Source organism: Diplotaxodon limnothrissa, linkage group LG10, assembly GCF_057381915.1.
Source record: "Diplotaxodon limnothrissa isolate DT_005_m linkage group LG10, D_limnothrissa_male_GT1.1, whole genome shotgun sequence".
NCBI classification, from domain to species: domain Eukaryota; kingdom Metazoa; phylum Chordata; class Actinopteri; order Cichliformes; family Cichlidae; genus Diplotaxodon; species Diplotaxodon limnothrissa.
Genome location: NC_140605.1, coordinates 29845911 through 29917999, shown reverse-complemented (window position 1 = coordinate 29917999; position 72089 = coordinate 29845911). Strand labels below are relative to the sequence as shown.

The window sequence follows — 72089 nt, the reverse complement described above, 5'->3', positions numbered from 1 at the left end:
GTTTCCCATGGAATATTTGAAGGTGGGAATTTTTTTAAAATATTTAAATACTCACATTAGCGGCACGGCGGAGCAGCCGATAGCATTTATCTGGCTGTGAGTGAAAATTCCCAAAGAGGTAATTGCTGTTTAGTGCGCAAAACCTGATCCATAATGAAGGTAATACCCAGTGCTGTCTGTAAAACTCTTTAGAGCGTTAATACTCAAAATACATAAATTTTTATAAAGCTGTCATGAACTGGAGACAACGAGCTTTTTGTATGTTTTTAAAATGAGATCACATTAACGAAATGAGGTCCAAATTATCGGCAAAGAAGTAACCTTAATCTAACCTAACCCTGTGTTTGGATGATGTCTTGTTTTTTTTTTTTTGGGGGGGGGGGTGTTTTTTTTTAGACCTCGGAGGGTTAAAGGCATCTGTTTTAGGTCATAGTATCATATTTGAGTTTATAGAGTATATTTCTGCAGCATAGCGGTCCAAAAACTGCCGTACTCGTCGCTCTGGTGCTCAATTTATCGTTAATATTGGTCTCACATATTCATTTATCCCAATTCTGGTTTTACTTTGCAGTTTGTTTGGATTTTTTTTTTAAGAGGAGACAGTGTAACTCAACACTTCCTGCACATATGTTTCAAATTAAAAGCCCAGCAGCTCAGGGGTATAATCCCCCAATTTGCTTTTTTTTTTTTTTTTCGTCTGTATGCACATTAAAAGTGCTTTATGGAGTTTTAATTGTATATATCTCTGAGATCTAATATAACTTCCCTGTTACGAAAAAAAACCTGAGATGTGATTCACAGAAAAAACACAGATATTTATCGTAATTATTTTGTTGTTGTTTCCCCCCGATTCTGCCAGGAAAGCAGATCTTCCTTATTATAAGAAACGGTTTTAATTTGTTCCAGCTGTTCCAAAACCGATGTGGCAGTCAACCTTTACTTACTTTTGAAACGCTTAAGTGAAATGCACGTTCATGGAGCCTCCACGGTTTTTAGCTAGTCAGCAAAAAGAGTTGCACACCACCGAGTAAAGAAACTATTGTGCTTTGATTACGTTTCTATAAAAAGGGTTTCCACACAGTCAACTTAACCTGTTTTACAAGATGCCTGTTTGCGGTTCAGCGACTTTCTGTAGTTTCCTGTCCACGCCTCCGTGTTAGCTTGGATTCAACAATCAAAACACAAATTATATCTGTGATAACAAAGAGCTTCTCGTGGCAAATGGTACACCAGACCTCAAAGGTGTACCGTATCATGAACATGCTATTTACAATGTTATCATTGGGTTTTTTAGGGGTTTTTCTTTTGTTTTTTTGCATTTCTACGGAAACAAGACTGCCTCCCAGCTTTATTAGCAGTTATAAGTTTCTCCACCTGTGACTTTGCAAACAGGTAACCAGTGCGCTGGAACTTTCGCCCACTCGCTGCTCACTTCTTCCAGGTTAAGAGTGAAGGGGAGAATCACTACATGCCGCAGACACAGATGTTAAACACACTGCTGTTATGAAGTTATGCGTCAAAATGTGTTTTAGCCAATTTAAAAGTGTCAGTTTGAGTGTAGGCTGTATTTTGTGGTGCTTAGCAGCTCTCTCAGCAAGTCTAAATATAGCCTACAGTTAGTCAAGCTAACACTTGCTTTATCTGCTTTAGTGTTACTAAACTATGCTATTTACTGAGACGCTCGAGCCAAATAAGTCAAGCAGCTGGTCTGCACCACTGAAATCTGGATTATGCAGGCAAACAGAACTTTCCGTTCAAGTGTCAAAAACAAAAATCAGCTGGATTTAAAACTAAGGTGATTGCTCAGAGAGAAAGTTGGCGCTCTAACCCCGGCGTATACAGGCATGGTGCCAAAAAACCCTGAAACTTTAAATGCACATTTATAGGAACAGTTTCTGTCTGCTAGCCCTCGCTCGGGCCTAACGTCGAGCACAAGTTGGAAATAATCAGATGAAGTTAACAGTGAATATGAGCTGTAAACATGACTGAATTGGTAAATGATGCTGAATTTCACTGTTGTTCGTCTTGACAGTGAAGGAAAAGGGAGAATCCAAACCCAGGCAGCACACCATCGACCTTAGCCAGATGGCTGTGCCCATCCAGTTGGCCCAGGAGAAGAAGCCCAGCCCTGAATCCCCCAAACCCTCTACCTCAGAGGCTGAACCCACCGCTGAATACGTCGCAGGAGGTAGTCCTCTCCATCATGCTTCATATTCAGCACTTTGCAGTTCCTGTTTTTGGTGCCAGTCATGATTTCAGTGGAATGAAATACAGTTCAAACTAAAACCTCGCAGTGGGCAGCTTGTGAAACATGGTTCTCCTTTTTAGGTCATTTAGTGACGGAAGCTGAAGTGTGTGTGTGAAACCCACTACTACTTTTAATACCTCATCATCTGACAGAATGACTAATTTCACTGCAGGAAAAGCCACCAGAGTGGGAGTGCCCTCGCAGGATGAAGAGGTGGTTATGTCCTCCAGTCAGCAGCTGGGGAAGCCATATAAAACAAGCACAGTTGCTGTGGTAACCAAACCTGCTGCTGTCTCCTCTGCGGCTCCAGCGTCACACGTGGTGAGGGTTGGACTTTGGTCTTAAGGGTACAAAATAAATATCAATGTATAAATGTGTTGCAGAGAAACGGGTCAAACCTTGTGTCATTTGTTCTACAAATATATCTGAGCTCCTCTCCGATCCACAGAAAACTGGTGTAAACTGCTTTCACGGGAACGGTTTCTCTGCGTGAAAGTAGTAGTTTCAATGCAAACCTTTCATCTGGTTTGGTGGATTACCACCGGAGACAAAATGCTTCCTGGGAATTTTTCTCTTGTTCTTTGTGAAAGCATGGCAGTGCAGTTTTTTTTCTTATTTATATTGCAGTTATTGTCTTGGTTTCCATGTTTGTTTGTTTTTTTTAAACAATTGTTTGGTGTCAGAGGACAGAAACCGAGAGCAAGTTGCCACAAAGTGCAGCGTCTTCAGCTTTTGAAAAAGTATAAAAACAAACAGTTGAGTTTGATGGGTTTTTTAATGTTGCACAGAGAACCTTTTAAATTAAATAAACATCCCCTTTATGGACTTCCTGTGAAAATCTAATTAATCCACGTGATTCAGTAGCTTGTAGGTCCACCTTTAGCAGCAATAACATGAGTTGCTGTTTTCTGTATGACTTCTATCAGTGCGTTACTTTGTCTCACATCATTGTGGAGAAATTTGGCCCACTCTTCTTTACAAAGTTGCTTCAGTTCACTGATCATTCAGTTGTGCACAGCTCTCTTAAGGTTCTGCCACAGCTTTACCATCAGATTGAGGTCTGGACTTTGTCTTGTAGATTTCCTGCTGTGCTTGGAATCACGGTCCTGTTACATGATCCAAGCTTGAAGTGTCAAACAGATGGCTTCATGCATACCTTACTCAGTGGCTGCAAGGTGCCCAGGTCCTGTGGCTGTGAAACAAACCCAAATCAATAAGCCATCCTCTGCCGTGCTGACAGTTGGTATGCAGTGTTTGTGCTGATGTGCAGCGTCTGTTTTTCCGCAAACACGGTGCTATGGATTATGGCCAAACATCTCCACATCAGTCTTGTCTCTCCACAGGACATTGGCCCATCTATGCATAATGTGTATGAACATTCCACGCACAAATTAATAGGGGTGGGGGAAAAAATCGATACTGTGTAGTATTGTGATATTTTGTTTGCTAATAATGTATCGATACAGGGACAGCAGAAATCAGAATTCAGAGCATTTGGATCAGCTCTTTTTTCTGAGCAAGAATCCTGACATTCCTTCACTGTCCAAATGTGTTTAACTTTTTTTTTGGCAGCAATAAACATGACCGTTTACTTATTTTAATTTAAGACATGTTTTATTTAAATTAAGTTTAAAACTTTTTTATTTAATGTAAAATTATATTTTGTTTTAATTTACTGTCAAATTCTTCAGTTGCTGAATGGGCTGCATAGTTATCATAAATTGCATAGTTCAGAATAGCTATAATTGTACCAGATGGATGCATTCAGTTAAGTTGGACTAGACTGTAATACAAACCGTTCAGTTTGTCAACAATAAAACTGACTGAAATGAGAGAAAGACTGAGTGTGAGACTTTGATATTAGATAAAATGAATATTGATAAAGTTTACCTTTATGTACAGAATCTGAATATCGCAAAATATTTTTAAAAATTGCAATAATATCGTATCGTGCGTTAAGTATCGTGATAATATCGCATCGTGGGATATATGGTGATTCCCACCTCTACAAATTAATGATTTATCAATATTCTTGTGCCTAATCTTTAAAATCAACTTAAAAACACTCATTAATATTAGTATCGTCTTTTGGTCACTACTTACGGTTTTCAGAAAACACTGTAAGCCATAAAATGCTCAGTTAGTTAATTGACATATTCCAATATTGCTCTTATCTTAAAAAAAAATCGTATCTGTCCTCCTGTGCATGGAAAATAACAGCCCTACTTCATCCAAGACCTCGGAAAACATTTTCCGGATTAGTTTATGGGCTCAGTTGCTACTTTCAAGCCTTTTTGAATGCAACATGAATGAATTTAGTAAATGGGTTAGGTTCTCGTTAGCCTCCAGAGGAATGATACAGCAGGGAACGCTTTAGGGCAGGTCTACCTTTTGATTGTCAGGTCACTATGTATCAGTGCACAGTGCTCCTCGTTTCTCAGTCAGAGCCACACTTCAATGGTGCATCTTGTTTCAAAAAGTCAAGATGGAAAAAACAATACAGCGCAAATCAATTGGATGAGCAATGGCTACGTCCATCTTTCTGTACAGTCTTTTCTCCATAAAATTCTCCTGTGTCGTATTTTTGTCCTGCTGACCGTTAACAGCGTCATGTATGTGTCTTTTTTCCAGCACTCTGACAGTCATGGTAAACCTGAGGCTGTATTAGAGGCGGGAGAGTTGGAAGGAGACACTTTGGACCCCCAGACAGGCTTGTTCTACCGCTCCACCCAACCAGCTTCAGAACCCACCAAGCAACCCGCCCACTCTGCAAGCGCTCAGCCGCCGCCTTTGAGCCAGGCTGAGGCCGAGCAGAGCCGGCACCCTTCCACCTCCACGTCCACCCAGCAGACGCCACCGCAGCTGCAGAGCAAACCTCAGATCAGCCAGCCTTCCTCTTCCTCCACCACCTTCCCTTCTACTCCTCTTCTGACTAAGAAAATCCCCAAGCTACGAGAGCAGAGTCAGCCCAAACCCCAAACATTAACCCAGAGCCCTAAAGACAGACCTGTGAGCGCACCGACCCCAGCCGGGGCCAGGGCCGCCACTCCGAGCACGCCAACCAAGCCCATGTTGACGCCACAGCTCCCGAAGCTCCAGCAGGCCCCCACATCCCACCACCGGCCCCTGCACACCTCAATGTCCCACCCTCCTCCGCTGCAGGCACACCACCCCGTCAGCACCGACAAAACCGCCTCCAGCCAGGTGAGTGGATTTTACACCTGCTCACCAGGAGTAAATTTCCAGAGGCAGCTGATGCCCACAGCTTCTCTCTTTTATTTTGTCATGATGATTTCCTGTTAAGTCACCTGATAAAACCTGTCGAGGGTGACACGTGAGTGGATTTTCACTTCTGTCCCGATCCACGACCACAAACACATACATCCAGTCCCATGACTAGGAGATAAAAGGGAGAGGCCTACACCCAGCCTCCCCTTTTTATCTCCCACTCTCCCAGGGGGCGATATCAATTTGAGTGACACCTTATGTTTATCAAAAGAGATCAGCTGCATTTTGCTGCTCAGTGCATTAAATAACTGCTGTACATCTATTAAAAACGGTGAGCAGTATTTCAATAACATCACTGTAGAGCACCGATGGCAAATGTGGGTCAGGGCCCAGAATGAAGCCTTCAAAGCCCGCTTTCTCTATTTTAATTGCATGGTGTCGTTGTAATCCAATACAAGAATAGAAGTGAATTCAAAGTTCAAACTGAGGTAATTTAAATGCTGAACATCACTAAACAATGTGACATACTTTCATTATTAATGAAAACCCAACGTGTGGTTTTGTAGATGTTAATGTGGAGGTGTGAATCTAGTAAAGAAAGGGAATGTGCTTTTTATATCATGTGTAAACTTCCTGTTCATTTCTAAGTAGTTATAAAAATGACACATTATGAAGTTAAATGTGGCAAAGGGTGTATTTAACTTTTGGCTCATGGTTTTGGCCCGTGAATTAAAACGAGTTTGACACCGTTCCTCTAGACATGTTCAAAATTCCAACTTGGATTATTGTTCTTAAAAGCTTCCCTGAGTCTACAAAAGGGAATCCACAGCATTCCCAAGTAATTCTCAGCATCTAATAATAAGCAGTGCATGTTTCGGTGCTGGGATTTCCCTACGTTTGAGCCAAATGGAATGAACCTCTTGTTTTTTTTGTTTTTTTCCCCTCATGTGACACACTGATAAACAAGGGGAAATTAATTTATGGCTGTGCTAATGCTGGCTGCAGCTGCTGCTTCTCTCTGTTATCTGTCACGGCAACCAAAGGCCGATTGGTGGCCAGAACAAATAACAAATCAGCTCATTTGTCACAGTTGGACTGAAGCAAGAGCTCGGTGTCTGTATATTTGGAGCTTGTGAGCCATACAGCAAGCTTTCCTACTATCTGACTTTTAAATACACTTATCTTGTCTTTGGCTGAGCTGTAGCACGTACAGAGCCTGCATACGTGCCTTTGATTATCATTTCAGTTCATTATGATCTTCTTATCAGGACCTGCTTTAGTTACTGTCTCTCCTCCTGCCAGAGGTCAGCTGTAGTAATTCAGTAATAACAAGTACTTCTTCTAATTTGTCACTGCAGCAGCCAATCATCACGCAGAGTGCCACCGTCACCAAGATTACCTTTGGCAGTTCCCACCACTCGTCGCCCGTCTTCAGCAGCGGGGAGGCTTCTGCCAAACTGATCCCAGAGTCCAGCTCCGGGCCTTCTGGAGACAAGCCCTCAGTGTCGGACATCCTAAAGATCTCCATGATGGAGGCGGAGATCGATCCAAGCACGGAGCCCATGGTGGTGGATTCCTCCAGCGATTGCGGCCCTCTGGGGAAAGCTTTGGAGGTCCAGGCCGTGTCCGGCACGCTGGACTCGGGCCAGTTCATCAGCAGCTCCGGGGCCACCATGCATCACTCCCACTCGAAGCCGCAGCAGTTCAGCTGCCTGCAGGGCCTCACGGCGCAGAGGAGCAAGGAAGACCTGGAAGTCATCGAGGTACGTTTTGTACTGTACGTTACTGAGAAGATAAATCAGACAGCAGATAAACGTTTTTGCACAAAGAGCACATGATATGGCCACGTTATCAAAGTGAAAGCACACAAGTGTTTTTTTTAATGGACGGTGGATAATGATAATCAGATACTTATAAACTTTAAAAAGTCCTTGGTTAACTAAGCAGCTGATTTTCAGCCAAAACTGAAACATTTTTCACCACAACCATAAACGCCGTCCTCTGATCCTTCATTAGGCAGCATGTGCAACTATTAAAGAGAGTCAACAAAGACAGGGCTTTATTTATTATTTGTTTAAATGAACTCAGCACAGTCACAAGCAAACACACCCATGCCAAACGCCTTTTTTAAATCAGGTTTTCATGCCAACAGATTTTATTTGCAAATGCTCGTCTAATGGAGCAGCTGGTCCTGTGTTTTTATCTCACGCTAAGCAAACATTTTTCTTAACACTTTCCCCCACAAGGGCAACATTTGACGACCTCTCCGTACCCTCAAAGACGGGTTTTGACACCTCAGTATACGTCGGTGAAGACGTGGAACACCCTCACTAACCTCTCATGCTCAGTCGGTCAATTTGTTCTAAAAGCAGGGCTGAAACGAGGGTTTCCGAGACGTCCAAGGGGGAAAGAGTGAAGAAGTTAGGTCCATAAGTATTTGGACTGACAGTTTTGTGCTTTTGCCTGTAATTTTAAAATCAACTGAGTTGTGTGCAAATAAACCAATATGCAGCGGAAGTGCAGACTTTCAGCTTTAATTTAAAAGATTTTGCGTTAACTGCAATTTTAAGACACAGTCCCTGATTTTCAGAGGCTCAAAAAATGGAAAAACTTCCAAGGATTGTTTTTTATATCTTGAAATGCTCTGCCAGGTGTTTACTGCAGCTGTCTTCAGCTCTGTTAGGCTCCGATCAGGTAACTGACCTGGCCACTGAAGAATATGTAATTTACTGTTCCCCAGCTTTACTATTACTATGTTAAGTATCCTTTGTATGAAACTGTAAAACAGAAAAGGTTTTCGTCTTTGAAGCCTAAACAGTTTCTCTGACTTGTATCGATCTTCTCGTCTAATTCTCAGAAACAAAGGTGAACAGGTGGATTTCCCTGAAAGTCCTGTTTTGTTTCCTTAAGTCAAAGCTGAAAAAAAAATGTCAACAAGGATGGAAAATACCATCTTAAAGCATCACTACCTGATGATAAAGCCCAGAAGAAGGCACTCACAGTCTCAAATGTCGGAAAATGGAGTGATTCCCCCAGAACAGGAAAAGGGAAAACGAACACTGTATATGCAAACCTATATGCTCAGTATTGACATAACTTACATTTGGTTACTTATTTCTAGTTCTATTGTTTATTCTGTGACTCATTTATCGTATACTCCACTGCAGACTGAGAGGACCATATTAGGGATATCCCCTCTCTGTGATGTCACACAGAGTCTAGAGTGGAAAAAAAAAAGTCTGAGAGGGACTATTTTCACTTACTCTGAGCCCGATCTTTCTCATACATGCAGGTGATTCCTCAGTATTCCATCCTGCCAGACTCCAGCCAGTCTAACGTGGTAGTGGAGCCCAGCGGCTTCCTGGAAATCACCAACTACACCAGCCAGCAGCTGGAGGAGGACAGCCCCATGGAGCAGGAGGTGGACAGCAGCAACGACGAGGCCGCCGCCGCAAGCCCCCCCGACCAGCCGTAGTCACTCCATGCTAAGAGACCCTGACGGGTGCAGCGCACATTTTCACTTTGGGAAAAGCAGACTGGCGATTTGTTCGAGGCCTCGGACACAGTGGACTTTAGTTAGTGTTTCATTTTGTGTAAAGTATTAGTTTGTTAGGCTCTTTTCGTCCCCGCAGCTAACGGCACATGTGGTTTTTATCACCAGATGTGGGAGCGAGGTGAAAGGATTAGTTCTAGTCCGGCTTCAGAGAGCTGGAAAGCAGTTTCTCCCAGCATACGATGTTACAGTATGGTGGACTTTCTACTTTCTAAGACATTTAAATATCATTTCATAAACATACAGCTGAGCAAGTACACTGCATTTAAAGTCAACCCAAAGGACCTGCAACTTCTGAGGGGGTCATAGAGATGAGTAGCAGCAGAAAAGATATTGAAAATGCCTTAAACACCAGACTTAAAAGCCCTTTTTAGACATTATGCATGACATCACTGCCTCCAGCCATCTTTTTAAATGAAACCTTTATTGTTATGTTCCTCACGGCCTCTTTTGCACCTATTACAACTTTACCACTAGTTTGATATCTCATCAAGAACCGGTTTGACGTGTTTTCACCCCCAAGAAATTCTATCAAAGGTGATTTTCCTTCTGCAGAAATTCCCAAAAGCTTTGCTCATAATGTTGCAGACTCAATGAACCTGTGCCCATTCTCCAAAGACCGAGTGTCACACACAGGCTCAGAGGACGGAGCCTCCCATGAAAACAAATCACAACATCTTTGTTTTATTTAAAGTTAGGAGCATAGTTGGCGATATAAAATCTAAAAATCTGTCATACCACTAACAACATGCAGTCATAATCTCACGTGGTGTTTTATAGAAAAGTGCCCCGGGTGCTTTTTTTTGTTTTGGATATGAAATCGGATGATTGGAAAGGATGTCTGAAAGGGGCTTTGATAATTCACACAAAAGAGGGAACTCGATCAGGTCTGCAGACCCAAACAACCCCAGAAGTTTGGAAGCTTTCAGAAATAATTCTCGGAACTTAATTTAGACCGGGGCTTCTCCGAGGGACGTCGTCCTGGAAAAATCAGCTCACGCCGTTCCTGAGCGGCGACTCGTAAATGGACAGCTTTTGGCGTCAGACGGATTGTATTTTTTCTCGACTCATTTTGTAACTCTCCAACACTTTACAGGGTTTTCAGAGGAGGGAACAGAGCTGGAGCAGATTGATATATATATATATTATTTTTTTCTTCTGTGAGGAACATGACGCAGAACCACAAAAAGAGTCCTGGAGGACCAATAACGTCCAACGTAAGAGTTGCTGCTCAGTGTAATTTTGGAGTGCTTAAAAAAAAAAAAAAAAGGAAAAGAAGCAAATTGAGCAATGTACTTTTTTTTGTAAGATGTATTCCAGAGTCCAAAAAGTTGCAGTGAGAATTTCAATAAGTACGCATTTCTTTTCTACCTTTTCAAACTGTCTGACTAGATGAAAAAAAATTTAATCTGCACAATAAATCAGCTGAGTACAGCCGGTTGTGTTTGTCTCGGTCCAATTGTTTGAAAACAAAGAGTTTCAAACAAAAAAACCCCGTCCATCCTTGACAGGGAGAAATTCCTCTGCTTTGAATAATGTTTGTCTGATGAGGTTTGTCCATTTTCATTTTCCCTTCAGGCTTTTGGAAAAACATGATGATGAACTTGACCTCACGCCACAAAAACACCAGCACATCGGCACCGTGCACATTCAGGTTTCTTTTCTTACTACACTGGAATATGTGAAGCTTTGAGAGAAAAGCTGCCCCGTTTCTTGTAAAATTCCTGTTCAGAGGGAGCTTTTGCTGCTTTTTTTTTTGTTTGTTTGTTTGTCTTTCTTTCGTTTTACATTAAACGCCTATAATCTTCACGTCGCTGCTTGTGAGGCATAGATAGGTGATTGACAGCAAAACAGAAGACGACCCAAAGCGATCAGGATGCGATTAGGCTGCAAACGCACGTCTGTGTCTGGCTGGAGGCCTCCGTGTGTTTTAGAAAAGCCTGTTTTTACTGGTATTTAATGAAGACAATTTCCCAAACTTGCAAGGATGGGGTGAACAGATCTGTTCTGTTATTTCACACATTTAAGAGCAATAAAGTTAATCTTTAGAGAGCTGAGCAGGTAAAAAGGTGAAAAAGAACTTAAAAAGGGAGCTTTTTACATACCTACTCAGACACTGTTAATTTTTTTTACCATACAGTACTGTGCAAAAGTCTTCACAGACCTTATTTCTTTAGATTTTGGGTCCAAGCCAAACTTCCTGAATGTTTTTGTTTTTTTTGTTTTTTGGACACTGGCTGCTTTTCACTCATTTGTAGTCCAGGCCTTGTTCATGACCTTTTTCAGAGGAAGGTTTTTTGTTTGTTACGCCACTAATCACTGATCTATGAGTCATTTAAGCACATGAGGGCACACAAGGAACTAAAAAAAACACAATTTCCCATTTTTATTTTTTTTCAGACAGGGTTTTACATTTTTAAAGTATTTTTGTAACAACAAGGTGATTCCCAAAGGGCAAAAAGCATGATGTGCAGCGTGTCCTTAAAAAGCCATTCTTAAAGAAGGGAAATGGGGAGAAAAGGTTGAGGTATGTCAAATTATATTAATTTGCCAAGAACTGGACTAAAAATCAGTGCAAACAGGTCTTGTGGAGCGATGAATCCAAATTTGAAATTGTCAGTATGTACAGAGGAGAGTCAGAGGAGAGGTACCTGCACCCCTATTACAACAATACCTGTCTGTGAGACACAGTGGAGCCTCTGTCATGGTTTGGGGCTGCTGAAAATTACCATAAGATTTTGATTTTCCCTGCAAATCTATGTGAAAAGTATCTGATTGGCAACAGCTCCATTTTCAGCCTGACAATGATCCCAAACGCACTACTGCAGCAGTAAAACCAAACCTGGATAGAAAAAACGCACCGCTCAGTCTAATGCTCTAACACAGGTGTGTCGAACTCCAGGCCTCGAGGGCCGGTTTCCTGCAGGTTTTAGGTCTCACCCTGGGTCAACACACCTGAATCACATGATTAGATCATTACCAGGCCTCTGGAGAACATCAAGACATGTCGAGGAGGTAATCTAGCCATTTAAATCAGCTGTGTTGGATCAAGGACATCTAAAACCTGCAGGACACCGGCCCTCGAGGCCTGGAGTTGGACACCCCTGCTCTAACAGATCAGGATTTCTACTGCTTTTTATTCACAATTTCAAAGCACGTGCCTTCATATGCAGTTTTCTGTCTAAATATTCTACTTTGTAATAGACTTCTTCAGTTAAAGCTGGAGGAGTCTAATACGCCCACCCCTCCACCTCCACCCGATCTCTTTTGAGGGAAGTATAATGAAGGTTATCAGGACAGCTTGATGACCTCCACATGCAATGACTAAGAATTGGTGGGCAATAAAAACACATTAGTTCACCACTTCTTCAGAACCAGACGGCTTTTGTGACAAGGCTTTATTGAAACGGTAATTTGGGGATTTCCCCGCCTGGCAAAACAAAACGAAAGAATTACACATGCACTTTCTGTCATGTTGAACTGCTTTGCTTGGAAAAGCAAAGAGAAATATCCTCCACATACTTTTCTTTCTCACCTTTGACCTGTAACCTGAATGTGCTGAGCGACTGCTGCAGACTGTTGCTTAGCGAAAACCAGTTTTTCCTCTACAGGTGCTTCAGGAAACTGAGCAGTACACATTTTATACCGGGCAGCTGTGTCATTCCCAGTGTGAATGCCAGACTTTAAAATTGGGAACATTCGCATCTTATTTCTTGCACACAGTGACAGTTTGACAAGAGCCCTTTTTTTCATTTACACATTCTCCACCTCTTGAACTGCAACACATTTGCAAACCGTTTTTTTATAGAGTGACACGAGACCTGTTTGGCTGTATGTAACCATCATGCATCCTCTCACTTTTGGCCTGTAAACAGCTACGGCAGCCTCCAAAATGTTTCCAGGATTTATAGTTGCTCCTGCAGGCAAGTATAAAAACCTATTTACTGCATCGTGATGTCCATGTGAGCCAGGTTTCCTGTTTATTTAGGTTTGTCGCTTGTAAAAGCCTAACCGCACACTCCCTTGTAGAGCCCAGCCATGCACTGGTGCTTTCTCCCTCCTCATGCTGTAAATGATCCAGTGGGTTCTCAAGGGCTCAGGTCCACCCAGCAGAGTCTGATTGGCTGGCCTCAACCTGCAGACATGTGGCTCTGTTTAGGAGCGTGCTGACTTAGCGTCCCTCCATCCTGACCCCCTGCTGGGCGAGCGGTGCCAGAGTCCCACAGGAAAACACGGTTTACGCTGCTCTGCTTTCTCACCTGACTGAGAAACCGCTTCAGGGAACAGCCTCTGTGTTTAGGAAGCATGAGCATAAAGTTGTTTTAAGCTTCTTGGTTTTTAGAGCATTGTTTCATAAATAAGACTTGAAATGCTGAAATACTGGGAAGTGTTAACTTAATGTCAGCAACACGTTTTTTTTAAGTTGCTACATTGGCTACACTCATCACAGGATCTCCCATCAGATTGGGTTAACTGGCATCAGACCAGTAGCATGAGTGGGAGAGAGGACTAGTCTTTCCGAAGATTAGAGACGTGAGAGGTTCATCATACTGTGAAAGCCTGAGTGGGAAGGTAGTTTAACAAATTATGAACAATGTTATTTTTTAGAAAAATTAGAAAGGATTCGGGGATTTCACAGATAACAGAACATAATATTATTAAAAGATTTGGGGAAGTCTCTGTGCACAAGGAAAAAGTTCAGAAAAACATTATGAAAAGGTTGTGATCTTCAGGCCCTGAGGCAACATTACACTGAAAACAGACATGGCTTTGTAGTGGAAATCACAGCGTGGACTGTCTGTGTGCCCCAGAACCCAAAAACAGACCGTCCTGTGAGGTCCTCGCCTTCTTTGGGTGTGAGTTTGTTTAAGATGAACTGATGATAACAGAGGCAAAGTGCATCTATTTCAGAGATGGGATAACACAGTCAGTCTATTTATCATGTCATCATCAGTTCACCTGAGGCCTTTGGACCTTCGAGGAAGCTGGAATACCCAGAGGGAAATGCCTCATTTCATTCATGTACTGTGAGGCGAAAGTGCTGATCACTGTGCTGCCTCAAAATAATAATAAATAAATATAAATATTATACATGCAGCTCATCCAGCTTGATATGAGTGCACAGCTCAAAAGCCATCATCTCTACCATACGTTGGAGGATTAGTGCACGTGGCCAAGTACGGATATCTGTGAAGGTGAATCATGGAAGGTCTTTTTATTTCAGAAAGACAGCACTGAGCCACTTCTTCTTTAAGTTTGAAGCTTTTCTTTCCAAGCTCCTTAGACTAAAGGTTTGATAGGTAAACTAGTTATCCTAATTTATTTATTTGTATCTTATTATTTATGACAGCAGCCCTTTTTTTCATAAACTATCCCTCAATACATCCATTTTTATTCATCTTTTTTGAACTTGGATGTCCATATCCTCCATATGTCCCTCGAGCTGATTACCTGGAAGATCTCAAAGTTTTCCTAGATGATATTTATGAAGTTTGTCATCTAGATATTAGTTATTTCAAGCAGCAGATCTGTGAGCCTGATTGCTCAGATAGCCTGCAGTGCAGACTTGTCTGCCACTTAAAAAAAAAATAAAAATCCTGCATTATGAAATGAGAACAACAACAATCGAGGCCTACATAAACCGTTATCCTCGACATGAAATTCAAAATGAGAATTTTTGAAAAATATTCTTACAAAATTGAGTAATTACAGTTTATTGATGTGAACGTGACATCTTAACGTGGTGTTCAAACAACCATTTTTTATGTGTAATGTTTTTGCTGTCTAATTCTAACCACAAATGGGACTCGGAACCAAGAGTCAGTCAAACTTTGTACACCCACCATCCACCCCAGCATCCTCCTCCAGAGTCTTTCTTCCTTCTTCTTCTTTCAGTTGCTCTTTCAGCCACAGTAGATCATCTGCCTCCATCGCACTCCGTCCCTAGCATCCTCCTCTGCCACAACCACCCTCTGCATGTCCCCCTTTACTACATCCATGAACCTCCTTTAGTGATCTTCCTCTTTTCCTCCTGCCTGCCATTCTTTGCTCATTGTCCAGCATATCCTCTCTTCCTCTTCTACATATGTCCAAACCATCTCGGTCTTGCATCTCTAACCTTTTCTCCAAACTGCTCAGCCTGAGCTGTCCCCCTGTTGTACTCATTTTTAATCTTCTCCATCCTGCTCATCCCCAAGGTATTAAGAGCATCTTCAGCTCTGCCACCTCCAGATGCTTTTTTTCCAGCACCACAGTCTACAAACCATAACTCATAACAGGTCTCACCACCAACTTTTAAACATTCCTTTTCACTTTTACTGCTATCTTTCTGTCACAAATCATCCCAGATGCCCTGATACACCCTGCACTCTCTCACCATAGATCCCAGCGTCATCTGTAAACATCACAGTCCTTGGAGACTACTGCCTGACCTTATCTGGCAGCCTGTCCATCGCCTCTGTAGTGTCCAACAAATGTCATGTGCACAGTATTTTCACCACGCATACATACATTTTAGGAGACAGAAGTGAGCTGTCACAAAGCCATCAGTAATGTTGAAACCTGCAGTTCCTCCATTTGTATACTTGTCTTGATTATATCATGAAAGGCCCGGATATTGTTCCACATAATGAGCAAATTGTTACAAACACATTTTTCCTATTAATCCCATTAATCTTAAAGTGCTGATGAAACCTGAAGTATGTCTGATGAAACATCTGCGAAACTAAACAATCCCTACGGCTGACCTTATTACAAGCACTGACCCAGAGCAAATGACTAAGACCACAAAAGGCAGCAGTGTGCTTGGTGGTCTGATTGCATTGTTCTCAACAATAGTTGTTGTTCTCATTGTTGGAGACCTCAGTAGGAAAGATTATGGGCGTAAAGGGTTGGGTAGGAGTTTCCTTGAAAATGCCTGTGATTTATCACTGGGGCCCAAGCAGCATTCCTCAGGCTTGAGTTTATTTGACTGCACTTCTTGCCATTTATTCACCATGGCTGCAGACTATGTTCCTCGGGGCCGACATAGAAAGGTTTTACACAGTTATTTACACCTCATATTAGAAAATCATATTTAATGTTGCCACTCGTGAATTAATGATGTTTCCCTGTTTTTTGCCTCTGCTTTTGGTGCTATAACTCAGCTTTTTTTGGCAACTTTGGATGCAGCTGTTTTTGGGCAAACACCACACTCATAATGACCATTAGTAACAGATCCAGGTTATGTTCTAAGGGAAAAAAAACAATCCTATTGTAGTGCCAGCCAGCTTTAGGCCAGCATGTGGACAATAAATGTGAAATCTGGCCCGACTCCCTGTTTCTCTCACAGCCTAAAGCCCAACATTTTGTCCTGCTTGTAAAACAAACAGCCAAACCCCAAACTGAGTCCACCTGAACTCTCAAAAACAATCTTCTTGGAGGAACCTCAAAGTAAGTTAATGTGCTCAAACAGCAGATGCAGGATGCATGATACCATTGTCCTGGGGTGTGCTTCCTGCTCCCATTTTGTCTCCTGCCCTTCTCAACGTTACAACACCACAGCACAAGTAATGTAGGACATATTTAAGCATCTCATCAATTCATGTAGCTACAGGACGTAGACAGTCAACTTTGACCTTTCCCATGGCTGGGGATGATAAATCAGGACAGTGAGCAGTGCGAGGGAGCAAGGGGTGCGATTACTGTGGATGAATAATAGGTTGCTATCTTCTTTCAGTTTACCAGTCGATGAGGCTCGACCTTATGGAGCAAGGCACAGCTAATCTCTGCAAAGGGGCAACATAGGCATTCACCTTTAAAAAAAAGATACTCCCAGGGATGTTTTTATGATGTGAAACAGATGGAAATGGCAGTGAATCATCATTACTGGCAGACACTTCAGATTGAAACAGTATTTCCTGAGTTAGTCTCTTGAGGATGAACCAATAAGAAAGAAAAATAGGAACACAGCCACCTCAGTGCTAGTTTGGACCAGTCATGGTGCGATGTAAGCATATTTTAATAAGATAGAGAGCTAACCCAGCAAAAAGTTGAGAATCTACCCTGATTTCTGAGTTGAAAACTGGTGGTACGACTACAAAATCCGAGCCACAGGCAGATGAATGCTGAGGATGTTTCCACATAGAATAGATGCTTAAGTCGGCCTTTGCTGGAAAGTCATCCGCTAACACTAGCAAGTTTGGGTTGCAAGCTGCAGGCCACACATCTGCTAACCGGTGCTGAGTAACAGAATACTATAATAAAACGCCAACTTTAAACCTTATCTATGTCCAAACAGATGAATTATCTTTTAAAATCACCCATCTTTTAAAATCACCCATTGTACAGTTTTTATAATGGAAAAACTACCCAAAGCCTTTTTTATTGTACTATTCTTAGTTAGCGTATTGTCTGTCTTGTCTTAATGTTGGTTTATAATGGAGCACTGTAACAAAAAATAATTTCCCCCAGGGATCAATAAAGTATTCTGATTCTGATTCTGATTTTGTACCTGGCTGTGAACATTTTTAGGAACTAAATAAACTGCTGTTTTTTTTGTTTTTTGGGGTTTTTTTGTTTTTTTTTTCCCGCCTGTCCCATTTGGTTCTTTAGCCATCAGAATTGTTGTCTGAAGACCAACAAGGATACCCAATGGATTTACTTTGCCAAATGGATCATCGTGGCATTGCCGTATTGGTCCATTTGGTCGATCTTTGTTTTTATTATTTATTATATTTTATTTTCAGATGTTACAGACGGGACAGACATGAGTGAGAGATAGGAAAGGGAGAAAGAAAGAGGAAGGAAAGGAAAAACAGAAGGGGAGAGGGACAGTGAGAAAGGGGGGGAGAAAAAAAAATCTCCTGGATCACCTGTTGAGAGAAGAATAGAAAACAAGCAAAAAAAGACAAAAAAAAAGAAACAAAGCAACATACTAAACACAACACCATCGCATTAATCTAGCTAAGTGTAAACAGCAGTAAATACTAAATATTCAATGTTGTTGTGCAGCACGCAGGACAGATGTGCTTCGAAGTAGCAGCCAAGAAAGGTGTAATTTGGGTCTACGAGCAGTGAACACCCGTGTGCATACCTGTGTGGATCAGCGCGCTTGTATTCCAAAGGTTTCTCCATGTAACGATCTGCTAGGGAGTGTGGGGGGGCCACAGCCCCGTCCTCCAGGGTGTGAGGCAGGTATGGAGGAGATCAAAACTCCAGACATCCAGAGGCCCCCAGAACACAAGAAACCATGGAAGACCAACAGAGGGACAGCCGCGCCACTGTTCCAGTAAGAGCTGAGGAGAGTCCCAGATGAGGGTTCACTCAGCAGCCGCGGAGCAGAAGCCAGGGGGAGTTGCAGTGACGCGCCCGACCACCCCGACTCCGTAGCAGCAGGGAGGCCCCACACTCCAGACCGCAGTCGGACGGCCAACTCCACCTAGCCCTCCCGCTCCAGCAGGCCGCAGAAACTGCTGTTTTTAACACTTCCATGTGTTAAAAATGAATGTTAGCATGACGAATGTAACGCCTCCGGTCGCTGGGAAAAAATATGTATGGTTCCTGAAAGTCAGAAAGAGGGTGCTGCAACAGAAATTGTGGTTATGATTGCTTTGGTCGCAGCTAGATTGCCGCAGTCATCTGGAGTTCGCATGAAAGATTATGACGATTTTGCAAACGCTTGCTAACTAACCCCTAAGCAGCAGTGAAACTTGAAAAAGTGTGACACTAACTGGAAACAGAGAACAGAAGTTGTGCCTTACCACAGAAACCAACATGTTTTGAAAAGGTGAAACTTTTGGCTTTGTAAGCAAACGGTCTCCATTCCCAGTTCGCAGCACAATCTTCACATTTTCACAACTGTTCAGGAAGTAGTTGCCAAGTGTTTGCAGACAAGTTGGTATCTTCCACAGAAATCTGCCAGCAACCAAAGCGACCACAAGGAGTTTTTTTGGGGCAGCACCTCCTAGCAACCAATTTCATCTGGCAATAGCAAGCAACCACTCACTAACCAATCAGGGAGTAGACATTTTTCTCTAATAACTAATGATTACCTGGAGTCACTGACCGGGTTTTAGGCCTGCTAGGCTGTCTTCACAATGACTATCAGCAATCTCCTATGACCAATCAGGGGATACCGAAACAACAAGTAGTTGTCAGGTCGTTGCGACTGTGTTACTGAGACATAAAATTTCTAATGCATTTGAGAGCTGGGACAACCTGACATCTGAACCCTCCCTTGGAAAGTTGGGGTAAATTTAACCACGTCTTGTAGAGCGGTTGATGGGAAATGTGCAAAATGTTCAAGAAAGCTTGATAAATGATATGAAACTTTCAATTAATGCTGTAAATTCATGTATTTCCTATGACATTTTTATGTCTAAGCCAACAGAGAATTCAGGTCATTTCACAGAGTTTATCAAACTACGCAAAGTTGGAAACTGTGATCTCACAGTAATGTGTAGATTATTTACAGGCCAACCTCCATATTTCCTTTGAAGGAAACACAAAGATCTTTTTTGTTTATCTGTAGCAGATGGTCAGACAAGTCTTGTTTTCTCTTTCCACTTTCTTTGCGATTGTTCATCAGTGACTAAGCGAGCTGCCCTTGCTTTGATGAAGCCGCCCCCTTGCAACAGAGTTGTTCTGATCTCAGCGTGATACGCTATGATAAACACAGGGTCAATTATGACTCAATGCCCGGTCACAGAGGAGAGGAAAAGTGACTGAGGTCTGCTTCCAATTTAGGAACCAAAAATATTTTAAAAAATAATAGAAAACAACATGGTGGAATTCCACAAAACAGGAAGAGGAAAGGCCTTTGGAAGGAAATTATGCCTTTTGGGAGGATGGTACAGCTGCAAGAGTTGGCAGGAGCCCACCAGCGCGTTGTTTTGTCTTTCCGTTGTGAAGGGGCAAAGCTGGGAGGAAAACAGTTTCCCTCCGGTGGGTGTATGAGCTCCCCGAGGAAGAGAAGCTCCCAGTGTTGTCTATTTTTTTTTTTTTTTTTTTACTTTGCCCAGGAGAGGCAATACGGTGCTGGAAAAATAAACAGAGCTGCAGTGTGGTAGTCTCATTTGATTTCCCAGTGGCTCACTTATGTGGAGCCCTGCAAGTCGTTCTAAGCCATTACTTCAACTTTGACTTCATTCTTAGCCTCTTCAGTAGTCTTGCTATTGCTCACTGATTACAAATAAACTGTGAGACAAAGTCTTTCTGTAATCGGGTCTCGTTTCTGGAGCTGGAAAGTGTGTTTCTTTTGACCTGTTTCCAAGGCCTTTTACATACAGTTGGTAGAGTTGGAGTTTGATATCCGAAGCCCCAGAAGTGGTTTTATGATTTACCCACGGTTCTTAAACTTGCACAAATGCAGGACTATGCAGAGGCGAAAAGGCTGAGGGTAAAAAAAAAAGAGATATCAATGGAAAAAAAAGTAAAAAAGTGCTGCAGGTAGGATATTATCACTAGAGCTAACTGAGGGAAAAACCAAAGGAACAGAGGACAAAAGAAAAGAAAAGAGTACAGCAACACAGGGACACAGGCAATGATTGGGAAACAAAACCCAGGTTGAATAGGGAAGAAAAAACAAAGCCAGGATGTAAAAAATACAAAGAGCCACATAAAAAACTATCCTTCAAAGTAGCAGCTTAAACTGGCAAACATAAGGACAGAGAAAGGAGAACTGAAAACACAAGAGTACAAAACCAATAAATATAACAAGAACTGTGACATATAGTTTGTTTAGGTACTCGCGTTAACCCTTTCCACCATAATCTTGCTCCAAAAAGACCAGGCTGGTTTCGTTTTAAATAGAAAGTTTTTCCCCTGTGGCATATTCAGAGATTATTGAGATAACTGTACTTGATGAACTTTATCCACTCATTTCACTCGCATCAGATTTGGCAGAGCTGCGGTTGGTTGAATAATATCACTTTTTACCAGCTCATTTTCTTTATGACTTTGTCGTCTACTCTCTGGGCTGCAATTTTTTTAAAAGGCTTAGAAGAAACGTCTCTGACAGATGATGTGGTATGATTTGGACTCCTTCTACATATTTACTCTCAGCCAACTTCATCTTGGTTTCCTATGTCCAAAGAATATTTTTTGTGTAACTGTGCAGGCTCCTTTAGATGTTTTCTGGTGAAATCTAATCTGCCTGTAACCAGTGGTTTGCACCTTGCTCTAAACCATCTTTGTTTCCATTCATAAAGGTGTCTCTTGATTGTAGACCCTGATAATTACACACTTATCTCCTCAAGATTTTCTTGAAAAGTGTTTTTCTTAACCATTTTTTGACCGTAGAAATAATTCTATATTCCCTTTTATTAGTTGTCTTCTGTAATCCTTTGGTCACTTGATTTGAGCCTGTGAAAATGGGGCTCTGTCTATAAAAATGGGGGTAATTCTTAAACAGTTGATGCAAAAAGTTTGTTAAACCCCTCTAATTAAAGCTTAATATCTGCACTTCAATTGCTTCTTGATTGAAGTGTTTTCTGATGTCAAAAAGGGCACAATAATTTGTCCTGGTGTGATTTGACTTATAAACCATTTAAAAGTTCTTCGCTTTTAACAAGAACAATCATCAACCTATCCATATGTTGCTACTGACACGAATCATGGTCTCCTTTTTCTTGGGAACACGTCAAATGCATGGAAAATGCTGTTTTAACCTTTTGAACATGGATATTTACAACCATTGAGACGCAATTTCTACGTAAAACATACAAAAATATTAAAATCTACAGGGAATAGTGTCATGATCTTTCAAATCCCTCGAGGATGTTAACTTTCCATTTTGGATCCTCTTTCAGTTTTCGGGCCAAAATCACAACTTTTCTCACAAAACATCTTGTAATGTAAAAGGCAGATCACCATCGAATTTGCTGTTTGCATTGGCTGAGTGTTGATGGGGTTCCCCTGATCATGAAGTGCCAGAAATGTAAAAAAGTGCCTGTTTCTTGGAATCAGTAGGAAAAAGGACTGCCTCAGATTGTGGAGCCATTCAGTTCAAGTATTCAGGTACACAACAGAAGGGCTGCACTTGTTTATTAAGTCAATGAGCAGATGTAATTTTCCCCACATAAGCACAGTCTACAGTTCCAGATTCCAGATAAAACAGATGTAGATTACAGTTGGAGTTTCCTGTAAATCCAAACTCCTCACAGCAAATAAGCAACCTCTTACTCACAAATACAACAAAGAGGGCCACAGTGGATTTATTCACAAAACTGGATCTTTAATATATATTTTCTGCTTAAATAACCTTTATGTTTCAAATTATTATTTGGATATAAATATTTATGTCTTCGTCCTTTTGCATCTCCCAGCCTTCCCCAACCTCCTAATGAAAGTATAAAAACAACGGCTTAGCACGAGACACTCAACTTAGACTGGATATTCTACTTTAGCACTTGAAAGACTTTAAATAGCTTCACGGTGTAAATCAGGACAGTGTTTAAGTCAAACACAAACACCAGAAGGCTTGTTGACAGACTAAATAGAAGGATAACCAAAGCCTGTGCCAACACGATGCCTCATTATTAACACAAAAGCCAACGTCTAGCTGTGATTTCTGCGTTGACAGAGATAAAGAGGCTTTTTCCCCTTTGATATAAAACAAGATGGCCCTGTTGACAACTTCCTGTACCACCCTGGACAGTAAATTAGGTTGAGTAACTGCGTTTCTCTCTCCTGGTGGGAATAAGGGGTGGAGGGTCTGAGTCACTGAGGGTAAAAGCTTTCTTTGGACAGTTAAGATAAAGCTGCTCGTGCTGAACAGCCTTTTCGCAGTTCCAGAGACTTAATCCCAAAAGTAAACTGAAGAAGAAAGCTGAGGTAGTGAGGCTGGGAAAAGAGCAGCACTATCGAGTTAAAGGCCTTGGCTCTGTAAATTTAACTGGAAACTAAAGGCAAAATAATAAAGTTAGGTTTAGCCCTCGGGTTTCTGGTTTAACTCCAGCTGAAAGGATGTGTTTTGGGGGAATATTTTTCTGTTTGGAACAATATAAAGGCAGAGAGGATAACTTTAAGTCTGAAATGACAGTTATCTTTGGGACTCTGGAGAGTTTTCCTGTAGTTAGCCTTTTAGGATGCAGGGATTAGCACAGATTCAGTATAAAGAATAGAAAAGTCCAGTTTCTGAAATGTTGAGCTGAGTGCCAGCTTTGTGAAATCAGATGTGAGTGAATCTAACTGTGTATGTGCAGTGTATGTTATCTTCAGTAGTTTACTGGCTAGCATGGAGGACCTCAGGTCAAAGGGCTCCATAGGCATCGGCGTAACTTTGTGTTGAACATTGGGGGGGTCAAGATCTCTGTCTAAATAAAAAAATAAATCTGGGTAAATTCCCAGATGATTAAACATGCAACTATTTTGTTGGTAATAACTGAAATGAGTAAAGAAAATCAACAGCCTATTTATGCAAGATAATTCATAATTTTACTGGGGGGGTTATATTGGTTGGGTCTGATTATTGGGGGCGTCATAACACCCCTGACCCCCCTGGAAATTACGCCCCTGTACATAGGTTGCTGGAGCCATTTGAAGGTTGGTAGCTTTTGTAGGTGTCTATGATTTTTAGAGATGTGAAAGCAGAGGAAGTGACTTTATTTCTTTGAGTTTAGCTGCAGATATTCTTTTCAGACCAGAAGTCCATAATCATCAAGCATTAATGCACTAGGCTATTATATAGCAGACAGATTTCTTTTCATTTGGATTTCATATTTGGTGCTGTCCTGCAAAATGTTTTGTGGACAACCATTTGTTTTTAAGTTGAACAATTTCACCACTCACGAGCCCTTTGAAAGTGGATCTGGTAGAGTGTACGACTGTGGGTGGCTAACACAGGAATCTTTAGATTGCTGTTGAAAGAAGAGGCTTTTTGTGTGCACATAAGAAGTTATAGAACGACAATATCTTGATCAGATTTTCAAGAACAACGACGATCTGCAGATCTGTACTAACTAGAACGATGAAGCTGCCTTATCATAAAGATGATATGATGTATAGAGATGTGAAAGAACAACTGTAACTCCACAATGACAGTTACCTTTGAGACACAGATTTTAAAAAAAAAACCTTCAGATACACTAATATACGATATAGCACAATGGCTGCACATATACATATATTATTTAATAGTTTGATTAATATTTGAAGGCGGTTGATCAGTCCAACAAAGCAAATTGTGGCATCAGTTTCTGCAACCTTAAGTTGAACAATTCAGTTAATTTCTGTCGGGATTCTTGGCAGAGCAGATAAACTGACTTGTAGTAAAAATACAGATAACTGCAATCCTCTAGCCACAGTACAGCAGTCCACTGGCAGCACACATTGTTTTATTTTGATTAACATTAAGAGGTAATTATTGAGTCCTGTAAATCTTTGGTTCAACAAATCAAATCTTTGGTAAAGTTCCTGCATCTGAAACTTGAACAGCTGAGGCATGTGTGTCCTTTGATAGCTCAGTTGGTAGAGTGGAGGACTGTAATAGGCATCCTTAGGTTGCTGGTTCAACTCTGGCTCGAAGGACAAATGTGCTTGTACAAAGAGAGATGACGTTACAGGAGGGCGATGCCTCTGACTGACTGGAATGATTAATGGCTAGAAAAACCATGAGGAATTGTCATCACTATGACAGAAAGTTTGTGGTTTTTCTCTATTTAATATTCAGAGCCAGATGTTCAGTCTTACATACTTGTGGTTAAGAATGAGTTTCTGCATCCAAATCTTGAGTAATTCTACACCTTATGCACCCTTCAGAGGACTAGGTGAGAGAAACAAGTATCCTTAGGTCATTGGGTCGATACTGGCTTGAAGGGGTGCCTTTTGTGTGTAACTGTATGACATGATGGTTAATGAGGGCGATGTCTCAATCTGACTGGAACGAACAGAAAATCTAGAGGTGAACTGTCATCAGTATTTACTTTGACTGAAGGTTTGAGGCTGGCTTTGCAGTCTTGCAAAATAAATTTATGCATCCAAGGAGTGAACAGTCCAACTCCACACACACCCTTTAGTGGGAGGACTGCAGGTGGGAGAAACTGGTATTTTTAGGTTAAAATCTTGTGTGTCTGCACAACATGAAAAAATGCAGAGACTCTTTGGAGTTTTCTGTAGGACAAAAATCTATCAGAATACTAGAAAGATTGTTATTACTGAGCTGCTGTAGGTGATAAAGTGGAACACTGTAGGTAGAAACAACAGTCTGTGTTCACGTTTTGCACTGTTGCAGTCAGTAAGCTTTCAGATAGACAGGATACATAAAGAAAGGAGGTGGCCTTGGAATGATATCACGACTGTATTACAGAGTGGAGCACTTTAGATAGAACTAAATGAGTAACAAAGATGGCTAACAGGAGGATGACGGTTGTCCTGCAAATTCAACTAAATCGTCATGAAAATAACATGTGCAGCCAGTGCGACACACACCTTTCTATAATCACCAAGCAGTGGTAGAGTGATATAACCTTTGTATACAAACTCATTTTGATTTAATATTTGGAGCCAGCATTCCTACAAAACAAGCATCAGGATGGTAAAGCATCATGCTCAACATTCAAAAGCTGAACAACTAAGGTGAAATTAGGTCTATATCTCCATCACAAGGAAATGAGTGACTGCATCCAAGACTCAACCAATTTAGCATTTCATATAGTCTTCAACACTTCTGCTCGACTGGGTGGAGGACTCGTGTTAAAGAAGGGTGATGTCGCTGTCTGACTGGAATGATTGATGTGTAGAAAAATGATTAATTTTTACTGTCATCATTCACTCAGACAGAAAGTTTGTGGTTTGCCTTTCAGGCTTGCAAAACAAACTTCCGCATTCAAGAGGTGAACAATTCAACACCACATGAACTCTTTGACAGTTCAGTTGGTAGAATGGAGGCCTGTAGTCGAGCTCCACGGGTATCCTTAGGTTGCAGGTTCAACTTTGGCTCACAGGGAGTGGCAGGAACCTAGCATTATATTTTTTTAAGTTTTGATTTAATATTCAGATTATTTTCATTGCAGACTTGCTGTTAAACATCAGTTTCTGCATCCAAAATAGTTAAGTATTTCATTTTGTTTTCAACACATAAGCATGGTCGGGTGGGGGGACTGTAGGTGGGTGCTTACTTGATGAACCCTGGCTATTTGAAACCTGTCACAGTGGAAAAGCTGTAAGACTTCCATTCTTTTCATTTTTAAGTCCTGGAGATAGAAACTTAGTCTTGCTCTTTGATGGTGTGGAGGACTTTAGGTGTAGGATCTATGGTTCAAAGGAGGGTCTTTGTAGGAGTAAAAATCACGTTGAAGTACTTTATGAACATTTTTGGTTGGCTTTTCAGTATTGCAAAACAAATTTGCACATCCAAGAACTGAACAATAGCTCAGTTGGTAGCATGGAGGACTGTAGATTGATAGAAAGATGATATCCTTAGGTCACTGACTCAACTAAAATTGAAGTGCTTTTCCATATTATCGTATTTTTGATATAGAAGCATGGTATTAAATAGACTTTATAGGTATTGGAATATATTAAACTGCACAAGGTAGCTAATAAAGTGTTCTGAGAGAAGCATTAACAAGCATTCAAGTTCCTATTTTTGTTACCAGAGACAAGCTGCTTCCAGTCGTTGTGCTAAACTAAGCTAACAAACTATCTACATTCTCCACAGGCAAAATCGATTATCTCATCTAACATTTAGAGACAAATCAAAAACATTTTAACCAGGTCATAAAAATCCCAAGACTCTTTCACCAGATGTATTTAAGGTCAACAGTCTCTGGTAAAAAACCATATTACAATGCTTCAACATGAAGGACAGATTTATTTATACACATGGTGACAGCAAAGAGGAAGATTTAATGATCTAATCATTAATAATCGTGTTCCTTTTATGCTACAGAGAAATATCACTGCTAATTACAACACATACTGGAATTCACCCCTTTGCTTTGATAAGGTTAGAAATTTCCCACTCCACATAAGCTACCCGAATGCACCACTCCAAATTGAAACCAAAATACATGCAGCAACATCTGTCATGTTATCGACAACAATTCACACTTATTTAACCAATGTATCAAATATAAAACCTGATAAGTTGTTCGTTTCATGTTCTGGCTCAAGGTAGCTGCCTTTGGGAACATTAACATTAAACATTAATTCATCATATATAGAGAGCAGTATATACTACTTAGTCTCTGTGGTGGGTAATCATCCTGTTTCATATCCACAAAGTCAGAATTAGCTCGCTAAGCTCATGGTTTCTGCTAATCAGAGCTCTTTTAGCTCATGTCACAAGTTTACATGGTGTCAACACAGACAGTATAAAAGATTGATGGAGCCTCTGGAAAGTGCCTTAAAGCTAGATATATATATGTATTTTTTAACGGCTGCCAGAGGGGGACTTCTGATCTCCAAGAGCCTTACGAAGGTTTTGCAGAAACATGACCACTAACCACGTGACTGCTACCCATGTGAAGTTAACTTGTCTGCTGTTTTGGACGTGTGACAATCATGGCGAAACTGTAGGATCAAGAGAACAAAACAAACCACAAAGGCCCAAAGACTCCCCGAAGCAGTGGGCAGCCACCTGTCTTGAGGGAAAAATGAGTATTCCCCAGCAGGTTGAAACCTTCAGGAACCACTGCTAACCAGCTGGGGAATACACATTTTTCCATAGGAACCAGTGGTTGTATCACATCCAGTATGGCGGAGTTGATTAACTCAATCACTCATGAAATAGGAACTTTGTTTTGGTCATTTTAATGGTCACAAGGGAGGTTTATCTTGAGTGTGCCTACTGGCGAACGACTTGTGACATCACATTGTTAGCAGTGAGCGTGCGGTTTCATAGTAAGGTCCTCCCCTCACCCACAACATCAGGTTTTAAAGCAGTAAAATGGTGAAGACAAATATGTTGAGCTTTTACCCCACTCATAAAGTAAAACCGCGCAAGGAAAGACATTTTTTAACTGTCAAGTATTAACTCTGCAAACAAGTGTGAGTCCTGTCTCTAGAATTACTGTCATTTTAAAATACAGCGTTTTTAAAAATCCTAAATTAAAGAAATAACAAAGGCCAAGGTGCAATTCCAGTGAAGCACTGTTTGCTACAGAGAAACGGATTGCCAGCTTTGCACATATGTCTCAAACTCATTGTCTTTGATAGCCACGCTCCTCAGGGACAACTAGTCGATACTTACGGGCCCCTTGCTTATTCCCTCTCTGATACAGTAAGCAACTGAGGTGTTTTTCTGGATAGTTCTTTTAAACTTGATAAACAAGTGTCCTCCGTAGTACAATCTAGCTTTTATCTACTACGTCAAATTTCTAAGGCTAAGCCTTACATATCATGTAAGGATATCCATGCCTTTGTTAATTTTAGATTAGATTACTGCAACTCCCTTAACCTGGGCCTCCAATCTGCCCTTCTTCATAGATTGCAACTTGTTCAAAATGCTGCGACACACCTCTTAACTGGAACTAAAGGGTATCGATCACTCCGGCTCTTGCTGACCTACATTGGCTCCCCATTCAATATCGTATTGATTTTAAAATGTTATTGCTTACTTTTTAAATCGTAAACAATATTGCACCTAGCTACTTAACTGAACTCCACAGCCTGTATACCCCTAGGAGAGCCCTAAGATCATCGGGCCAACTGCTCTTGGTGCAACCTAGGGTCTAGGGACCAGAGGTGACCGTGCCTTTGCTAGTGCTGCAGTCAACCTCTGGAAAAATCTTCCAACTGACAGTCACGCATCTGAATCTATTCAATCTTTTAAACTGCGATTGAAAACTAAATTATTTAATCTAGCATTCCCGGCTAGTTCGTGTTTTTATCAGGTAGTCTTCTTTGTACTTTGTAATCGCACCCATATGTAACTTATATTGTTGTATTACCGGAATAATCTTCCACCTGATATTCCAGCGTCTGAATTTATTCAATCCTTTAAATTACGATTAATAACTTACTTAACTTAGCATTGCCGATTAATTAGTGCTCTGTTTCATCTGGCAGTGTACTTTGCACTTTGCTATCACATCCTTATGTAATTTTAATTTAATTTCATACTATTGTATTATTGAGAAGCACTTTGGTGTATCTATGGTCTTTAAATGTGCCATATAAATAAAGTTGTATTGTATTGTATAACTCAAACGACCCAAATGTCAGTTTCAGGTCTTCACAAATTTGAATCCAGCACCAGCACACATGTAAGTTTGGACTGTTAATAAAAAAATGGCACAGTTGCAGCTGTAGAGCAACATGTACCCAAAAAATACACCAAAAAGAAAGCTAACAATCCACTTAAGGGGCAGACTTTAAGTAGAGGTCTGTGTATCCAAAATACTTGTTCAACCTCTATTTAAAAAGCCCTGGAAACACTCTTGGCTATATTTGTAGGATCTTTAGGATACATTTCTGAGAGTGTTATACGTTACAATATAAAGCGCCTTGAGGTGATTGTTGTTGTCATTTGGTGCTGTATATTAAAAAAACAAATCATAACTACACAGAGAGTGTAATCTTTAATAACAATATTTGAGTTGATGTTAAAATAACAAATAACACACACACATTAAGAAATTGTCCTTCATTTACTAAAAAAAATAAAAACTTACACTTCACAAAAATACATGGCATGATAAGAAAAAATATTTAACTTTGGTTTTTGCTAATAACATCAATAATAATTTGCTTTTTAGGATTAAACACAGTAAAAATCACATGAAACTGTGAATCCCAGTGTAGCCAACAACAGCACAGCGCTAGATTTACCATTTTATATAATATTAATGTGGTAAAAACAACACAAACACTCATGTTATGCCAACACATTATTCATATCAGTCAAATTAACAGGTGGAGCACCATGGGCCTGGTATCAGTATGGAAAACATACTATGGAATATTTCCAGCTTTGTTTTTATAGTTTTTTTTAATATATATATAAAAACAAACAGAAGAAAAATAACTTATGTCATCATATGTTCTGCTCTATGTAGCATTATTAAGGTCTTATAGTGTTATAAAATCAGATACAGTCACACATACAAGAGGAAGTTTAAAGTGCAAACTATAAATAAAGGTTAAAGTGACGGCTTGGATTTCTTAAAAAACACAACAACAAAAAAACAACCTTCATCTAATCCTACTTCACGAATAAAGAGCCTCTTGTTTCATGACCTTTAGTAGTGTTCTCGTCTTTATTTTTAGCTTAAAGGAAAATTCCAACATGTCTGAGTGAAGACATCTGTCTGAGATTCGATGCTCCCTCGCCCCGTTTCATCTTTCACCGTCTCAGTCACTGATCCATCTGCAACAAACCTTCATTCTACCCTTAAATGAGTGTGAGTGACGCTTTGGGAAAATACACAACTTTGCTTTCTTGTTGTGATTTAAATGAGAAGGTCAACTTCAGTATGAAGTTAAGGCGTGGAATGAGCCGGAAACAAGCCAGCGTACGTACAAAAAAATGAGATTAAAAAAATATGTAAGGTGTTTATTTTATTCCTCTGGGATAATCCATCCATAGGGATGATGCTTTTTTTGTAGCATTGCCTTGGTTCGCTACACTAAAACCCAGTGGACTTCTCTTCAGGCAAAAATTATAACAGAAATTAGCTCTGGTCATCGGAAGTACGTTTTGTTAGTGAAGGTGAGTGCCACATTTTAATTTTAATTTTTAAGAGCAAACGTAGTCTCCAAAAGTAAAAGGTTAACATTAATTCATGAACAAACTTAAGTTTCGCTACACTGAGCTGCCGTGTTCGGTGGGATAATGAGTAATTTCGCCGACAGCTTGCTAGCAACACTTAGAAGTTGCTAGCAAGTGGGGATATTTGCTTAGATTAGAATGGCTAAATCTTTTCTTTAAGTTCCCTTTTTAGAAATCTAACCTTAAAAAAAAAAAACATTACAAAAAAATGCTGGAAGCGCAAAAATGCAGCCCCATTTCTGTGTTTTATTCATTTCTTTGGCACTCTTTGGCTTGATTTCCCCAACATGGATCATTTTTTACATTTTGATATGAATGAAGATGTTTTTCCAAAAATAAAAATCCCAGTTTTAAAAAGCACAGGTTTAAAAGTGTGGGTGTAGCCTGTGTTTATTTGTACTGAAGCACATTTCCTTTGGCAAGCTTGTTTTTTGATAGCCAAATTTAGGTTTCCTGTTTGTCAGAGCTAACATCCACAAGGCAAATGCCACAAACCAATGAGTGACTAAAAAAAAGGCAAAGTTTCACACTGAAATCAAAGTGTATTTTCCAAAAGGCCAAACACTTATAATAACTTTTATTGCTGCATTTCAGGCACGCTTGTTGATGCCACGCTTTTGTGGAAGTGTTTTTAGTGTTAATTCTTCATTTTACATTCAGTAAGATAATGTGCGGTCATGGCTCTACAACTGGGTTAGCCATAAAGTTGTGTTTAGACAGAAAGCAAATCAAGTTTCCACTGTGTGTCCTGCAAGCACACACAGCTGCTTAACGTCCAATGCACCAAGTGTATCTGCTCTGTGCAGTCTTTACTTGTTATCAAGTCACTGAAAAGGCTTTTTTATGAGTTGCCATCACTCTTGAAATGCTCAGTTTTGTAGTTTTCATTTGACTTTGCATTGTCACACTGCCTTGTTTGGTGTCTCAGCACACCATAAGGTCCTTAAAATCTCTTTTTTTCTTCAATTGGGAAGATACTGAGGAATGCTTGCTTGTTGATAGATGTCTCAGTGATCAATGGTAGCTTTTCGTAGTGGTACAAACAACTCAAAGCCTCACATTGTTCCTTCAGGAGACTTTGGTTTGCCCCACAGAAGTTACATTCACATTTTCAGCTGTGTCTGACTGAAACCTTCAGCTGTTTCTTAAATTCCTTCATGGCTTTCTGTGGCCAACCTTCATTCATTATGCCCTAAAACCTCTGTTATGTTTCCGCCTCCTTGAGTGGCAACATTTAACCAAGAGCACGAACACGATCATCACAAGTAACAATATCACTATAACTGTAATAACATAGTTCTGGACGGGTGGTCCATGGCACATTGTCTGGGTCACCTTCTTGATGCTGACCGGCTCAGAGTAGTCCTCGTGAACGCAGGTCACCGTTTCAATGTCAGGAATGACCACGGCGGACTGCTGCACCATGATGATGAATCTGAGGTTGCTGCAGCAGCTCAGAGGATTGGAGCCCATGTAAAGAGTCTTTAGAGAGTGCTTCAAAGCAAGGATGGTGCTGTACTCCAGTGTCACCAGGTGGTTGTTCTGCAAATTTAGGGACTCAATGGAGGACTCTTTGCTCCACGTCGGTAGAGTGGTCAACTGGTTGGTGGACAGATCGACGTATTTGAGGCTCCTCAGTAAGGACAAGTCTGCTTTTAGAATGGAAATGTTGTTTTTCCTCATGGAAAGGTGAACCAGGGAGTGCTCTAGACCAGAAAGAGAGTCTTTGTGCATGTCCAAGCCTGGATTCAGGGACAAATCTAAGACCTTCAATGGGGTGTTGGCAAACATGTTCGCGGGCAGACTCCTCAGGTTGTTTTCAGAGAGGTACAAAGCCTCCAATTTTGGAACAGATAAAAAGGACACACAACTTTGAGGATCCTTGTGGTTTTGGTCTGTTGGCTCAGAGTCACAGACTTGCAGGTTGTTCTGCTGGAGATGCAGGTATTTGATGTTGGCGAGTCTCTGAAATATTTGATAGTCCAGGGTTGTGAGGTCGTTTCCTTGTAAGAAGAGTTCTTCCAGCGACTGCACAGTGTTTTCTCCAAATGTCAGACTCTGCAGTGGATTATAGCTCAGATTGATGACCTTAACTCTCTGTAGAAGGCCTACATCAGTAATAGAAAATGAGGTAATGCAGTTATTACTCACATTTAGGACCTCCAGTGATCCCATCATGGAAAAATACTCTTCAGGCATTTTTTTGAGTTGATTGTAACTCATGTCCAGGTATCTGAGGCAATTAAACGTTATGTTTCCCATGAATTTAATGTTTTGGATTTGATTTTTCGAAAGGTCCAGATATTTAAGGCAGTTGTTTTTCGGGAGACGGGGAAAGAAGAGCATTTTGTTTTGACTCAGGTCAAAAGTGACAAGTTCATATGGAGTGTCTGATTGCGCGCTTTGGAATGACTCCAGGCTGTTTTGGCTGAGATTAAACACTTTTAATTTGTCGAGATTGAAGTCGTCGATGCACCTTATTGAATTCTTGGACAAATCAAGTTCGGTCAAATGAGATAAAATGTCAAAAGCTCCATCTTCAATTTTTAAGATGATATTATTGTGGAGGCTGATTTTCCTCAAGGACAAGGATCCACTGAAGGTATCTTTTGCTACTTCAGTGATGCTATTGCTGTTCAGAGAAAGGTTCACCAGCCTGGGAGAGTCAGCCAAGAAATAGTCTGACATCCCCGTGTACAGGCCGTTGTTTGACAGATCCAGTGACTCCACAGCTTTAAGAGGTCCGATGTTTGTTTTGGAGTGGGCAAAAACATTCAAATGATTCTTGGACAGATCCAGGATTTTCAGATCATTCATGTCTTCGAAGAGCCTGGGCTGGATGAAGTGGATCTTATTGGAGTGGAGATTCAGATGCCGGAGGTTGGTGTGGTATGCTAAAGTTTCCTGGGTGAGATTCTGCACCTGGTTTCGTGAAAGGTCCAGCATTTGGACGACATCGGGAAGGTTGAGTGGCGCACTTCTAAGGCTCAGATCGCTGCAAAACACATCCATCTGGACCTACGAACAAAGACAAACACACGAGTCTGATTATCTCGGCATACAGCCAGGTTGACTGATCATGACACAACACAGACCACATGTGGATGTGGAGGGTCGATTTATGAGTCGGTGTATCAAGGCCCAAGGCATGTTCTTGGCAGCAAGACAACCCAGTGTTGTATTTTTATTTTAAGTGTTTAAACTATGATTATTTCTCTTTGAATTGATTAAAAAAAGCCAACCAAAAGAAAAAGAAATCAAAAAGTTCCTAAACCAAGAAGAAAACACACCTCACACCTTTACTTCTTCTTTCGTCCCTGTTAGACGTTTGAGGTATTAAGTGCAGTTTATAATTGAAACCATATGGCCACAAACCCCCATGTCCAAAAACAGCTCATAAAACTGTCTCCCTCTCTGCTTACTCTCTAAGGCAGAGTACATTTAGCTTCTTGGCGTATTTGTGGTATCGTGAAAGGGGCATTCCTTGTTGATTGCAAGCTGTCTGTAAACAAATAAGAACTGGATGGCAGAACATCTCGTATCTACTCAGGAACAAATCAGTCACACTTGGAGAAAAGTTTTATCATTGAAAAAAGACGTATGTTTCCTACGTGACTTTGCGTCTCATTAGCAATACTGCTCGTGTGGCACGCAACTGCTTATGTCAGACTAAGTCAGACTTTAACTCCACATTATCTGAGTCACGCGTGAGGCGGTTTACGGCACATTTAGTCAGAATAACTGTAAAAAAATGACTAATACTTGTGTAAATAATGGGAACAAAGTGGAGAAACTGCTAAAGTCGTGCTCAACTAGCTGAGGCTAGAACACCATAAAGTGCAACATCCCCAATTAGGTGATCTTTGTTTTACGGTCTGCTAGTGGTTTATTTAATGGCTCACAGTTCAGAGATGACAGTAAATGAGAGTGAGAGTGTTTAGTGCAACAATGTCACCAAACTGGACACAAAAGTCGCACAACCATTAAGCCAAAGAGGGGGGGGGGGTGCCCTTGACCTCAAGTTTCATTCCATTTCCCATCTCTCTATCCCCTCATTATCGGTCACCTCACCACTTTCAGTTCTCTTATAAATACTTGCTGTAACAAGGCCAAAATATGCTTTCAAGAAAGACTTTATTGCTGGAAGATACCTATCTGGTTTCACAAAGTCAGACTGAGAAAACTACACAATGTTTTTTAATCGCAAAAGCATCTATGGACATCCAAACACGGGGATTTTTCCCCCCCGCTCTTGTTTTTCCTTACGGTTGATTAACAGCTGATTTACGAACAAGACTGTATCTTACGCTTCCACACCACAGATCTCCACTGTTGTCCAGAAACTGTGACCACGTTCATAATTTCATTCCCAGTGTACAAAATACAGAGTTTGTTTATCAAAGCCGCTGGTGTGCCGCAGTTTTGTAGTGTGCTTTCTTGGCTGTACACAGCACTCGTCATTTTTCATGCCGAGGCTTTATTGTTGGTGATGGGTTTATTGTAACCCTAACCACAATGTTTTTCTAAACCAAGCAGTTTTCAGAGCCTAAACCCAACGAACCGACTGGAGGATGCAGTGTGGTTAAGCAGGTGACTCTCTGAGGGCCTTACTGCAGCAGACTTGATTTAAATCTGCTCCAGACCATTTGCTATGCTTCACCCTCCCCCTCTCGCCATTTTCCAGCCTACTCTTCATGGTCCAGTCTAATACAGATCTGAAATGCCCCTCTTTAAAAAAGTAAACAGTCTGTATTGAGAAAAAAACCCTAGCAGGTTGTAAACTGTGGTTTCCTGGCTGGTAAACATGAGATTTATGCCATCGCTATCCCTCTAACCTACTTTGTTGATCTCTTAAACAGAGCGTTTTATATACTTCTCGGGACATTATTGCTGCAGTTACTGTGTAACAGTATCGATGGTTAAAAAACACCTTCATCATCGTGGAGACTCTAAACAGCATCATGTGACCGTCCAGAATGAGAACCTCCGTTTGTGATAGTCCTCCAGAATAAAAACTACATTTGTTCACAAACCTTTATTACAATGTTTTGATTTTGTAAGAGCTTATAATGAAGCGAATGATGAGTTCTTAAGACTGAACTCTGGATTTTAATCAAAAGCATCACCTTTTCTAAACCTAACCAAGTAGGTTTGGTACCAAAACCTTGAAAGTGGTCTCACACTCAAAAGCAGCTCTTCATTTTACAGTGGAAACACACCTATATGTAGTTTCAGCAATTCTTAGAGCAGAGGTGTCAAACATAAGGCCAGGGGGCCAGAATCAGCCTGGCAAAGACTCTAATCCAGCCACATTGGATGGCTTTTAAAAACATGAAGGAGGGCATAAATTGTGGACTTGGATCTTTATTGATAACTGCCATTCACATTAGACCAAAGTAATTAGGTCATATATTTTAAAAAATGATAGAAAAGTTATAGTTTCTTCACATATCTTTTTTTTTTCAATGGATTGTACACATATATATACTTTTTCTGTAGTTTTACATGTTTTTTATAGTTTATAAGTCATGCTGATGGATTTCAATTACTGCAGCAACATTTCTTTATCATGTGGTAAAAAATTAGGACATACTTTTGATTTGCGCTTCTTTTACTTATATCGAGAAATCTAAGGAATCAACTGTGTAATTAAACTTCTTTACACTGACAGAAGTGGGGGGCGTCGCTTGTCCAGCCCACTTAAGTTAAGCCCACATAAGTGTATGGCCCATGAGACATCCCCACTTTAGAGGGAACAAATGATTAATACCAAAAGTATACCAACCAGTGAAGCAAATAGGTATTACTCCACAGCCCAAAATAGTCTTTAACAAATGCAATATTTGCTGCTGTCTCAGTAACATTTTGTAAGAGCGACACTAACCAGCTACTTCAGGGAACTACAGAGCCTTTTTGTAATGTCTTAGACTCAAGTGTACAAAGTGTGATTTGTGGCATATCCTTATATGTCATCAGTAGTGTCTTTGTGCTGCTTTAGGATTTTTTTTTTACTTCATTCAGAAAGTGTGATGCTCTGAAAACCGTTCCGATTTCAGCAGAGAAGTTCGGTGATATCTGGGTATTTATAGAACCACTGATGACCACATCAAATGTAGGTGACGCACCTTTCGCTTTCACTATCTGGCTATTTTTAGCTAACACATCTGAGCCTGACACTAATGACTCTGACCAATTGCTACGTGATCCAACCTTTAACCCATAAAGGCTTTATTTATGTATTTCCGGCTCTTTCCTAAGAAAAGCGAGTACTGTAGCTTACTGGAAGTGATGCATTTTTCTTTTTCATTTCATTTCATTTGATTACAGCAATATTTCTGCAAGATCAATCACCAGAAATACCATGAAAATGAAATCACAGCACTGTACACAATGGCAAAGCTGGGTGACACATGTCCTCTATGCTTTAAAAAAAAACCCAACCCTCTATCAGCATGACTTCCACTGAAGACAAATAACATTTTAATGCCCAGTTATTAAAGCTGGCAACTCGTGAACAAACTCTCTTCAGGTCTAAACTTGCAAATAATTATAAAATAAACTGCCTGTAGTTGATGTGAATGAACAGAGAAAGCGCACATACCATGTAAAATGTAAGTGAACAAAAAACAGAGAAAAGATGCCGTTAAAAAAAAACAGAGAAAAGACCAGACGTGCGCGTCTCTGTTTACTTACAACTCGGCATGGAGGGGGTTGCTGGGGAGGGTACGCGGATGCCGCCACGCAGCTGACCAACAGCAGGAAGAACAGCTGGAGGACGTCCATGGTGCTGCAGGCACAGACAGTCCAGATCACACAAGTGAGCAACACATGAATGTGGGAAGGATGCTGTATATGTAACTAAAAAGGGAAGGAGTAACAGTGTGTGACCTATGAAGGCGTTTTGTTGCTTTTTTTTATGCAATGAAAACAGGGGCTTTTTGTTGCAATTAATCTGAATGCCGTTTTTTTTTTTCTTTCTAGCATAAAGAATGACTAAGCCAAAAAAAGGGTTTCCATTAACTCTTTGTACTGTTATTGTTTTTAAAAAATTAGCGACTGTTTGAGGCGAGTGAGTCACGCTTATAGCGCTTCACTGTTTCCTGATAGGTTACTTAGAAACAAAACAATACATTATGTCACCTTATAGGGCAGACACGCTGTGCCCCGGATGGGTTGATAAGCTGATATGCATATGGAAACTTACGGGGGAAACAAAAGGTTTGCAGTTTGAGGCTAAGAATGGTTTAAAGTCACGAGTGACAAACACGGAGGCAGTTTGCTCTAATTTAATTCATCACAGTGCTCTCATGTGATGCTTGGAGCACGCAATCATCCTTCATTTAGCGTTAGAGAAACCTTTAAAAAGTTGAATGAATCAGCCTTTTGCTCCGATTTTAAGGCGGATCGCAGAGCTGCAGGGCTTTGATGAAAGTCGAATAGACTTTAAGGTTTATCTCATAGAAAAAAGGAAATGTTTACAGTCTGGTTAAACACCACAGCCGTTAATCTGCAGCCAAAAAAGATCCACACTTTCGGACTTTTAAATGTTCCCATTCAACCTTTTTTTTATTCTTCCTCCCATTTTAATTCCCATTCTACTTCCAGCCCCACCACGGGGAAATTTCACTGCATTTGTTTAAACTATCCCACTAATACCATGAAAGAGATACAGAGCATTGTTTGGCAGGGGGACATCTTCAGATTTCAGATCCACCAAAGAAATGTTTCCCCTCAAAATTCCTCACATGGTTTCACTTATATAAACATCTGAGGCACTAAAGAGGCCATCAGACATTATGTAATGTAGGATGTATTAACTAAGGTGAGGAAAAAGTCCGCCTTATTATAGAGCTTGTGACCCCTAGTTTCAGAAATGCCAGAGCGCCTATAAAAGAGGAAGTTTTGTACATTTTGCAGATAGTAGTAGTAGTAACAGTGCTCCAGTGGTGGAGTTTACTGCATAAATGTGAACCAGGAGGCTTTTATTTTGGCAGAATCACAACTTTTTAAAAGATTCTATTACACAAAATAATATTTTAGCACGTAGAGTTCAAGTCCACGTGTTGGTACACGGCAACTTCATCTCAGTGAAGAGAGAAAATCAGCCTTTTCCAGCCTTTAAAGTCCTCATAACGCTGATTTAAAAGTATTTGAAAGAGCTGTTTAGAAGTGTTACCCATGCAAGCAATACAGCTGAGTTAGTAGCTGGTAAAACTTGTGCACTTTTTCTTCTGTTTTAGAGTTTACACGCAGGACTTTTACTACAAAATGAGTATTTGTACTCCGTCCACCTCTACAACTGTAAGCAAGTACACAAATGTCACCGAGACCCCGAGAACCTTCCAAAAACCTCTGCAGCAACAGCCCAACAATATGAACTTTTACCTCGCTTTCAGCTGATGATTAATCTTCACAAGCCTCCTGACCATATCGATTTCACACCCTCACACACCCACACAGGTCGATCGCTCCTTTCAGCTCGACGCTCCTCTCCCCACGGCTGCCGGCTGCTGTCCGGCCATCCTCACATCCTGTGAGAATATCCTGCATGGCTTGGCCTCTTTCCCCCCTCCCACTGTTCTCGGGGAAATGCCATATATGGGGGGGTTGGGTTGGGAATTCTAGTTTTGAGCTGTAACTTCAAGGAGACTCAACCCTAACCTCTCTCCCCAACCTCACAAAAAAAAAAAAATGCCATCTATTAATCCTAAAATTGGATGTCTCGAGGAATAGTTTGAACGTTCTCACAGGCACCAGACTCCATTTGGAATCTGAGGCATTTAAGCCTCAGCTCTGCCGAAATCTCTGGAAAGCAGCCTTTTATGGATGTTTTCTTTATTTTTTTAAACAAGTTGAGCTGTTTTTGATGCTTCTACGTCAGCAGCTCTTATTGATACCGTTCGCAGAGACGTGTGGGTGCGCTGAGAAATCACACATCCTTTTTATGACTGTGGGAGTAAGTCAGACTTGTCATGTGGCTTTTCTCTGGTCTGCCCTACTGTAAACAAACATCGCTCTAATTATAATGAATAAGACCAGTTTATACATACAGACAATCAGTTTTAAATGACTGTACGAATGTCTGCGTGTCTAGACAGGCTGGAAAAAAGCATGAGTAAAACTCTCGCCTCCATAAAGGGCTCTCGAGCTCTGACTGCATTGGTGGAGATTTTCAGCGATAGATTGCGCTGCATGTGAAGCAGAAATGCTATTTTTAACAAATAAAATCAGACTGTTTCTAAACTACAGTCTGATTTAGGACGCGAATATTGGAAAAAATGCAATTTATAAAGGGATTTGTAAGCGTTCTATCTCCGAGTTTATATAAGCAGGTGTTTCTTAATCCGTTGGCTTTTGTGTAAGTTAAGTGTTTAAACTCCACATTTAGTCAAACAAATCTGAATCTGTTATAAAGTATTAAGGATGCTAATGCTGTTTATCTGTTTCACAACCACAAACATAAATATAATCATATTAGAAACTGAAAGCAGCTAAAGGATAATTCTATTATTAAAGGGGAGGTAAAGAGGACATCCTTCATATGCTGTAATTAATTCTAACCAGGTGGTGGCATAACTCTCTAAATCTTCACCCACCTTCTGAAGTTTTCTCCAGTGAATTATCAGAAAACAGATCGCGTATGCAGAGTAGCTGGTTTCTGTTTCTGCATCATTACAGACTTAGAACAAAAATAACGCTGAATAAAAACTAGATTTTAGTGTCAGATTGTGGCACTTTGGAGGTGTGTGAAATTGACCTGATTGCGGAGCGTTTCTCGTGTCGTTAAGCTGGAAAGAAATTTACCCAGAGGGCCTGAAATTTTGAAAATCTTTTACAGGATGAAGGTTACATTTTGAAAGGCTTTGTTAAATTTACTGACGTTATCGTGCACAAATAGAAATCTGTTGAATCTGACCAACTGAACCAAAGAAACAAGACTATCGACCTGCAGAGCGAGGGGAACTCTCTCCTCGGCTCTCTGAGCTTTTTGGGGGGATCGCTTGTCTTTAGTCTCGACCTTTCCTCTTACACGTGGGATCTCACGCCCTGTGCCCTGAGAGTTACTTAAAACTGTGTTGATGTGTAAAACCCAGATTGTGACCCACACCTCGAACCATCAACAAGCCTTAGGTGACTTACTTAGTTTTTCCGAGTTCCTGATGATTTGCCTGCTGAGTCTGATTCTTCAGTATCAGCTTTACTTTGTGGTGTCTGAGCTCAGTTTTGGTTCTTTCCCGCTAAAGACGCAGCACAAGATGAGCTCGCCATCAAAAAGAGTCGAATAAAGATGTCACCATTAAATTCTCTGGTTTTGCTTTTGCTTTCCCCCCCTTATGTAAATATTTAGGTGCAGTTTTTAACCTGAATTAACATGGCGGAATTTTCTTTAGTTTTTTGAATTGTAAATGACTTCTTGTGGTACACCTGCAGCTGAGAGCCTTCACTTTCTGTTCTGAGAGAGAAGCCACTGTCCACTCATTATGTGGTCCGACACTTTCACGCTTTTCTTATCACTACAATCACATCTATCATGAATACGTTGCTTGCATGTGTTCAGGATGTGTTTCGTAACCTTTTCTCTTCCCTGACCTTGTCGAGAAGCACGCTCTCTGGATTCAGCACCTCCTGATCTGGCTTTCCTCTCCTGCTTCATCAGACGCACATTTCAGCTGTGTGGACTGGTGCGTGTGCAGCTTTTAAGCCTGTAAAGCATTCCCAAAAGTTTGGACAGCTAACACACGCACCGCAGCGTTCCCAAACATCCAGCCTGGAGCAATCTTCATCCAAAAAAAAGAACAAATCCCACCTCACACAGAGAGCTGTGACCCGGACTTCATGGAGCCGGTCTAGGATTAGATCAACAGACAACCTAAATCCACTAAAGACCCGTGGATGCCTCCAAACGAGGCTTGCACCTGAAATAACCTTTCAAACTGAACACCTGCTGCAGGTTTAATGGCTCACACCAAATATTAGCACCACACACACGCGCTGGGTTACGGCACAAGCCAGTCAGCAGATTATTCTTCTTAAGGGTGTTTTTGGTTCACATCACGATCTTTCCCTCTCTTTAACCAAGTAGTTTTTATATGGAAACCTAACCAGTGAGAGGAAGTGAGAGCAAAGTGTGAGGGAAAAAATAAAGTGCCAAACAAAGCCGGTACTAACAGGAGGAAAACCAGGATCCCCTGGCTCTTAATCTGGGACAACGTGGTCCTTCCCATTTTCCAACCACCTCCTGTAGACTTCAAGCATCTCTTAAAAGCACCAACACCAAAGGATACCTTACAGGTAATGGCGAGCTGCAGGATGCACCTGACAGAACAGCATCATATAACACTCACTAAACCCGGCACGTTATAAACTTAAAAAACAAGCGCTCTGTTTAGATCTCCAGCAGCTCACGTGGGCTCATTATGTGAGTTATGTGGCTGAAAGCTCCAGAAATACTCAGCAGGTGCAAGCGGACCATTAGTTTGGATCGTTTGTGTAAATATTGGAATTTGTTCTTAAGTTAGATCTGCGGTTTAGAGGTTTACTGTATATAAATATATATTTCCGTGTAAAATGTAGAGTGGGTGAAAGTGTAAAAGTGGCTTTTTGGAGTAAATCTACAGTGTGAAAATACACAAACACTCCTTGTTTAATTAGATTTTTAGCATATCGCCTCTCTGGCAGGTGGACTCGGATTTATTCATAACTACTAACACTTATTTAGAAATATTTACAAAACCACAGGGTGAAATGGTGCATCAGGTTAACGTTCTGCATGTATATTATACATACATTTGCCCTACAGAAATGATATGGGCAAAAACAAAATCACTTAAAGTGGACTCATTGCACTCATATTCAGACCCAGCCTTTCCACTAAGGGGCTCCAACACAGTAGCTTTGCATGATTCACAGTGCAGCTGACCCCTCAGCTAGCTTTCTTCTGATTGGCTGCCCCTCACAAACAGGTTTAGGACATCACCCTGAACCAAAAGTAGAAAGAAGGATCTGAAGCCTGTTTAATAAAAGCATCTCCTACTGTACCGGCACCTGTGGTGACAGCAGCCGCTTTAAAGCGTCGAACAAGAAAAACTAGTCGTATTTGGCGAAAACTGTGATCTCCATCTCTGAATTTGTTGGACGCAAATATGAAAAGCTGTGTTGAAAAGCTGCCGAGCGCCTGCTGTTTTCGATGCTTCACGCGGATAACAGCTGGTCTATACTAATGCACAAGTTTTATCGTCTTAACCGTGAGTTTTTAAAAACAGCGTAAAGCTGCACGAACACAGGCGCGCTGTGTTCGTGCAGCTTTACGCTGTTTTTAGCAAACAGGTGTCACGTAAGAAGGAGCCTTACCTGGTCTGCTGTCTGCTGTTCATGTGCAGGTTAAGTTTCAGATTAACTATCCTTTCACTCTTTGCCATGTTTTATCAGGTGTCATGTTTACACACAAATACACAATGTGAGTGTGTGTCACAGATCTCCCTGGGGGATTGTCCCCTTATATATATTCACCGGGATTCCCGGACTTTTTGTTTCCATTTCAGAAAAAAAAAAGGTCGCCATTACTCGCGGGTGTGTGGGGTGGTTTTTTCCCCCCTTTATTTCTCAGATATTTGTTTCCTGGAAAAACAGTGAGATCAGAGGGATGTTATTCCTGCAGGTGAAGGGTGCTTAAGAAAAGCTAAGATTATGGACGGCTCAGGTAAGGTGTACCTGAAGGTAATGGAAGGACCACTCTGCCTCCTGCTGGTCATGGAAAGAAAGCACACCTATGTGAAAATTTGACTATGTGCACAAAACGACCTCACAGCCAAAGCTGTAATAAACAAAACACGGTGTAAACTAGACTTAAACAGTGAAATTTTAACGCATTTGTCTCTAGAAATATAATAAAGTACTACGTAATAGCCATATATTCACATCAACATTTACTTTTGAATTTGTGACTTGAAGTAGAAGATCAGACTTTTCCACCTCTGTTTATTTGCTCAGAGAAAACAAAAAGTTTAAATTTAAATTATCTTGGTAATTATAAAAATGTGACCCCTTTTCTTTTTGGTACACAAAACTAAAGATTGGCAACTTAAAGGCAGAAAATAGTCTGATGTATCTCACACACACCAGAAGTAGAAATTAGTTTTTCTAATTTCTATTTTTTTCTTTTATGTCCCATCAACTGCTTCTACATCTGTTAGATTTACACTGAGACACTCGCTGTTCTTTGTTCAGCAGCACCCTCATGTTTCCTGCTTTTTCATGGAATAAGTTCTGGTTCTGGAACCAGACCACCTCCTGGGAAGTGGACCATCAGGTCCATCACCAGCAACAGAGCAGACCTGGAGGCTCCGTCCATTGTAAAAGCATTAAACTTTGTATAGTACTGTGCAAAAGTCTTGAGATACCCCTCCTTTATGTTTTAGTAATGTTAGGAATGTGCAGTAATTTAGTGACACATAGACAAACAGTATACAAGACAAAAACAGAGTTTGTACAGCTCTGAAGTTGTATGAGCCTTTATTCTTCAGCACAGCCTGAACTCTTTGAGCCAAGCTTTATTGTAATGTCTTTAAGTAGTCTTCAGGAATAGTCTCCAGGCTTCCTGAAGGGCATTCAAAGCTGTTCTTTGGGTTTTGGTTGCCTGATCTCTATGAAACGCTGCCAACAGTACAGTCGCAGAGCGCCCTCTGGTGGACAAACTGCAAAATCAACACTCATAATGTGGTTAAAGACGCTTCTCACCTCTCTTCTTCAGTTTTTAAATTCTCATTTAATCTAATGTATCAGTATATAGCCAATATATGCCGGCTTCTACTGTAGGCACTCACTCTTCTGACCTCCTCTGTAATCTTTTGCAATTTCAACCAAAAAACACATTTACATTCATGACCCCATCAAGCCTGTTATTGATTTTCAGTCCAGTTCTTGTGTAATGGGCCCAACATGGGCCATACCTCAGCCTGTCTTGACAGCCACTGAGAGAATTACTGATGAGGCGTCAGTGAACAGTAGATGGATCAACTTCTTCAAATTTTTAAGGTTGCATTACTTGGGACATTACTTTATCCTAAGATATGCCAAGTTTTTATTCAATAGCTTATTGAGAATCATCTTGTTGGTGCCAAAATACAATGTTATGGCTCTCTTACTCTTATCTTTGGCATATTTTATACATTCTGCTAAAGAAATGGGATCAAATCAGGCTGATAAGCTACGTGTCGACAACACAGGTTCATCCTTTGGGTTTGGCGCCTTCTTTTATGTTTGACTGACTCGGATTAGTTTTAAGTGGCTTAAAAACAAAAAACATTCCTGTGAAAATGGTCAGGTGCAAGGACTGGACTGAAAATGAGTGAAAAAGAAGCCAATGTCCAAAGAAATTCACAAAGGTATGTGAACTATTGCTCAAGACCACTTTAAAAATATTAAAGTCTGGCTTCATGGAAGCAAAACATGAAGAAATGAGACAAGACTTTTGCACAATATTTACACACAGTAGTTTAAAACTAACCAACATACATAATATTCATGGGGAAAAAAGTAATGGAAGAGAAATCTGACAGTTTTGTGAGTATAATATAATAATAATAAACAGAAACACATGGATAGTTGGCCAGGAATAAGTTTTATATAAAATTTGAACAGTGGATACAGAGGCGATATTATGTGTATAAAAAAATACATACAATAAAAGGAAAATAAATGAATCTTATTTCTATTTTGAGCAGATGTTCAAGTTAGCTGATGAAATGTAAAAGGCACTAAATGTACAACATTCCAGTTTTAAAGACGGTAAACAAACAGAGGCCAAAGTCATTCAGAGACGAATGAAAATAACAATAATAATAATAATCATCACAGGGCATTTTGTTGTCTTTGTTATGCCAGACATAGTGCAGATTTTACAACATAACATACCAAACGATTCTCAAATAACACACAACTATTTACCATCGATAAACACCGAGCACGCACTTTAAGACCCGCGTCCAATCAGAACACCAAACGCCGCCACCGCGCGAGCTCCGTCACATCGGAAATCTTTCATAATTTATAGTTTACATCACGATTTCTACAACGGCACTAAACACTGCAACGAGTCACAATTAGGAGCAAAGCGACCAGCAGCTGACGGTTTGTACACGGATGTTTCGTTTTGGTTTGGAATGCATGCTGCAAACGAGTGTTTTTAAAAAACAACCCAAAAACGAAAAAAGGAAACAGAGAGGAAAAGATGGAAGACATCGCGGTGCTTGCTGGCTGTGATGTCACAACCACAGTTGGGTCAAAGCGGCCAAAGCCTGGTTTTCTTCAGCCTGAAGTTGGTTATGACCCATTAAGTTTTACTGCTGTGTCAGAGGATTTCACAAATTTGGGATAAATATACAAAACATGTGAGTAATTTCCCTTTTATGTGTCAGCGCAGACACGGAAACATCTGAAGAGGTCTAACAAACACTTCCTTCCTTGTGGAAACCCTCTTTCACCACAGTTGTCAAATCTGTCCTGAAAACACAGGCTTGGTTGTCGGCCTGAGTTAGGCTGTTTTTACCCGGGGGTTTCCCCGGTAACTAACCAGACTACTTCACTAGTTTTCAAAAGTCAAAGAAAACATTCACAATTAGGCACAAATCTAACAGATGAAGTTAAATCCAGTCCACACAATTGTATGTACATTTTCAACAGCCTTTTAAAATTATTTATCACATTCCAAAGGGCAGACAAGCCGACAACCAGTCAGTAACCCCTGGTAATCACTGGTCAATAGGGAAAAATAGGTAATCTCCAACTGGCTGTTCATTGGCTGTGGGTGGTGGCAGAAAGCCACATGGCGCTGCACCAAAAACCTCACAGGTTGCTGTGGTCAACGGTAGCCTGCACAGAAAACACCAAACTCTCTACACATGCTCGACAAGTACGCGCCAAGTGGTGCAGAAGCTGACGAGCGCAACGGAAACTGAAAACGGAGAAAGCTCACCTTCAAAGTAAAAGTTGTGCCTTACTTTTCAAAAGTAAAGCACAACTTTTACTTTGAAGACAAACACTAGTTGCACTAATACTTAGTGAGCGTTACAGGCAAGTTGGTGTCTTCCATGCAATCTAATAGCACCCAAAGCAATCAGCTGTGGTGCAGCACCTGGCAACCACTCTCCAACCAGTTGGGGAATATAAATTTTTACAAGTCAGGTTCTATGTGACTGAGTGTGATTAATCATCGTCAGTACCGGCAGCCTTCCTTGCAGGTCCACGTTTCTGCAGAGCCTCTTATTTTCTACATCAAAGCGCCGCCTTTACCCTGATTAAACGACAGTTACACTGACAGGAAACATTTCTTCTCCATTTCCAATAAATGAACTTTATTTACTGGCCCCAGCAGGTCAATAAAGTTGGGTTTCTCTTACACGTTTTAGTCTCAGGCGTTTGATGAGCTTTACAGCCTTGCTGATAAATTTCTGTCTTTGCAAAAAGACAGAGGAGATACAGACCCTTCATCAGTATAAAATGAAAAGTATCGTACTTGAGTAACTCCTCTGGATCTCAACATCTAAAGGAGGCTTGAAGGATTTAGGCTTTAAGAGCAAATGTGAAGCCTACCCAAACTATTCTGCAGGATACCTCTGCAGCAAACAAACATGGACTTAAAGGCTTTTTTAATCAAGCCACATTTATTAGTGTTTTCTGCTCAGACTGTTGGCTGAAGAAACTTAAGCCGGAGCCCTTTAAACCGGCTGGTGTTGCGACACTTCTTGCAGGCGCTCTATGCACATGTCAGAGTGTCTGGTGACAAATAATTAAGACTTAAGTAAGAAAAACAAAGCATGCCACCAACTTTCTCGAGCAAACCGCTTCCATTCTCAGGAAAGACATCCACAGCCATACCACACTGGAATGAGTTACAGTATAACAGCACTATATCTTACACGAGGAGCAAGAAATATATACAAACACTGGTCAGCATGGAGTTTTACTGCATTTGGAATCACAAGACGAAGCTGAAGGAATCAAGATGGCAACACAAATATTCGCGTTAACAAAAACCAAAGAAATTACAACATAAATTTGGCTTTTTGGAAGAAAACAAAAGTTTTGGAATGTATTTAAAGCATCTGAAATCGGAAAGTGTTGGCATTAGATATTTGGCCCATTAGTTTGACAAAGAGCTTTATATTATGCATAAATAAGAAAAAGAGGACGGATAGTCTCATAATAATGTGTGTTATGTTAGTAAATTGCATGCAAATGTGTGTATTGTTGCACAAAATAACATCGCCCAGTTTTCATAGGAAGGAGATCTTTCACCTCAATTGAACCTAACATGCATATTTCAACATAAAGAAATAAACTGCCCATGGCTCTTTAATAAAAACAAAGAAATCGCATAAATCTACCTGGGTTGCATTGTCCATGTGTTTATATGTACACAAACTGGGACAATGAAAAATAAAAAATAAAGTGACAGCAACTGAAACTTAAACGTACGGAATTTTCCACTGAGGTGAAAATCTAAATGCGGCGTCTTTACCGGTACCACAACGACATGCCGGGAGTTTACAGAGAAGTGAAGCATTCACAGTAACACCAACGTCAGACGGCTGCTTCTGCTCTTAAAAATTAAATAAACCAGCCGAGCAGTACCAAAGTTATTCTTTAGATGTCATTATATCTGCATGCAAAGTTACCGAAGGCGGTGTAAAAAACAAAACAAAACAAACAAACAAAAAAATTCTACATCTACATCACTCGCCTCTACAGAACAACATCACTATGGAAGAGCCAGACGATGGAGAGGGAGCCGTGGCTTCGGCAGACTGTTGCACCAGCTGTTAGCGAAGTCGATGATATGAAGGCAGACAGACAGACGTTACAGTACAGGTCGAGTCCGCTTTAAGGGTCACCGCTCACTCACACTACAGGACGTCTAAACTTCCACCAGGAGAAAAAAAATGTTGCCGTTTCAGTCAGAAGTTATTCTTCTGCTGTTAAAGATTTAATCCTTTTACTCAGTGTTTTTCCTTTTTAATTTGACTGGGTTTGAGTTCAGACAACACATATTACCCCTAATTACTTTCTAATCTGAGATGACACATTGCACAAACTTTGGTCATTTTATCTCATGCAGTGCGGCATAACTGACAAAAACTGACGCTGTGCATTACCAGCACTATGCTGGGAGACATATTTACTCTTTATCATAGAAACAATATCGGTAAATGTACTTTCTTTTTTGTTCCCCTGGGATGATCATTGTGTTAACTATCAGGACTGAGCAGCTTGAAGTTTCACATTTTGTAAAATTTGTGCTTTAATTCTACAAATTACGTTCTTTTTAATATTCCAGTGATCACTGAATGCAGGGGTTCTTTCCTCGTTTAGATGGGAGTTTAAAAAAAGTATGAAATTTGTCCAAAAGCGCTGCACAAGCTGTTCTCTGTGAACAGAAGTTACAAATTTTATCTGAAGGAGTGAGTCATAGTGTGTCACACACACAACTTCAGTTGACTCCACGTGTTTACTTTTTTTTCTACCCTGGAAATTACAAGCACCTCCTTCTCAGTGCCATCATCGTCTCAGGTGTAGAAAGATTTTATGACTCTATAATCATGTAATGTGACACAGTGGCCCATCAGAACAGGAAAAACTTGCCCAGTCTGAACTCTGACTTGTTGATGAACCAATCGGGTTTTCAGGATGACAGAGACGCGCAGAGATCAGAAGCCCGTAAACAAAGGAGAATAAAACGGTGGAGCGTCTGCCCGGCTCATTAATGGGACTTTTAACACTGAGCACACACTTGGACCACACTACATCTCTTTACATTGATCTAAATGCGGCACAGTTTGGATCAGACAAGAGCACAGGTGCAACTTTGTGACGACTACAGTCTGCCGTTTCTAACAAAAAAATGTAACTTGAGGTTTTGACGTTGGTAGATTTTCTTTGATCTTTACTGATGTTGCTGTTTGTACAGTTTCAGACCAGTCTCACCGGCCAATAAAAAGCACCAAAGTTTCAGCAGAAGTGATCAATGAATGAGAAGGCGATGTAAGACAAACAGTGAGAGTATCGTTCAAATATCTGCTTTATAACGTCTCTTCTCTCTGGAAGAAACAGTTTAACGCACCAATGTTTTTTGTTTCGCTTCGTTTTATTAAACGGGGCTCACTCGGTTCAGGTGTGAGCATCTTAAGTAGGACTGTTGAGTTGGTGCAACAGCCTGCTAAACCTTTAATGGGGGGATGGGGGGGGCACAAAGCTACAAGAACAAAAACAAAACAAACAAATAATACTTGGAATGATAACCGAAGGCTTTCTCGTTTTTATGTGTGCCCCTGGTTTTTTTTGGAGAACAGTTTTGGTGTAACGGAGTGGTGGAACATCGACTTTGAGTGTTTTCATAGCTTTTTTTTCTCTTTTGTTTTTACAACAAAGCACATGGAGACATTACTTTATCGTATAATATCATCATGCTTTCAGAGGACAAAATTTTAAAGAGAGAGAAATAGAGAGAGAGAGAGAGAGAGAGAGAGAGAAACTGCACCACTTGTGTCCCTGTTGAGATATCCCCACCCTTCCCAAGAGCAGCTGATAGAGAGGTCTCATATTTTACTGGATTTTTGTTTACTTTTTTTTTTTTCCTTTATTTGGTCCCCGGTTCCTCTTCAGTTTTTACGAATGTCAGCATAGACCACGGGCTCCATCTTATGGAAGGAGTTTTTGCTGCCTGAGTGATCCAACTGGGCGTATATCACCGGGCCCTGGAGGACAAATGAGACGCAGAGCAGGAAAGAAACACAGTCAGCCAATGACACAAGTAGATACAGAAAGAAGCAAATAATAAACGGCAACCTTTATATCACTTTACGCACATGGGTGATTAAAGAAGCCCAAAGTCAGAAACCTAGGTGGTTTTTCTTTGTTTGTTTGTTTGTTTTTTTAAATGGAGCTTCTGACTGGGAGACAACAGCTTCTTATAGTTTGACTTAATTAGTGCTTAGCTGTGGAGATGTAAGGGCAACACATACACACAGATAAAAAGGCTTAGATAATTAGTCCATATTTGGATAATTACTTAGCAATTACAGGGCCTCTGAAAAGTGGCTTACATTAGTTTTTTTCCACATTTCCTTCCCACTCCTATTAACAGCTTTGGCACTGGTTATACATTAATAATGATAATAGTAACATTACACTGCCAAAATATGGAGTGTCACTCGATATACAAGTATTTAACATGTGTCTCACAAAGACAGGAAGAGGAACTCTTTAGCACCTCATGTTTTGATACCTGTATTCGGTTGATAGGCTTTAGCTGTGATACAATAGTTTCCAAACTTCTGGGATAGATGCTGAATATTTTATCTCATCTTACTGCATTTAAGATGATTTTAAGGGGCAAGCTACAGCTGGCCGTGGTAATCGTTCAGACTTGCCGTGATTGAGATTTAGAGCCTTGGGTGCTTCCTAAAGAGAAGCGTGACCAATACACCACAAAAGTGCAGGACTGCCACGGGATCATCACTGCACGCAGACTATACAGTACAGTGTAGTGAGAGTGTGACAGCCGTGACTACAGCCGCAGAGACAGTCTTTCAGTGAGAAAGCTGGTGAACCAGCTCCTCTGTTTCTCTTTCTAAATATAAATGGTGCAGACCGGTGCCCGCGCAGCCGCAAGTTGGGAACGTGTGCTGCACAATACATGATACTGTATCATAAAAACGGCTCTGCACGGGTCACAGGAAATGCAAACGTTATTGTGAGGGTTAAAAAAAAGTACTGCAAAGTAGAGCAAAAGTTATCAAAACATCAATTTAAAGGGAAAAACCCCCAAAACAAAGCCAAAAACACCCCACGCTTTAAGAGACTCGAAAACTGAACAGCAGTCCCGTGTCTGTGTGGGATAGTCTAGTCTTCTTTTTAAAATAAAAATAAAAAATAATAATAACAAACATAACTATTACTGAGAAAATAAGGGTTTTTTTGGACAGTAAACCTAAAATTGTTGAGTGTTGGTTGGCTGATCAGGATAAAACCGATGACATGCTGGCCTTAAGACGAATGTAAAAGTTGTGCTTGACACTGATTTTTCTAATATTACTTATTATCATGGATAAGTGATTTTGATGAAAGGAGATTTCACATTTAAATATAGCAGAAACTAAAAAAAATTTCCGCCTTCATGTATTATTTAGAGGAAACACTTCACTAAAAACAATAAATAGTCAAAATCTGCCCTAAGATTAAAAATAAATAAATAAATTCTCACTGTGACCACTGGGTGGGGGACTCTATAGTCTGTAAATAACTGTCCTTCACCTTTTTTCCATTTTATCTACATTTTTCAGTTTTTGTTAAATTATTCTGACGCCTTTCACTCGCACTTTAGAAATCAAATCCAATTTGTTGTTTTGTTTCATTTCAAGCAAAATTCACTCGCAGGTTTGAAGATTGGTTCTGCTCTCTGTCGTATTAAGACAGCCCACTGAAGATTTCTCAGGGTGAGTTGACTGTTTGATTTGCTAAAACAGATCAATTATTCAGCTGATAAATCAGAGAAATATCAATAAAGGGAGAACACACATGAGAAAATTTCAGTCTATTAGCTAAACACAAGAAATGCAACACCTGATAAATAACTGTTCATGTCTAAAAAAGTAAACTAACAATAGCATTTGGGGCAATCGTGGCTCAAGAGTTGGGAGTTCGCCTTGTAATCGGAAGGTTGCCGGTTCGAGCCCCGGCTCAGACAGTCTCGGTCGTTGTGTCATTGGGCAAGACACTTCACCCGTTGCCTACTGGTGATGGCCAGAAGGGCAGACTGACAGAAGCGAGGCTGCCATATCGCACCATATGGCAGCCTCGCTTCTGTCAGTCTGCCCCAGGGCAGCTGTGGCTATAACTGTAGCTTGCCTCCACCAGCAGTGTGTGAATGTGAGAGTGAATGAATAGTGGTATTGTAAAGCGCTTTGAGGGTCCCTTTTTTAGGTTGTTTTTTTGGCCAAACAATAAAAAACATGAATGGAAACAACTGAAAATAAGATTACATACCAAATAAAATTCATATAAAATCAGAACTAAATATTACGGACGGATAAAAAGTTTTTTTCAGTTGTATTTGGATACGTTGTCCACATAAATGTGACCACCTTCCAGTAAAACAGAGGCAGCCACTGGTTTTTTGCTCCTTCCCTTCGTCCCCCAACTCATACCTGTAGCGGACCCGAGGGACTGGTAGATCTGGAGCCCTCCACTCTGGACTCCACCTTCTTTCGAGGCTGCGGAGCCTGAGAGTTCACGCTTTCCAAGGACGTACAGCTAGTTTAGGTGTAACGGAGTCGAGCAATCATTGGTGCACAGTCAAAGTGAGACGAACACAAATAATGGACAAGACAAAAACAAAATCATGAGACATGAGAACATGAAATGCTGCAGCTGAGCGCCGACTGGAGGTGCACCGATGGGATTTAGACCATATCAGATTGGTGGGTGTGCAATTTTGGAAGCACATTTGCAATCAAATAAAATCCAAATTAAGATATTTTGATGAATATTTTTATGACTGATTCTTTAGCACAAAGGTTACAGTTTATAATTTTGTACTTAATTCATAGTGTAATATAATTTAGCTTCTTTAATTTTATAGATAAACCTTATCTCCATCTCCACCCATAACAGTTTAGCTGTTTTAGTTTTATCTGTGTGATAGTTGCATTTTTTCCCTTTTTGGTTTTGAATTTTTTTTACAACAACAACAAGGTAATAATTGTGGCTCAGTCACACTAGTATGAAAAAAACAGGACTGAAAATTTGACTACAAAAATATTCATAGTTGCTTAGTGATTGCATTGAACCAGCTGCAAGCAGTTGGAACAATTACAGTCGCAAGCCAAATACACAGCTCATCTGTAGGAGAACTGGTCTCCAAACAATTGTGATCAGACTCAAACGGACTGCAGTTGCTTTCAGGCAGATTAGCAAAGGTTTGCAAATTACTGTCATCTAATTTATAAATGCAGACCGCTTGCCAACCCATCGCAATCAAGCAAAGTAAGTTTGCACTGATGAGTCCAACTAGTGTCTTTGCAAATCTCTTTCCAGGAGGTCAACGAGACTGCAAGTTCACTGCACAGAGCTGCAATAATTTGGGTCACTGCACGTCTCCGACCAGTTTTCCCCAGTGTGACCATGTGGGAGATCTTATATTACATTATCATTTGTAATATGTGGTTTATAATCTGAATGTGAAGCCTGGTGATTTCTCTGATACTGAATTTATTCCACTTGAGGGCTTACGGATTAGGTTCTTGGCTCAATAAAATTAATTTTTTATTTAACTAATTAAAACTGTTTTCTAGAAATCTGAAGGTCTGTGCTTTGGCTCTAGAAAACTGTACAAATATGTACTATTTTCCAACATTCAACACTAAAACTACCAGTATTGCTGAATGTAATGTAATGAGCAGGGCAACAAATACAGCCACTGATTCAACTGTTTTAATATGTAGAGCAGAAGTACAACAATGGAAATTAACCCAACAAGGTTTATTAACATTCTCCATTGTTTATCTTACTGTACCGCATCTGAATTACTTGATTTAGAGTATATACTCATCTAAATTATGGATAAATATTAGTAATTAATAATACTTTTACAAAAAGTTAGTGCAAACATATAACATAACCAGTCATTAGATGCTCTTCTATTGTAATGATATCTTAATTAATGACAGTTAATCACATAAAAGCAAAGACTGATTGATCAGTTAATACATCAACAAAAGATTATAAATCTAAATGTTTATACTAAGTTTTATTATTTCTTCCTCAGTATGAAGAGAAAACCAAATATTTTTGATTTTAATCAGTAGCTCAAGCAAACCTCTCAACAAATATTCAATTTAAATTTTATTTTATAACATATAGAACAGACAAAACAATAAAATGCCAATCCGTTTGTGCTTGAATCAATGCTTATTTGATCCAATTTAATTTCTCAGTCTAAGGGTTGTAAATCTTAAGTCAAGCAGCCAATCAGTGCAACTCTAGTAAAGGCAACAGGGGAGAGAGGCAGTTTACCTGAAAATAACAACATGAATGCTAAATGAACAATGAGAGGCCAAAATTTCAGCCCATTAAGATGACTGAACACTGCCCAAAAATAAATAAATAAAAATCTGTAAATACTGTTGTCAAATAAACATGTTTCATGAGGGGGAAAAAGCTGACGATGGGTTAGTCTCACTGAAGCAGATGAGAAAGACACCGTTTAGTTTTGTATGTTAGTGGCAAACGATGGATAAAAGTTCTACACAGTTAAATAACCTGGTTACATGTTTAAATGGTTTCCATCGGCCTGGAGACTAGGCTGCCTCTAGCTTGTCCTATTTATAAAATAGTCAAAAAAGTGAATTAAAGAATTAAAGTTTTATCTTCTCAGCTAATATATGTTACGTACATTGGCAATTAATTAAAAGTATTCTTTATTCCATGTAAATGAGGGTCAGGATGATCGGATAGGTTAGTGTAGGTATCATAGCAGGTTAATGGCTCTACATTAATCCTGTCTAACATTAAACATTAAGCTGTTCTAAAGACAGTAAATCTGCCTAAAAGAGACATTGACTGTAACCAGGTTACTTAATTACATATAAATGCATTAAACGACAATGTCTAGATTAAATGGCAACAAGCTCAACATGCTTGTAGAAGGTGTTGCTGTGAAGTTAGTGGTGTTAATACAATTTAATGGAGGGGGAAAAAAATGACTGGCACCAGTGAAAACAGCCACCCCACAGATCCCTGTTAGCTCAGCTCACAGGCTCAACCCACTCAGCAGCCAAGCAGAAGGTGCCAGATTTTTCTTTCTTACTCAGTCAGAAGCAAGTGCTGGTGCCTGAAGTAGAACTGTTTCCACACAAAGCATTAGCACTGGCATGGCTCCACAAATTTCAAGGTTGAGCACAAAACTATCAACAAGAAATTTGCAGCTGCATTGACAAGAGAGACCTCTCAGCGAGTGCAGCTTCTGCTTTGCAACCTTTAGTGTTCAAACCTTTTAAAAATGTGGGCCAATTCTCAAAAGACAGGGCCTCTCATTGACACCTTCCTGGTGGACAAGAGGGACATCTCTCAGATTTGTGGCTCTTTTGTTTATACCTCAGATGAAGAAAGAGTTTCTATGGCATGCGAGGTAGACGTGGTCAAAAATACCTCAGGCATGCAAAGTCTGGAGTGGACACTTTTTTAAAAACAAACGTGTTAATAATTAGTACCCACCAAACACCAGATACTGTAAAGTGTTAGAGCTATACAGAGGGTCTAACGGGAAAAAAAACCAACCTCTCAAGTGAAATATTACTGAAAACAAAACAATGATTCAGGAAACCAGTATCATCTGTTTAACTTACCTTTCATTTTAACAGCATCAAGTATTATTTTTACATCAGTATAATGAATACATAATGTGAGCATTAAACATCAAACAAATCAGGTAAAGTTACTATCAACAGACACAAATAACCAAAGAAAACAACCCAATTATAATTCAGTTATAATTCAGTCAGTCAGTGGGGGTATTTTTCTGTATTCACAGGAGATTAACGTTAACATATTCTCGCTGCTAGCTATCAATTAAAATACCACTTGCTGTTTATCATTATTGTTACAGGATGTGCGGATGAAGCACTTACTTTATGGATTTAAAACATCTCATACAGCTGTAGATATAAAGGATTTTACAGGTGAAACCACTGTCTGCGGCACACAAGACAAAATATTCTCAAATCTTTTAGAAATGTTAAACTTTAATACTGTCTAAACTGTATTTATGAACACCTGCAGACCCTGCATGGATCTGGGTTCATAACGGTAAATAAATAACTAAATAACACACAAAATTCACTATTAACTACTTTCTGTAGAAAACTGATAAAAGTAATTGCAGTAACTGAGTCACATTGAGAACGAAATTAATTTTACTGAAAAAAAAAAATCTTAGTAGAGTTGGCGAGTCAGAAAAATGTACATCATTATCACGTGTGCATCGCTCACACAAGATCAATATTTCATACTTAAATATAATGATAGTGTCACACTTATAGTGAAACTACTAGTACAGATATAAAGGTGTAAATCATATAATTGTAGTATTCAGTATTTACCAACTTCAAAAACTTTATTGCTCTTTATGATGTATCTTTATATTTTTATATCTATAATATAAATATGGAGCTTAAAGCTGCTAAGAACAAAAATAAATAAACTAACAAGAGTTTGACTGCGACTATGTCTGGATATATATGAGTGCATCACCAAATAGTTGTTTTATCACGTGTACATATGTGTTACATTTATTAAATGTGCGTTCAGCTTATAACTGCATAACGTTGGCGTTGAGAGTGAAGCTACTTTTAGGTTCTGAATATAGTTTTTAAACTTTTGAAAATTTTGCAGCTTCACTGTAGTTGAGGTCATCGGTAATCTGGAACAGCGTAAAGTTGAACGGCTCACTTACCCTTCGTAATCATGGCGGTTGTGAAGTACCCTCATGACAATGCAGGCCGCCACAGCAATCAGCACAAGCACCAATAAAGCACCACAAACTCCTGCAACTATAAGCGTGGTGTTGTTCTGCGAATAAGACTCTGGGGAAAAACAAACAAACAAACAAACACAAAAAAAAAAAAACACACACAATGAAGAACATTCAGGATCAGTCCACCCATCCATGATATTCCAGACATTCCCAGCCACACCTAACATTTCATCCTGGGGGATTCTGAGGCTTTCTCAGGGCATCTCACTAGCGGGTACTGGGTCTACCCCAGGGTCTCCTCCCAGTTGGGCATGCTTGGGAGGCACCCAGGAGCCATCCTAACCAAATACCCGAAACATCTCAACTGGCTTCTTTCGACGCGCAGGGCCAACAGCTCTGCGGGACCGTGCAAAAGTCTTGAGTCAACTAACAGACTATTTTGTAATGTTTTAAAGTGGTCCAGAGTTTCCAAAAATGTTGGACTAATTACTCACAGATTATGACAAAACTGCCCAACATTGTGAAATGTACGGATATTACACACGCAAACACAACAAAAGAGTTTCATCTTACTTAGTTTGATAATGGATTTCAGAATGTCCTCCAAACTAAAACAAATTAGACTTCATGTGAAAGACCCACATCACCCAGTCACTGTAAATAAAGCTACGCTACTATAAATAAAACACTTTTAAACCCCATTCCTGGAAATTAACATCACAGATGGGAGTGGTGCTTAAACCTGAGTATCCAGTAGTATTAAAAGCTGGAACCACACTAAGGCAGCTCTTTGTTAGAGCCAAAGCGTGTGAAGATAAACAGAATTGTGCGAATAATAATTTCAAAGTAAAAAGTAGATTTCAGAATACAAAAATAAGATTGTGAGCACAAGGCTGACTCGGTTCCTTCATCATGTATAAATACAGTTATGCTACCATAAATAAAGCACAAAACTTGAACCCCCAGGCCTGGAAACCAAGAACACAGCTGGGCGTATCACTGAAAGCTGAGCAACAAAAGCTGGAACAATACCAAGGCAGCTCATTGTGAGAGCCAAAAGAAACTGCGGCTAAAACATAGTCGAGTACAACACACATGCTCTATTTAGACTCTTTATTGCTTCCTAGATACAGATGTTTGGTACAAAGAAAAACCTCAACCTGCGAAAAGGTGCAGCCACATGTAAAGCAGACAAGCCATCACATGCACATGTGGTCTTCAGCTGAGTGAACACAAACAGTGGTTGTGCAGTGATTTGCCATATGTGCTTGAATAGCTTGCATTTATTAGTCTTTTCTCATTAACTGATGATATTTGATGTGTTTATTTTGTACCTTTAATGAATTTCACCTTTAACTGATCAAATGGAGTCATTTATTACCTCAGCTATGTATGTAAATGTACCGTTGTGATCATTTTAATCATAAAAATGTACGTCTGATCTACTTCTCCTACAACTTTTTATAGTTTCCTTTATTTTCCTTTTGTTTTTCTTTTACAGGATTTGGCCCATTGATGTGCCAAAGATAATGGAAAATTGTATATGCAACATTAAAGGCTTTTATTTTAGTGCAATTTTCCACCTCAGATTATTACAATGTGAACCCTGGCTGACAGACCTAGTCACAACAAGATTCAGAGATATGCTGAGGTACATGCAGTTTATTAGACAGAGCAGACAATCAGGCCGTGGACCTGTTGCTGCTTTCGGGGCTATATGGATAATGTTTGTTGCCCAGTTACCCAAATACTATCTCTCTGGCAGGGAACAGAGTGGTCACACCCACTCGGTGATGAAATCACAGTTCTTGTGGTCAAAATTCTGTGATTTGAGCAGTCCATAAAAGGCGCAATGCACTCTAGAGGCTAAAATACTCCTGGTGTGATTTAAAGTTGCGTGAAGGGCCTCAAAAACCTGGTGAATTATGGGGTAAAGCCAGAAAATGATTGCATTTTTCATTCCTGATTGGCAATTGCAACTTTACAAATCAGTTTGATCAGGAATATGAGAGAGAATAACACAAATATCTGTCGAGGGACATAGTGAACGGGTTTAGTCCATCACTCACACAGCATATAAAAACAGTATGTGTGTGCCCCTTTTTGCAATGCACAAAAATGCCAATGCAAGTGGAAACCTGCTCTCACGAAAGACCAAAGGTAACGTCCTTTTCCTGTAACAGGATGGCATCAATAAATCTCTAACGAGCTTGTCGCCAAACATTGTTTCTCCGTTGTTGTTTTTTTTTAATTAATCATAACTTTACCCACATCTAATATGAACACACAACACTGTAACATAATGCTCAATTGTAACGTGTAATAAGGGATTTTTTTATGGCATGCGAGGGAATAAATGTGAGCCCATAAGAAAAAAGAAAAGCATTTTTGCAGCTAAATAAGTCACTGTGTGCTGTTTAGTGCCAGCAGGCAGAGTAGCACTTTTATTCTTGACAGTCTTTCATTTATCTTTTGAATTTGGGCGATATGGATCTAATGTTTACAGATGCCTAACAGGAGATTCAAAGAAAGTTTGCAGTTAATCCGGTTTGAACTGCAAGTAGTACAAAAGCATGTCGCAACAGCATTCCTAGATAAACCATTAAGTAGTCCAGGATTTAACTTGTTACAGGTGGTGCAATCGACACACTGTGGTTAAGATGGCCACGATCCAGTCCATCATGTTTGATTGGCTAGTGAAAAAGAAAAGTCCCCTCTTTGCCTGGAAACACAAGCGATAGTGCGCAGAGGCTCACACTGTGCTACACTGTGTTTTCTCGCCATCCAATCAGCATGTGTGTGAGCAGAGCCCTGCTGAGTGGGTGAAAACAACTGACGAGTGTCTGTTCAAGGCCGCAGAGTAGCAGGAGGCATTTAGAAAGACATCTTTCCCAGCCACACTAACTCAACCTGTCACTGATTTTTCTTTTTATTAATTTTCTACATTTCCAACATTTAACTCTGGTGCATTAATTTCAATGTAAATCTGACAAAAACTCACCTTTCAGCACGACCCTGAGCTCGGTTCGAGCCTGCGTCCCCATCACATCTGGGGGGTTCTTCACGTCACAGAAAAACGTGCCGTTGTCGCTGAAATAAGTTGGGCTCAGCTGTATCGAGACGTCCCTCTTGTTGATGTCCCCGATAAACTGCACGCGGTCTTTGAACTCCTCTGACCCTGGGAATCCTCTCCCACTTGTAAAGTAGAAAATCTACAAAAAGGAAGGAAATGCTGGTGAAAATGTACTCATGTATAAATGGGGACATCTCCGACCCCTGAAGGTTCTCATCTAGATCAGCCGTGTTCTCTAGCAACCACCGAGCAACGGGCTAAAATGACCTGATTTTATTGATCAAACAATCCCACATTTTTCTCCCCTCAATGCGATTAAATGTACTTGTTTTCGAATAGCAAAAACAGACCAAGCAATACTGTAACATGGACTTTTACTATTAAATAAAATGTATAAAAGTACAGTAATGCTAGATTAAGTAAAAGAACAGACATGTAGACAAAATGCAATAAAGTGTACAATAATTAAAAACCAAAAAACAAATCTCCAGGTACTAAAAACAATAATAATACATTCTTTTGACAATTACTTGAACAAAAATCTCTAATATTTACTGCTTTCTTACCATCGTTTTATATTTGTACTCTATTTGTATTTATTAAAATTATAATTTTTATTCTTTTTTTGTCCTTTTATTTTTTGTATTGGGTTTTACTCATCGTCCAGCACTTTGGTCAACATCTAAGGTGTTCATATGTGCTAAATAAAATGACTTTTTTTGGACACTGCAGACACTGCAGCAATATTGTTCTTATATTTGACATAGATAAATTAATAGATAATTTCCATAATTTAGTAAACAAAGAGGTCAAACAAACTGGTTTCCTGGCTGTGACTATTATTCCTGTATACTGGAACAACAGCTGCCATAAGACACCTACACACTGAACAGTCTTCACTGCAGCCACACTGTGCTACGTGGAACTGACAGGACATCAAGCATCATGTATGTGAATTGTATGATGATACTGAACTTACTGAACCTATTGCTGCTGCTACTACGATTATAACATAGACGGGAGTTTTTCCTCTGTCATTTGTTTCTCTGGTCTTTGGCCTTGGCTCAGTCACGATGACATGACACATCATACAAAAACAAGGCTTTTTTTGCCACAACTCAACTAGATTTTCTTCTTTACTGCAATCCCAAATTTTGTTTTGCAGTTTTCCTTTTCTTTATTATGGCTGAGGTTTTTTCTTTACCTTCAAAAATTAACACAACAATAAATAAATAAAGAATTCTCTCAAGTTGATGTCAGATAATTGATTCTTTTGTAGAAAAACAGACAGAACTTGAAGTGGCTTTCATATTGTTGTCAAACTATAAAGGATTAAATATGCTAACAATTATTCAGTTTTATTAGTAATAATTAAAGCAGTAAACCAGTTTCATTCTTGTAGTTCTATAAACATAAATGCAACAAAAAATAGCATTAATGTAATTAAAATCCAACATTAAACTACTAAATAACTTGTAATGTAATTATTTGTACCAATCAGTAATGGTGAAAGCTGTGTTACTGTAGCTGTAGCTTCAATTTGTCTTGCAGCTCATTTCAGATTTTTTAAGGGTTAGTAATGCAACATTAGACAGTACTGATTGACAACTTCTTCTCTGGATGGAAGTCGATGATTAAAGGCTCTCCTTTGTAGTCAAAATGAAAGCAAGAAAATGATCATGTTATCCCAGCAATTTTGTTTTTATAAATCACCGAAAGCCAAAACTAATGTAGCCTAATTAAATTTAAAATCTTATTGGTTGACGCCCTGGACCGTTTCCTGCATGTCCCCTTTGTTTTCCTAGCTGCTCACTAATGTCAAGTTTGGGTCTCAAGCCAACTTTGAACCTCTTTCACTGCACAATGTCTTAAACAAAAGGAGGGAACACCTCAAACCTGTCTAGGCAGCTCAAAGACGGCCCTGCAGATGTTTACAGGGAAAGTAGGTCACTCTTGATTAGTTTTTTTTTGTACTGAAATGCGTAGAATTTGAAACGCATGCACCAACTACAAATTTTTGGTATCCTGCCATCTCTAATGACAACAGTTGCTTAGTATGTTGGACAATTTTGACATTTGGATTAGAGCTGGGTGATAGAACGATAACGATATGTATCGCGATATAACTTTTACTCGATAGAGAAATTAAGCTATCGCGATAGACCTCGCCGCTCTTGTCCTCTTGAAGAAAGAAAAAAAAAAAAAAAAAAAGGTCAGCCGATCCAAATTCAGTAGCGCAGAGCCGAACCAATCACAGCCGCAGCGTCACGTCACGTGACTTGTTACGTACAGCACAAGTGCCAAGCCGCACGTGTGTTTGTTTGGGAAGCAGCCAGCGGGTAATGGAGGAAATGAGTGTGCCGACTAGAAAAATCAACCGAGCGTGACCAAAGAGAAAACAGATGATGGTTCCAATGCCGGAGAGATTGTCGAACGGAAGAGCCATAGAGGTTCCGTAGTTTGAAGGTATTTCGGCTATTTCAAGAAACAGAGTAGCGTGCACTGTAAATTGTGCCGAAAGCAAGTCTGGAAATACAATGAACTGGTGCATGCGTCACACTGTGCGCCACGTTATTGTTTCGGTGAAATGAATTTCTACAATACTGTTAATTCTACTCTCTGCAGTGTTTAAATGCTTACATATACACACAGTTACTGTCCGTCCACACATACGACTCGGTTCTGCTTCTATGCCCCAGCTTTGTTTACTTTTTCCCACCGAGGCTTCTAGACTTCTGATTGGCCAACATTTCTGCACGGTTAGAAATCTAGCTCCACCTGCTGCTTTGGCATGTTCATAGCAGCGTTTTCCTTCATTTCTGCCTTTATGTGTGGACGGGATTATTTTTTAAAACGAAAACGGAAAATCTCCGTTTTCAAAAATACCCGTGTACGTGTGGACGTAGCCTCAGTCTCTGACTGGAAGCGCTAATTCGTCATTCGGCTTTTGTCAGACTAAAGTAACTGTTAAAACTGTTTGAAAAGCTAAGCTATACAACAAGGAGAGATTGAGAATTTCCTTTTAGTTCTCAGTTTATTTGATATTGACAAAAGTTAGTCAGTTTTGTCTGTTCTTCTGTAAAACAAACTAAGATTTATTTTTAGAATTAATATTTTGTTTCTAAGTGGAATTGACAATTTAGTCTGTTTTGTTTGTTCTATTTTGAAACTTAAACGCTTTAGCGGCTGCCTTTTGTGTAGTTTGCAATATTTGCCTTTATTTATCTGAAAAAGTCTCATGTTCCTTAAGTACATCTACCCTGTTGAATTTATTATGGGAAATAAATATTTAAAAACAAGCTGCTGATTATTTCACATTTTACTTGTGAGCAACGGCACATTTAAATCTTACAAATATAGTTATTTGGCTCATATCGTGATAGATATCGTTATCGCCTGAAATGAAAAAAACATATCGTGATATGAAAAAATCTCATATCGCCCAGCTCTAATTTGGATTAATCACAGAATATCTGAGGTACTAGAAAGACCTTTTTTTTTTCAACATTACTGCTGCACAGCCTTTTTCCTTCACTGAGCAGCTTTCCCTTATCTTAGCTTTTTGGTGTTTTTTTTGGACAAGCATCATTTCTGTAGGAAGAGAAGTATTTATTCTGCAAATGATGGGTCTGAAACGTCAGAGAGATTGATGTTTTAAGATACACAGCTCGATGTTACAACATGCTCCAAGTGTAGACTGCGTGTATGTGTTCTGCCATGACTGCTCTGCAAATTAAAGGCCCTTCAGCTATGTCATTATATATGCATGAGTCAGATCACAGCAGACAGACAGGCCCCGCCCAGCCTGACTGGACTGTAAACAAAACTCCTTTGTAGATAGGACATGATCCACACAAACATCCCTCTTTCTTTTCTTTTTTTTAGCTGCTTAAGAGTTTTAGAGGAATATACACTAATAAGTTCAAGCTACTCACCACAAGTCAATTCTCAGCAGTAACAAATAACACTGTAGGAAAAATATGTAGCTGAAAACTAAAGTCTACAAAGAGATTTAAGTCGACAAAGTGCTATAAGAACTAAAGAGAAAAATGAAAGCATACCACGGGATCCAATTACGATGCTCAAGCAAGATAGCAGCAGAACATAAACAGATGAAAGCAAACGGAAAAATTCGATTAAAAACAAATATGTAGATATGTAAAGACAGTACATGGAGAGAGTATAACTGTACCTGATATATTTTTAAAAAAGAAAAAAAAAAAAAAAAAAAAAGGCTGGCGCTTAAACTGAAAGCCTACTGAAACCAAATCATAACAATGTGCTCTCACCCATCCCTCAGGGAACAGCCGAATCCGTTCTTCTTGTGTCACGACAGATAAAACAATCGCAGCAAAACATCCTTAAAAACTGTGGGAAATCTTCCCAGAGCTGACACAACCAGCGGGGACTTACCACGTATGGAGATTTGTAGTACTGACTGTCGGGATGACTCGACTGAAAGTTCCAGGTCACCGTGGTGGCCGAGCTGACCACTTCGCTGGACCTAAAGGTGCATCGAAGAATCCCCGTGGTACCGTTCTGTACTATCACCTCAGGATCAGCGTGTATCTCGATCGCAGACGTGGGTCTTGTGACTGTTTGTGAACACAAAACAACAAGTGTAAGCACACAAAGCAGCAAGGGTTCGGGGTTAAACCAACACCACGGCCAGCAGGTATACAATCCAGAAAGGCTATTGGTTTATTTTGTAGTTAGTCTTCCAAGATCCCAAAATGGTTTTTAGTTAGTTTTAATTATTTTTTTTCATAAGTAATTTTTAGGTTTAGTTTTAGTTAACTATAATAGCCTTGTTAATCATCAGTTAATAATCGGAAGCTTGGTGCAGTCCCACAGTATTAATAAAAAGGGACAAAATCTGTCTTGCTCATTGTCAGGAACTTCTTTGTTGACGCTTTTCTTTTTCTTCTTTTCTCGTTTCTTCAGTTTCTCCAGATCTTTCTTAGCGAGTTCGATAATGTTAGCAGTCTCCTTCTCGGGGGCCAGAAGAGTGGAGGAAAAGGAGCTGGACCCTCCATAGAACGACTGACGGTTGGAGGCACGGGACAGATTCTTCCTCAAATTCTCACTGATAGCCTCGCTCTCCAGGAGTTTTGCCCGAAGGTCTTCAATCTCTTTAATGTAACTCTGAATCATGTTTCCAATTTCCTCTGTGCCTCCTTCACCTGCACGAGTTAGTGTGGTCAATGCACCTTAGAATTACATCATATTTTTTTAGTTTTTAGGTTAGGAACTCCGTAACTGTCGTTTGCAGAAAGCATCCTTTATTAAGGTAAACAAAACAAGAGGCATTTTTCATCATTCACCAGCAACATTATAGAGCAGCAGTACTGCTAAAACTATCCCAGGGTTTTTTTAATCATTATTATTCTTATTCTCGTTACCATCTGCATCAGTAATTTTAATCCTCTGTTTGCTTTTCCTGTCATTTGGAGTCCAGCTAGGGAGTGCTCAGCTGAGTCAAGCATTTTAGTTTTCTCATCCTCTGCGGCCTGGTTTTACTCCAATGGTGTTTTTGCCTCAAGTAGTGAATTAAGTGTTGTTACCACTTCTAGCAGGAAATGTTTTCTTTCACAGTTTGTAAAATATTTTGCTTTGTTTGAAGTTGTTAAAATAACTTCTTTGACATCATGACACATATATATGTAAAAACTTAGATTGGTATTAGCACAGATGGCACCATTGATCAAACAGGGCGGACAACTTCGTCAGCCAAACGTCTGTATCAGTCAATATTCTTAAATTCTTAAACCTGAATTAAACTGTGCTGAGCTGAAGGGTTTGGGTTTTTTTTAAATTAAGATTTCTTTTGCTTCCCCCAACACAAAGGGCACAACACATACACATAAGAAAAAGAAACATGTGTCCCTATTAAATTTTAATTTCACTGAATTAAAATATTCAAGTGTCCCTAATTAAAAAGATTTTGTCCAAACCCTGCAGTGGTAGTAACGATTACTGTGAGCATGCCCCAAAATCATAAATTACGGTCTAACCCATTCATGCCACTGATCTTTGAACCCTTCTAAACTTCCTCACGCTTGTCCTGTAGAGCTGGACGTTGTTTTAGTACTTCTTGCTTGCTCTTAGCTGGCCTCTGTGTGGGAAAACACATATGTATGAGTCAGAGCACTAAATAAACAACTGAAGTGAGGTCACAGGCAGCGAGACAAGCCTGACACAGATTTTAGTCCGTGTCAGGCTAAAATCTGACGTGGAGGTATCTTATCCAGCCACCTGTAAGATTACTCAAACTATTTTAATGTAACCGGAAAAACAGACGGATGGTTTTACAGCTCTGCTCATTTATCCAGAATCCTCAATTCCCATATTTATGGCTGCATCAAAGGCAACTTGGTGTTTGATGTTGTGCATAATGTAAAGAGAGACGTACAACTGAGCAACACGGGCTTTCTCTGCTCAGAAACAACCTAAAAGGTATCACAATGGTGATTATCAGCAGTCTCTGCTAAACCAGGCTTCCTGCTTCAGGCGCTGTCACAAGAGTCACATGACTCTCGTGACAGAGCCTGCTTCATTTAGACATTATCAAAGGAACAAAGATAAAGATATAAGACAAAGACATATAAAGAATATTTTTTAAACTGTAAAACGCAGCACTGAAGCTGCAAATAAAGAGACTGAAGTTTCAGACTTTTAGCCAAAAACATCCTACAAAAAGACTGATTAATTTTCAGAGATTTTCTGGTGTAAACGTAGGTTCGCGAGACTTTGCCGAGTATTCTTTTGCAAGGTTTTTCCACAGTTGTAACATCTCCCTTTGTATATATGTACATCTCTAAGCTCTTGTACTGGAATACAATAAAAACCAACACAATCGTACACTTGTGTCTTCAACCTAGCTGCAGTGGCCGCAGCGTAACACAGCACATTAACCCCCCCTAAAAAAAAAAGAAAAAAAAAAAAAGGTGCAATGCCAGCTCCAAAAGGTATAACCAACCAGCAGGTGAGTGGTTGGTATGCAGACTTGTCTGCAAACACTCGCCAAGAATACCCTCTGAGACATAGTGAAACTACATGGCAAAAAGTTCCATCTTTTGAAATGACTACGGTAATAAGGCACTACTTTGTTTTTGTTTTTCTGTTTTTTTAAGTCAGTGTTCACCATTTCCGGCTTTGGATTGCACTTTCTCAAGTCATACTAGCGCTCGGCTAGTAGCTGACGAATATTTGCACACAAGTTGATGACTTGCGTGTAACTCATCGACCTGTCGGTGACTGTGGCAATCTGCTAGTGACCAGGTGCAACCACAGGGAAATTTCTGTTGCAACACCTGCTTTGTGATTGATTTCAACCTCCAGCAACCAATTGCAGAACACACATTTTTCCCAAGCAAATGGTTGATTGCCAGATTATTGCCAACTGTTCTCTAGGCCGGTATGACTTCTTAGAGAGCGATGAACACAGAGCTAATGAAAGCACTTTTTATTTTGATCATAATTATTACAATGATTTAGTGAAAATGTCGCACCTGGTGCCAATTTTAAACCTAAACTGCTCAGACCAGATTAGATTATCTGTTAAATTCAAGTTAACATTGCAACCTGCATCAGATAATGTGATACTCAATCTGATTGTTCTTATAGCTGAGAAAATAGATACCCAAATGTGACCCTGACTAACTGCACAACCTTCAACACCAAATCAGAACCATTTTTTACACTATAAATTGTAGAAACAAGACTGCAGTGCAATACTGGACACATTGGAGACAAATAAATGCAACAAATGTTCTTTAAAAGGCTGTGTGATAAATGTCAAACACTGACTGCACAGCTTGATGATTAATAACCTTACCATAGCAGCTATGAGTAGGAAATGTTTGGCAGTACATTCACCTTTTTGCCACCTTGAAAGGTTTTGATAGAACTATGAATATACAAATCGAGCCACACAAGTATTAGCAAACAGAGATACGTGACTTCCACATCTTGTAATCAGAAGAGCTAGCAGGCCAAGGTATAAAAGCAACAGAGCAATAAGTAGCCTCGGCCTCTTGCAGACATTAGATCCAAGTCTCAGATTTAGACTCGGGGAAACACCGTGCTTCAAAAACAAAAGCAACTCTTAGAGCAGCATATAGTCAGCACACTGCTGAGGCAATCTCACAATAATTTATAAAACGAAAGGAAGTATTTGTCAGATGATATCTGTGATTCAAAGCAGAACACTGTTTTCTGTCTTCAAATTTCAGGAAACAGTTTTAAAAGTTGTTTTTAAGGTTGGCAAAACTGTTTGTGATTTCTGCTCTTAATCTCACTTCACAGAAACATCCTGTCCAAAATCAAATAAAGTGACTGTCAACTGCTGAGCCGGCTAATTTGCAATTTCATGCACATCCGCTCAGTAGGTAGAGTGGTTGCCCCATGATCGGAAGGTCGGGGGTTCGATTCCCCTTAACAGCTACCCTGAGGTACCCCTGAGCAAGGTACCGTCCCTACACACTGCTCCCCGGGCGCCCAATGGCTGCCCACTGCTTCACTGAGTGAATGGGTTAAATGCAGAGAGCAATTTCCCCACGGGGCTCAATAAAGTACAATAATGTACACACTTTCTTTCTTTCTTTCTTTCTTTCTAAATGCCAGATCATGTTGAGCCTGTAAAAGCCGAGTGATCTAACGATGATTTAAATGTAATTTGAAGTGAAAAAAATAAACTAAACTACAGAAAAAAAAGAAAGAAAAAAAACAGCTGGATTATGCAGAAGATAACCTGCTAGTGTTTGAGTTTAGAATTTATCTTTTTAAAAAAGGTTGCTCTCCATAATCTGCACTTCATACTTTCTGTGCTTTACCACAAGGTTCAATTTTTAGGTGGTGTAATTTTCTATTTGTGAACCTAGAACTTCTTCTTTCAGTTGTACACCAGCATTAAAGACATACTTTGACCTAGTCATCCTAAAAGCTGCCGTTTTAAACTGTTTCTGCCTTTTTAAATATTAGATGGCAGAGACATGTTCAACATTTTTCTTCACAAACCTTATTAAATCATTGTTTTATCGATTATTAACCGCTCTTTATACATTGCTTTTTCAATATAGTGTGGTCAAGCATCTTTTAAACAAACTAAATCTTAATCCTTCAGTTCTTAATAACTTCGGACCAATTTCTTAACTTTAATCACAAATTACAGAGATTCAGTTCTTTTGAAAAGCTTCACACATCTGCAGCTCACATTAACTGTGGTGTACCACAAGGTTCGATTTTAGGTCCTATGGTGTTTTCTGTTTTTATGCTTCCAGCTGGTCACTTTTATTAAGTTTCACTGCCACATTTACTTATTCTTATTACTTCTTCTTTCAATGCAACACCAACAACATTAGGATATATCCGTGAGACCTGGTGATCCTAAAACCCTAGGTGCTGTCTCAGTGATGTTAACTGTTAGATACAATCCTTCAGTTCTTCATCCTTCATCAAAAGTTTGAGAAACAGTGGTTTCAACCCACTTTAGCATTTGTGTGCCTAAATGGCAGTTTGGAGAAATTTCAATAGGGTTTTTGAGCTCTACACAGCACAGAAAAGAGGTTCCTCGAGGTAACCAAACACCTTCTTTTAAACAACATAAAAGGCCACTATATCTTTTTAGACATAAGAGCAGTTTTCAATACAACAGATTCTAGGATTTTAATAGATGGGTTGGGATCAGGGACAAACCACTTGGTTTCATTTTTATCTCTTGGGAAAAAAAAAAAAACCCAAAAAATTATCTAATAAGAATATGCAACTTATGGTACACCATAAGGTTCAATTGTAGGTCTTATGTCATTTGTCATTTATTTAGTTTTACTACACCCACATCACAGATCTAAATTCCCATGAAACCTGCTGATCATAAAAACTTGTTTTAAACTGTCTCATCATGTGAAATGTTGGACGGTGCATTTTCTTAAATCAGTTAAACCCCAAACAACATCCCTCTCAGCTCCACACTGTTTGGTCTTGTTTTCTCCAAATAAGAACTATCTTGAGAGAAAAACTGATACTTTCACATTCAGACCTGGATGAAGTATACACACTAAATTGTGGATTACAGTCAACACTTTCCTAACACATACTGTTAAAACTACTCAAATTGAATGCAAATATAATTTTTCCAATGTTCAGGATGTTAAAAATGTTTTAAAAAATTAACTACAGATAAATTAGATTAAAGTGTATGTTTTCCTTCTTAAGATGCACATTTTGAGCTGCTAAATGTATAGCACAAAACGGCTTAGCCAAAGTAATGAATGCAAGTTCGTGCTGTAGTTCACAGCTTTTTATATTACTATGCGACCAAACTGTGCGAGGGCACATATACCCTGTGCCTGAATAGATAGAGGGCCCCTGGTCATTTCAGTCCGTGCCTCTCACCAACTTGCAGGCAGCTGCAGTAACACGTAGTTACAACACGAAGCCACTATTGTGCTTCCTGCCAAAAGCAAAAAAAAAAAAAAAGTGACGCAAATCTGGCAATCCAAAGCGAAACTTCGCGCAAAAATCATGTCCCCGCCGTTGTGATGCTACGTGTACCATTAAGTACACAGTGTTTAGTACCCAACATACTTCGTTATCTGGGTCAAAATACGGTTAGCAAACGACGAAATGAGACGTTATCGCGGGGGCTGGATGCTGTGCTAGTCCACCTGCATGCAGATTAAAAACTGTCTTAGTGTGCTGTTCGATTATGTAAATAAAATAAGAATTGATTGGTAGCTCTATTGGTAGACGACATTTCACAGGTGACACGTAAATACCGTTGAGACACACGCCTAACAAAAGCTCTATTCAGAAATCAGCGTTTAAACGGCTTTACTTTAAATTCTGGTTACATGTACGACAGCGCACACTTTTAAATATCTCCTGCCTTACTAGAACATTTAAATCAAATCGGCATGGGTCTTAAAACACCCAGGGACTCTTATTTCAGCTAAACAGCTGGTTAGCATCGCTACTTTCCACGCCTGAACCCACCTTCACCTTCCGCAGGACGACGCGGCCAGGGGCGGCAGCCACCATCCTGTGCCAATCTCCATTCAGGTTTTAGTGAATTTAACAGATTGCATTTTCTGTAACACTGTCTCTCACATACGGTGGAGTCTCTAACCCATATCCCAGTTTAAAAAAAAAAATCCGGGCAGTGTTAAAGATAGTTTCTCGCTTACGAGGCTGAAGAAAGGCGTGTTAACTCTTAAAGGATTGGGAATAGAGGTGTAAACGCTGCTAGCCTGCTAACCTGAGATCCCACCTAAAATAATGAACTCAAACGTTTACAAATGGAAATTTAACCCAAGCGGGGCTTCAACACTCACCCAAAACAACACAAAGCGTAAATCCAGTAAATAATATACGCTTGCGAATCGTATTTGGCCATTTGGACTCCATTATGTGGTTGTAAACAGGAGTAGTTGCTCCGCTTTTTTTTTTTTCCTCCACCCTCCACTGTCCTAGTGGTTTCTTCTTTTTCGCTGCGGGTACAAACAAATATGGGTGCGGCTGCTGCTGCCCCCTATAGAACGACCAGACGAACTACACATAACTTCTACCAACAGACAGCAAACAAAAGGAGGATTTCATGAATAAAAGTGAGCGCTTTCTGCCTGAGGCTAACAGTATCAGTTATATTTTAAACCTTTTTCTCTTCAATGAAACCAAACTAAACTGAAGAACAGAGGGTGGTATATAAGGGCGGAGGGAGGGGCACACAGGGGAGTCAGGGGAGAATGAAGCTAGAAAAGGAAGTGAAAA

At 40.0% G+C, this 72089-nt stretch overlaps 3 protein-coding genes and 1 non-coding gene across 4 annotated transcripts in view; 2 read left to right on the top strand and 2 right to left on the bottom strand.

Annotated features, from left to right (window-relative positions):
* Window positions 1-10382, top strand: part of emsy (EMSY transcriptional repressor, BRCA2 interacting) — a 28432-nt gene extending 18050 nt beyond the window's left edge. Inside the window, exons 16-20 of the mRNA XM_085364088.1 lie at window positions 2033-2188; window positions 2421-2569; window positions 4880-5452; window positions 6835-7239; window positions 8769-10382. Of these exons, the coding sequence (XP_085220214.1) occupies window positions 2033-2188; window positions 2421-2569; window positions 4880-5452; window positions 6835-7239; window positions 8769-8951 (1466 nt within the window). The 3' untranslated portion in view covers window positions 8952-10382. The remainder of the gene's footprint in view (window positions 1-2032; window positions 2189-2420; window positions 2570-4879; window positions 5453-6834; window positions 7240-8768) is intronic.
* Window positions 10383-24458: 14076 nt separating this feature from the next.
* trnay-gua (transfer RNA tyrosine (anticodon GUA)) lies at window positions 24459-24536 on the top strand. Its single transcript is given in 2 exon segments — window positions 24459-24495; window positions 24501-24536. It is a non-coding gene; the product is annotated as a tRNA-Tyr (tRNA).
* Window positions 24537-30885: 6349 nt separating this feature from the next.
* LOC146624706 (transforming growth factor beta activator LRRC32-like) lies at window positions 30886-39208 on the bottom strand. The gene is made up of 3 exons (XM_085364087.1): window positions 39106-39208; window positions 37414-37507; window positions 30886-33738 (listed from the first exon to the last, which is right to left on the bottom strand). Exons 1-3 carry the CDS (start codon window positions 39147-39149, stop codon window positions 31906-31908), a joined length of 1971 nt encoding a protein of 656 aa, XP_085220213.1. The 5' UTR covers window positions 39150-39208; the 3' UTR covers window positions 30886-31905.
* Window positions 39209-45333: 6125 nt separating this feature from the next.
* Window positions 45334-71778, bottom strand: mpzl1l (myelin protein zero-like 1 like). The gene is made up of 6 exons (XM_085364700.1): window positions 71654-71778; window positions 64734-64915; window positions 60249-60459; window positions 57227-57356; window positions 52923-53028; window positions 45334-50471 (listed from the first exon to the last, which is right to left on the bottom strand). The coding sequence occupies exons 1-6, from the start codon at window positions 71724-71726 to the stop codon at window positions 50376-50378; spliced, it is 798 nt and encodes a 265-aa protein (XP_085220826.1). The 5' UTR covers window positions 71727-71778; the 3' UTR covers window positions 45334-50375.
* Between the last annotated feature and the right edge of the window lie 311 nt (window positions 71779-72089).

Coding starts and splice junctions, on each gene's coding strand:
- LOC146624706 (XM_085364087.1), bottom strand. CDS start 39,149: ATGGTCAGGAGGCTTGTGAAGATTAATCATCAGCTGAAAGCGAG. Junction 37,508..39,105: donor AATCATCAGCTGAAAGCGAG/GTAAAAGTTCAT, acceptor CTGTGCCTGCAG/CACCATGGACGTCCTCCAGC. Junction 33,739..37,413: donor AACCCCCTCCATGCCGAGTT/GTAAGTAAACAG, acceptor CTTTGTTCGTAG/GTCCAGATGGATGTGTTTTG.
- mpzl1l (XM_085364700.1), bottom strand. CDS start 71,726: ATGGAGTCCAAATGGCCAAATACGATTCGCAAGCGTATATTATTTACT. Junction 60,460..64,733: donor ACTACAAATCTCCATACGTG/GTAAGTCCCCGC, acceptor TCCTTTTTGTAG/ATTTTCTACTTTACAAGTGG. Junction 57,357..60,248: donor GCTCAGGGTCGTGCTGAAAG/GTGAGTTTTTGT, acceptor GTTTTTCCCCAG/AGTCTTATTCGCAGAACAAC.